This window comes from Lagenorhynchus albirostris, chromosome X (genome assembly GCF_949774975.1).
Source record: "Lagenorhynchus albirostris chromosome X, mLagAlb1.1, whole genome shotgun sequence".
Lineage (NCBI taxonomy): Eukaryota > Metazoa > Chordata > Mammalia > Artiodactyla > Delphinidae > Lagenorhynchus > Lagenorhynchus albirostris.
In genome coordinates this window covers 41816037-41888125 of record NC_083116.1, presented here as the reverse complement: position 1 = coordinate 41888125, position 72089 = coordinate 41816037, and the positions used below count along the sequence as shown (strand labels likewise).

The following is a 72089-nucleotide window of genomic DNA, read 5'->3' as shown; positions in this document are numbered from 1 at the left end:
GATCAAGCAACTATTACTACCTGGAGTAGGAAGCCAAATATCAAACGGAGGGAAGACCCATCCTTTTGATGTCTGGCTCCTACTTGCAATACAAATGTATGGAGTTTCATTAGGTCACTGTACTTTGTACCTCCCTTCCTAGCTTACATTATTCCATGGCTTGGTGGCAGACGTGCTGTGCATATTCATTAAAAACGTTAGCACTATATATTGCTTTGAGCTGTTTTAAACTTCAAATCTGCCAGTTTTTGACTTTATTAACATCGTTTACTGGCTTTGTATACCCACTCTTAACTCCAGTCATGCTTCCTCCCTTCATCTCCCTCATCTAAATATCACGAAAGTCCCATTTCCTCTTTAAATTTCCTAACTACTCTAGCCCACCTTTCACTCCCATCGCCAGTATCATATGAAGCCGTTAGTACTCCACAGCTTAGTATTTAAATGTTTCATGTGTTAGTTTTGCTTATGGAACTACATCATTAACCTCCATTTGCCATAGGTCTTGTGTAATATGTATCTTGTGCTTTTTGCAGTAGCACTTAGGTCCCTGGTGGGTATGGTATATATTAGTGAATCAGTGAGGAGGTGATTCAACACATGGGGAAAATGGAAGCACAAATTAGGGACGACAGTCATCAAATATTTTTCCACTTGTTCCCTACAGGTCAGCTCTAGGGTATGCCAGATATTGAGAAAACACATCTGTATGTTTGCCTTAGTTTTCTATCTTCAATTTCTGTGTAAATACTCCGAGGTAACCTCATCCTGGTATTAAATCAGATTTTCACTTAAAAAAACTTGCTATTACAACGGATCATTTCCCCATGTTAGTAAGGTTATAATATACATACATCTTGAGAGCTGTAGGAGATCCACCAAATGGGCATACTTTAATTTACTTAACCACCCCCTTTCTGGAAAGTGACCCTCCCCCTCAATCTATCCTGTAAGTAAAATATCTTTTGCCCTCATTATTCCTTTAAGATTCCCAGATGCAGATTTAGTAGGTTAAGAAGTAATATGTTGCCAAATTACTTTCCCCACAAGTTGTACCAATTTTCAACCTCAACTCTGGTCGGCACCGGCTATCCAGCACTGTAAATCTGACAAGGAAAATGGGTGTTTATCTACTCGGCTTGTATTTCTTATTAGTGGTTTTGACATTTAAAAAATGTGTTCCCTGGCCAGTTATATTTTGTCCTCTACCCATTCATTTTGAGTTGGTTCTTAATGAGTTTAACATTTACAGTTGTTTATCAATTGTCATATTGGGCAAATATTTCCCCTAGTTTAGTGTCTGATAAGATTAAGATTTGTATGATGAAATATGTGGTTTTTCCTTCCATTAAGCTTAAAGATTAAGATGACATTTTAATGGATTTGTTTATATTTTAATTCCTTAATCCACCCAGAAATTATTTAAATTGTGAACTGAAAATCTATATTCCTCCCGCCCGAGTAATTAATTTTGTGGTAGTATTTGAGTAATAGTTCCTTTACGTAATTATAAATACCAGAATATATAAAGATGTGGGCATTCTCCCCTTACCACCTCCCCTCCCCACCTCAATCCCAGAATGAGTGTGTATGCTTTCAAATCTTTTTATGTACACATTCACACAAAAACCTACCTTTAAAACTAAATGTGTCTGTTCATATTGTGAATATGTATCATGCATTTACTTGATCTGTCTTGACAAATGTGAGATACATATTGCTCCCCACCTTTTCTCACTTTATCACGGCCATCTATATCCACAGATACCTAGCTCATTCTTTTTAATATCTGCATCATTCTATAATCTCCACATAAAGTAATTTAACCAGCCCCATATAAATGAACATTTAGGTTTCCAATACTTCATTACTATAGAAATGGTGTAACAGACATCAGTGTACAGACATATCAGCATGTTAGGTAATTATTCAGGACATTCTCAGCAGTGGAACTGCGCAAAGGATCTGCTTATTTACAACTTTGATGACATAGAGGCAAATTAATTTGTAAAGAGCTGTTTTAATTTGTACTCCCAGCAAAGACGTTAAAGTTCATTCACCCACACCTTCAGCAACACTGGATAAACATCTTTTTGGGAAAAAAATTGGGGGGTCCAATCTAGTATGTAGTAAGAGGTTTTTATTTGCATTTGTGTGATACTGAGCATACCTTCAGACATTCATATGTATCTTTTTCTTATGTAAATATTTATCCTCATTTCTACTAGGTTGTTTTGCCTCTTTTATTGACTTCTAATAATTAAATACTAAGGTTTTTTGGTATGTTGGAAATATTTTTTCCAAATTGTCATTTTTCTTCTAAGTGGGTCTCTCTGTGTGTATAAGAAACACAGATGTGTCAACAACCTTTTCCTTTGTGAACTTTGGCATGTCATGCCGGGGGAAAATGCTCCCAAATCAGTATTCTAAATGACTTCCTATATTATTTCTCAGTATTTTTATAGTTTCTTCCAAATATACAGCTAATTTTTCCTAGTATTAATTATTAGAGCCTATCCTTTCCCCACTGATTTGAATTGCTTATTTATAACATTCTAAATTCCTAGAGTTCTACGGGTCTTTTAAGGTACTCTCTTCCCAATGATTTTTGATTATTCAATTTTTAAAGGTATCACTGTTTCTAGGTCATCTGTTCTGTCACAGTGATGTCTGTTCTCACACCAGTATCAACACTGGTTTAATCATCATAGTTTAAAGACATAAATATTGCCCTGGAATAACATTTGTACATGGGTTCCAAGGATGTTTGATGCAGTATAATTTGAAACAGCAAAACACTGGAGTCAACCTAGAGGACTATCAATAGTGATTTGGCAAAACAAAACGTGGTTTATCCATTACATGGACTATAATGCTAGTTAAAGGAATGCCACTGTGAATGGAATCAGAACTCTATGAATGGACGTGAAGACATCCAAGACAATTTGTTGAATAAAAATAAGTTGCAAAACAATACCTATAATGTGACACCATATTTATGTAAAAGAAAACACAAAACAATATTTTATATGTATCCATATACATTTTTTAAACAGGTACATAATTAGAGATCTCGAAGGAAATAGAACTGATAATAGTGGTTAACTCTGGGGAGAGTAAGAGAATTGGAGGTATGAGAAAAGGAGACCTGGGCCTACTCCGTAATATTTTAGCTTTTTACGTTACAAGGAGACTGATTCACATGATCAATTATGTGACTAAAGATTTATATTAAAATACACATATTTAAAATTCATAATGATTTTCTGATGTATTCTTATCCATGGTTCTAACACACAGCTAGACTTTTCAGTTAATTATCATTGTATGTCGTATACTTTGTAAGCATTCCATTTGAACTGGTTTCCTTACCCCCTTCTAGGTTCTGCCCATCCTCAGAGGCCCTGGTCAAGGTCCTTTTCCTCCTTGAGGCTTTCTCCATTTCAGGCTACATTGACCCTTGTCATCTCTGAGCTGCTACTGGCCTAACAGTACACCTCCCTCCCTTTCACCTTTAATCATTCTCCAAATGGCCTCCCGTAAAGGGGTTCTGTGCCTACCCATCTGTTGCATCTTTCCCACCAGGAAAGTGCCCTTCTCTGCAACCTAGCTTTCAGAAGAACAAAAAGTAAAAAGGAAAATATCGTGACTCCATGGGAAAATAAAGCTGTCAAGAGACTGAAAAACCTTCCTTCATCTCTTCATGCAAGTGATGGGCCATTCAGGAATACAGACTCCAAATGCTGACATTTTTGTGTATGAATGTGTCAAAAGTGAGTGTGAACAATATCTCCAACAGTTTGTTGGAATAAACCTTTAAATGCATATACACCATGTCAGTTACATTTACATCAATTCTGGATCTTGGAACACTTCCTTTAACAGATATTTTTTGAGTCTGAGACAAAAGAGGAATGATATAAAAGTTGTTAGCAGACTGAATATGGTTATGATTTGCTAGTTAAAATTATAGCTCCTGGAAATTCCCTTATAAATAAATACGATCAACATACTCAATATCTTTCTAGATTGTTAGGGTAAGTCAGAAGTTATAATTTCAGAATTCAGTTCTAGTAGTAACTGCTGCTTCTGGAAAATCAGGAGAGAAACCAACAGTATTATTATTTTTTACAACTCTAAAAAGGTATCCACTGCTTTTATTAACATGTGTGTGCACATGTGCATGTGTGTATAAAACAGGATGAAGCAGAAGGACTAAGAGTCATAATTATTAAATCAAACACTTATATGTGCCAAACAATGTCCTGTATTTTACATGTAATTCCCTCAACAATCCGATGAAGTAGGAACTGTTATTATCTTTATTTTACGTATGAGGAAATTTAGAGCCAAAGCGAGTAAGTATCTTGCCCAGGATCACACAATAAGTGGCAGAGCCAGGATTTATATTCAGGAAGTCAGTATTTGCTCTTAACCACTAAATTATGCTGCATATGGGATGCCACAAAGTAAAAAAAAAAAAAAAAAGATGTATGGCGCTAACTAGAGGGGATCAATTACAGTATCTTTTATCAAGGAATGTAAAATTATACAGCCCTCTGTTGTTTAGGCACTTTCTATATTGGAAGAACAAATGGACTTAGCTCCATCCTTCCCTTCTTATAAATGTAGAGTGCTTTCCTAGACAGGCGCTTATTAATCCTCAAAATATTCCTGGACAGTTAGGAAGGTTATGTGGAATTATCTTGTTTGCAAATTGAGGCCAGGAGAAGGGAGGCACTTACCCAAGACTCTGTAATTAGGGATGTTCTGCAATCAGGATCAGATCTTCTGATCCTCACTATTCAGCAAACTTAGCTTTTCTGATGGTAGCCTAGAAGGTCAAACAAGGGGACAGGAAAGGACATAAAATAAAAAGATATGAGATGAACGTTTTCTTTTCCATCAATGCATTTTATCACACACAAAGGACACCAAAACTGATAAATAATGTACAAGTGTTTTTTTCCTTTCTTGTGGTTACCTTTTCAAATTTACCTTATTGTACATTTACCCTGATTTTTGATAAAGTAATTTGTTTTGCTTTTTTAAAGTACTTTTTATTAAGGATAATTTCAAATGGATAAAAATGTAGGGGGAATAATATTATAAACCTATGCGAATGTATAACCCAGCTTCAACAATTACCAACTGAAGGCCATCTTGTTTTATCTATAACCCCACCCACTGCTCCCCCCCACTCCGTTTTTTTCAAGCTCACTGAAGAGCTGACTTTCTGTATTTTATTATGGAAAATTTCAAACATATACCAAGGTAGACAGAATAATATAAGGAATCCCATATGGCCATCACTCAGCTTAAACGATTAACTTAGGGCCAATTTTGTTTCATCTATACCCCTCCCCACTTCCCCCTACCGCTGATCTTATTTTGAAGCAAATCCTAGATATCAACGTATTTTGAAGCCAATCCGAGACATTTTATTATTTAATGCATATTTTCGTATATTATCTCTACAAGCTAAAGACAATTTGAAAACATAACCACAATACCATTACAACGTCTAAAACATCGTCATTAATTCCTTAAAAAACATCAAATATCGAATCCGTCTTCAAAATTTCCCGATGCGTGTTAAACATTTTTTTTTTTATAGTTGGTGTGTCCGAATCAGGATCCAAACAAGGCCTACTCCTCGCATGCGGTTCACCTCCAGCTCGCTCTCATTCTCCATCTCTCCCCACCCCCAAGCCGCTTTTTTTTTTAAACTTTTCAATATGGAAAATTCCAATCCCCGCTATTTTGAGGTAATTCCCAAATAAATTATTTCATCGGTAAAGACTGATACGTCTCTCTTATATCTCGAATTTCTACTAGGGAAGGGGGTGATGGGCAGGAAAAGCACTGTAATGAACGACTTTACATAATTTTATGGTTTTTCTCATTCTATTACCCGGGTTTTTCTCTCCACAATAATAGCTAATATCTTCCGGAGCCAGGCTTCGTATTAAGTTATTATACGTACTATATTACCTCGCTTTCGTATATTACACGCACTAATATACAGCACACGCCTCGGAGGCACACGTCTCTGAGGTAGATACTATTATTATCACCACTTTACAAACATGGAAACCGAGACGCAGAAAGAACAGCAGCCAGCCCAAGCTGGGCGTTGGCGAGTAGGAATTTGAATCTAGCTCTGCCAGATTGTAAAGCCATTAGTTAATCTTGTCTATATACGCGACGATAAGAGGAAATCGTCAACCCTTTCTCCCCACCCCCACCCCGAAACCTGAAACGAGAATCCAGCTCTTTCCAGCAGCCGACGTGTGATCACTGCCGACCCTCCAACCGCCATAGTAAAGCCAGGTTTCTCTGGCAACTGATATCCATAGGCAGACACGTCACCCTGGAGGCGGGTTTATGCCCTCCAGCCAGTCACAATCGTCTTGTCTAAGTTTTAGAATGTTCTATAACCAAATGATTGGACGAAGCCCACCACGTCAACAATGACACTTCGCCGCAGTAAAGGCGGGTGCTAGCAGCCTGCTTCTTCACGGGTAAGGCTTGAAGCAAACCAGTCACCTTCCTCCTTTAGTGCGGGCTCTGGCCAATGACGTTCGCTCTCTTAGGTCCTTAGCCCGCCCTCCAAAAGCGCGACAGGAGTTGGGTCATAAGTCTATAGGGCAGGGTGTTCACGTGGCCTACTTTCACGACCCAGAGTTCCCCAGACCAGAGGGGTTTTTTTTGTTTTTTTTTCCTGCAGGGAGGCATTATGGGTTTTTTTTTTCCACTGGGAAAGGAAGTGTCTACGTGGCCTGCGGAAACAGGATGGGCGGAAATGAGCTAAGGTTCCCGCGAGTGGGGAAGCGCTAGGTCAAATCTGGGGCCACGCCCCCGAACCTGTTGCACAACTCTTGGAGGAAAAAAAAATAAGGTAGAGTGGGGGTTTCGATGTGTGTGCGAGTTGGGGTGCGGGGGTGCTCTGCGGGCGCGCAGTGTCAGGGCGTCTGCGCGCAGGCGAGCCCACTTGGCCTTGGGCTTTCCGTGTGCGTGAACGCCAGGCCTCGTGGCGCTGGAGGTAGCTGGTGTGCGCAGGCGTGCGCCCCTAGCGTTGGGGCCGGTGTGTGTCCCGAAGCGGGTGCATGTGCGTGTGTGCGCGCGTAGGTGCGCGCGCTCAACGGATCGTTTTCTACTTTTGTGTATGTTATTCTCAGGAAAAGGAAAATTAAGTAATTAAGGTAAGGCGACCGTAACTGAGATAAAGGGTCTTAGCTAGAAATATTTCGGTGTCCCCTATCGATTTAATTTTAGACCCTAAAAATACACTTTCTTCCCACGTCTTTCTCCACGTGAAAATCCTGTTCTAAACCGTAGCCCTCCAGCGGTGAAGAGCCAAACCCTCCCATTCTCATATTAGCAATTCCAAGAAGCAGCTTCTTTGCTGTTCCCTAATAGCCTTCCCCTCCAACCCCCGCTCCCTCCGCCCTCCCCTCTTCAAGTTGCTTCCATTTCTCCTGGCACAATTTTCTGCTGAGAATATCTATATACGACAGACTTCCCCTCCACTAGGGACTCCGAATTTCTGTGGGGGCTGAGGTTCTCTTACCTTTTTGTCCTGATCTCCACGCAGAGTGCTCTTCAGGCAAGTACGCACTCTTAATTTTCCAGAAAGTTCTCTGGGTGAGGTTTATACCTTTTGAGTTTGCCACTAGATGCCGCCAAATTCCAGCAAAGGATTGGCTGTTTGGTCCCTGGAATTATGGGATCCCCACCTTTTCTGATTTGTTGAACTCTCCAATCTATAGAGATCGTATATATCTTTCATTGCTAGGGAAAAATCAAATTAACTTCTGTTACTAGCCCTACAAGGCAGGGGACTATGGCCCTTGATTCAAATGTTTTACCTCATTTCTTTCCTTCTTTCCTCCTTAAAAAAATCCTCCCCCCCATCTCTCTCTTCTTTCCTACTTGCCTTTTGCGGGTGGGGGGGGTGGTCAGAAGTGATAAATGACCCCAGGCACCAATGCTGATGAGATTCTAACCCTTTCTGTGGGGTTAAGATCTTCTCTTCAAATGCTGCCCCCCAACAAAGGGAAAATATAGATGGCTGTTTTGTCAGTAAAGATGTTTCTCTTTATTGGACTTGGACCCTGGTATTGAAAAGTGATCTTTTTACTTTTGAAATTACGATTAGATATGTGTGTTTTCACCCTATTTTCTGTAGCGGTCCTGTTAAACTATTGTTTTTGGAGTCAGAGGCCTAATTTTATTTTTTTGTTTTTGTTTTTGTATTTGTTTTGCGGTACGCGGGCCTGTCACTGTTGTGGCCTCTCCTGTTGCAGAGCACAGGCTCCGGACGCGCAGGCTCAGCGGCCATGGCTCACGGGCCCAGCCACTCCGCGGCATGTGGGATCCTCCCGGACCGGGGCACAAGCCCGTGTGCCCTGCATCGGCAGGCAGACTCTCAACCACTGCGCCACCAGGGAAGCCCAGAGGCCTAATTTTAAACCCCATTCCACACTTACTAGTTCTGAGAACCTGGGATTAATGTTCTGTGATCCTCAGTTTTTTTCATGCTTTCTATATTTTAGATGCTGTGTCATATCATTCACATGGATATTCTTTTATTCTTCACAAAATCCTTATTAGATGCATACTAATAAATGAACATCAAACAACAAGTTATACCTCTTTCAGTTATAGATCTTACACATGTGTGCATGCATGCATGTGTGTGCTCATGAACACACACATACAAGCACACACCCGGAAAGGGCAGGATTTAGAGCAGAAGTCCTCAAAGTGTTTCCCAGACACACCAATAGCATCATTATCACCTTTTGGGAAGTTGTCAGAAATTTAGATTCTCACCTCCAACCTAATTAATCAGAAATTCTAGGAGTAAGTAGCGTTTGGCTATCTGTTATAACAAACTGTTATGGTGATCCCAATGCACACTGAAGTTAAAAGCACTGCTTTGGAGGGCAGAAATACAATGCTTATTTTTGTACACTCCACTAGAGGGTACTACAGAATGTAAAGCAAAATAATAAATGCTGTATATGTTTTATTGAGACACCCTGCGTGATATCTGTCCCGTTTCACAGATTAAAAACTATTGTGAAGAGGTGCCTTTTATTTTCTCAGTGCATAGAAAAGTTTGGGAACCAGAATTGAACTTTACCTGTCCTTTGAGCCCAAGCCTTTGACAGTACTATGTTGTTCAGCCACAGTAGCTTGTCTTTCTGGGCCTCAAAATGCATCACAGACACCTTGTTCCCTGCCTTGGCTAACGTTGACTAGAGCATCAAGAAGAGGGCAGGGAAGCAAACCAAATAAATGGAAGTATTTTGATGATTTCATACCTTCCCTCATCTCCATTCTATAATAAAATATCACATGAAAGCTCATAAGTGTTTCCTTTCTTGCTTTTATATTTCCCAAGTGCTCTCTACCCTACAGTTATCTTTTTTAGTTTATGTCTAAACCTCTTCTATGTGTGGGGGAGGAAAAAGGATGGTGAGGAAAGACAGTTGTTGAAAGCGACACTCTATACAGCTCTAACCCATTAATCTCAACAATAAGCCTATAAATTAGGTGATAATTATCCTTATTTTATAGATGATGAAAGTGAGTTCTAGAGACTATAATTATTTCTCTTTGGTTATGTAACTTGTAAGTAGTAGAGCCTAGGTAATTCCTGGTGTATCTGACAGTACTACCCTGCTAAACTTTCTACTCCTTGTTTTGAATCTGATTTAGTTATCTACTATTTTATGTGACTTTCAGCAAGTTCTTTAATTTTTCTGAGCCTCAGTTTCAACATATAGTAAATGGGAACAAATATTCCTGCTTCATAATCTTAGAGCTGCAGTATCCAATACAGTAACCACTAGACACATAGGTATTTAAATTTGAATTAGTTAAATTTAAGTAAAATTAAAAATTTAGTTCTTCAGTTGCACTAACCGCATTTCAAGGGCTCAGTAGCTACTTATGGCTAGTGTTAGTACCAAATTAGATATCAACAAATATAGAACATTCCCACCATCAGAAAGTTTTATGGGACAGTGCTGATTTAGTGTATATAAGGTATGTAAAAGGGCCTAGCTTAGTGTATATTTCATGGCAGGTGCCCAAGAAAAGTAATTTCTTCTGCTCTTGCCTTTCAGCATCAGAGCTAGGTATATTCTCCTGTTTTATTGATGGGGTCCGGAGAGGGGAGTAACTTACCCAATATACTATATAACAGGGGATATATCTGGCATTGGGACCCACGTCTCCTGACTCTCCCTCCAATATTCTGTCTGGTAGACCTGTCCTTATGCTCTACTGAGTGAGGTCCTAAGGCCACGGGTGTGAATAATGTGAATTAAATTTGGAGTCAGGGTAGTAGCAGAAAAAGACGTAGGAACTGAATGCCTCCTATGTGCCAGGCAGCACTATGCTCAGCTCTTCACATCAATTGTCTTAGTGACTCCTCAGTGAAGCCCAGAGAAGTTAAATATTTACTCAAGTTGCCAACTAGTAAACAACAGACCAAAGATTCAGACTTCTCTGTGACTTCAGAGCCCATGTTTTTTCCCATTATGCCATGGAACCCTCTCAAATGTGAATACTCTCCTGCCCCTTCCACTTACTAGTGGGATGAAGCTTCAGCAGATTCCTGACTCTTATTAGATCCTCAGAAAATGTGAGTTACTCTTCTTCCCTTTGATTTTACAGCTGAATCAGTGTCTTCACAATCTGTGTCAACTGGAAGGGAAATATACCTTTGGTCAATGTTTGGTTTCAAGGCCCAAGGCCAAACAGGCTATGGTCGCAGCCTTCACAGAACACCTGATGGCTCTAAGATCTCTAAGTTAATTTTCAAGGCCACCATTTGCTCATATGATGACTTTGTGCTAATTAGAAACATGTGCCACCTGGGGGCAGACAAATTGCAGAGAAGTGTCCACTCTAGTGGAACAATGAGAAAAATATTTTCTTTCTCAGGGATATTGGAGCTCCACCAGGGCAGTTGAAGAATGAATTTCAGCCTCCACTTGTTCCCTCTCAGTTGGGTACCCTTGTGCAGGGTACAACCTGCCCTGCCCAACAGTATCTGCTGGCCTTGCTTGTCTTACCTCGTGGTTAGGTCTGGAAGGTAGTGGTCAGTGTCTTCTGGAGGGTGGAGTGGGACACCAGTGTCTTCCCATGGTTTCTGGGTAGTAGATGAAATTGCTCCATTCTAAGGTTAATTTGATATTTTTTCATTTGGTTCTGACTAGTTTATTGGATGATTTTTAAAAGAATGCTTGGTTACTTTAAAAGTTTTTTAAAAACCTAATATTTCAAGGCTAAGCAAAATGGTATTTCTTTAATAATGATGTATTTTCTATTTGTACCTGCCTTGTTCTATAGGGATTTCATAAAACCAGTTCAGCAAATTAGTCTGGATCAGTCTAGTTTGCTAGCCCATGACAGACAGGGCCAACGATGGAACTAGTCATGGGAAAGTTTTATCCTTTTAGGGGTATTTGTTCTCTTCTAGCTCCTCTCCTCTTCTGTAATCAACCCCTGCCCTGCTCCAACTGACCCATCCATGTGGCAGAAAGAGGTTACTTCAAATGACTGAGAACCTGAATCTAATCAATGTAGTCCTTGAGTGGCCTTGGGATGCCAGACTTGCACACAATCCCTTGGTTTCCCCTTCCTGAGTCAGTAGTTTAGCATGCGATTCACCAAAATGTGTAGCTTTGTGAACCACACACCTCACTTGGAATCATCATGTCAACTCATCTGCAGTACACATCAACCAACAGAGATGAGGACTGATTTCCCCCAGTGTATACTGACTCCTACAATCTGAGCATTGCCTCCGAGAGGATGCCTTGAGCCCTTTTTCAGAGATAACTATGTTCGTGCTTATAACTTGCACTCACAGTCCCCATTTTACTGGGAATGATAAAAGCTATGCCTTTTGAAAATTTCAGCTGTCGTATTAAAGAGGACAAACCAGTAGCACTTAAAGTGCTGTGTCTTTAAATTGTAGAAGTTTAATGATGGGCACATGGGGGTTCATTATACTAGTCTTCCTACTTTTTTGTGTTTTTTGAAGGTTTCCATAATAAAACAGTTAAAAAAGACAAAAAAAAAAAAAAAGGAAAAAGTGCTTCATCAGTCCTGGGAAGGAGAACACACATGGGATTCTCTTCTATTAACGAAGGGCTTGGGTGATAACATTTAGTAGGAAGGTACCATGTAAAAATATGTGGAGGGGGGTATTTTAGATTGAAAAAGCCTCTGTGCTGGAAATCCTGAGAAGGTCTCCTAGAAGGGGAGACTCCTCCAGTCTGCAGTCCCTCTCTACCGGATCCCTGAAGAAGTGTTGCTATAATGAGCTACTGCAAGTGAGAGAAGTGAATCATCTCCCTCGGGCCTTTGGGAGTGGGGAGAGGGTGAAAACCAGGAAACAGGCCTCAGCTAATCGGTGAAAACTGTTAGCCAGTAGGCAGAGAAACACAGGCAAAGAGAACCTGGGGGCAAGAGAAGGGGCTTCATTCTCACCCCAGGTGAGTGCTGGAGAGGGCAAAGGTGCTAGGGAAGGAGGAGACCAGGGAGCAGAATATGTGGCAAAGAGGCCCTCACTTGGGACCTCAAAGGCTAGGCTTTGAAGGCTACAGGCCCCCATCTGATTTGCAGGTTTTAAAACAAGTGGGAAAGCTGTCTGAAGGCAAAGATTATATACGCACGCGAGTGTCCAAGGGCCTGGAACCTTGTCTGCTCAGCTTAGGAAGACAGGCTCAATAAAAGTACACTTTGAAAACTGGGTGGTTTGGTTCTTTGTTGTTGTTGTTGTGTTTTTATTTTGACTGAGCAAACGAGGGTCTTGGTACACTGGTGGGAGTCAGAAGATGTGGTTGGAGAGATGGGGCACTGTTTGGAGTGTGGGGACCTAGGAGGACAAGTCCTTTCAAAGCCCTAAAGTTGAGGTAGCATGATTAGAGGCTGGGGCCAGAGAAGAGAGCAAGGGCAGTGCCTAAAAGGTACAAAGCCAAGATTCACCCAGCAGCTCCCAGGCCAGAGTTGTGGGTGGGATGTCAGTGAGACCCAGGCGGGTGCAGCCAGTTTTCAATAGAGCTGGTCTGTGAAACTTGGCTGAGAGGACAGAAGAAGATTGATGTTTGCTCCAGCGTGGGGCTGTCAGCTGTGCTCACCGCCTCACCATAGTCCCAGCTGTAAACAAAAGTCCTGGCCCTTCATGGCACTGCAGAGCAGTCCAGGCTGGTGTAAGTCTCTGAGGACAGCTAGACCATTTTCTCATCCTGGCTGACAACCAGAAGACAGAAGAAACAATAGAAGATGGTGGTGGGAGAGGGGGTGGGATTGGAAGGGGGGTGAGAAGCAGTGACCAGTGGGAAGGAGCTGTTGATTTCAAATCTTAGGTCTTTGGATGCAAGTAGCAGAAATCTTGTAGGGAAAGAAAACCTTTTCCTTGTCAGCTTCACAGATAATAGTGAATTACTAAAGGAGGCCTGCAGGGGCTCTAGTGCCTCATTCATTCATTCATTCATTCATTCAGTGAGTACCTTATGTGCCCATCACTGACCTAGGTACCCTGGGTGATGCCAAAGTAATCGAAGACAGTTCATAAGTTTAAGGAGCTTACAGAGTTTGTGGTTATGTGTAAAGTTAAATAACAACACTAAATAGTGTATCTTTAAACGCTAAGTGACAAACATGGAACAGGAGTTTAGAAGCAAGAGAAGCCATATTTGGATGTGATCAGAAAAGGTGGGATTTGAGAGGGCCTAGAAAGATAGACATGATTTGACTAGAAAGAAAAGGCACTTGGCATTCCAGGTTGAGACCAAAGCTTTAGCAAAAAGGAGGACTGCTTTGGCTAAAGCAGAAGATTATTGTGATGGAGATTCTCTTCAACTCCTCACCCCCTCCAGCTCCTCACCATGCCTAACCCAGCCTTCAAGTCTCACCTGAAATGTCACTTCTTCACAGAGGCCTTCTTTGACCTCCAGGACCAGGTGAAGTGCCCTTGCTTTATGTTCCCCTTGGACCCACTACATTCCCCTTTTTCCATCGCCATCTTCATGTAATGTCCTACTCTTGTCTCCCTACAATTTGTTTCCCACACTGTGACTCAGAATGTTCTTGGCAAAATGCAAATCTGTTTCATTTTTTACCTTTTAAAAACTCCCTTTGTTCTCTTTTCCCTCCTTTTATGTCCTTCCTGCTTCCCTCCCTCTCACTTTCCCCTCAGGTCATACCTTAAATGTCTCTGTCTCAGGGAAGCATTCCATGACACCTCTTCCCCCAGCTTCTACCATAATCAGGTCAATTCTCCCTCTTACATATTTTCATAATACTTTTTCCCTTTTACTATTCTCCACTAACTTACTACAGTTTGTCTCCTCCACCAGAATATAAGCCCTCTGAGGGCAGGGGCTATGTTTCTTCTTCACTGTGTTGCCCTCGTAGTTAGTACAGTGCCTGGCATATTGTGGGGTGCTCCACAAAAATTTATGAATGAATCCAAGGGGGATGAGGCAATATTCATAGATAAAAGCCAGCTGAAGAGATTGTTCTCACATCTATGGGCAAAGTTTAAAAAACTTTCTCTGCTTTTGATTATGGGATGAAGAAATCATTAGACAACACTGACTTTTTTTTTTAAGGCTGCACCATGCAGCATGCGGAGTCTTAGTTCCCCAACCAGGGATTGAATCTGTGCCCCCTGCGTTGGGAGCATGGAGTCTTAACACTGGACCACCAGGGAAGTCCAACACTGACTTTTGAAGAAAACAAAACAAATAAAAAGCCAGTTCAAACTAACAATACCCAGAGAACTCCAACCTCAGCTTACCCTGAACCCTATCCTCCCAATTATCGTGTGGACTCATACTCCCTCCTTACCTGCTCCCCTACATCACTCCCTCCTCCAAAAACACAAGAAAACTTACTCATTGGTCCTTCCAACTGGAGAGATTTAGCAATAGGGCCAAATGCACTTACTTTCACAGGTGCAGTTGTTCATTGGGCTGGTATTTATTGCCCATCTCGGTTGTCTCAAACACTGTGCTCTTAGCTACAGATGAAGAAGGCCTTATTCCTACCTTAATGGGGTTCACAGTTGAGTGAACCTCTCATACTGATCACTCAGTCGCTACCTTCAAATTGCTGACTGAAGAACTTTGCCTTACCTGGGTTCAATTTGGGAGATTTTTTAGGGCACTAAGAGCCTGCAAAGGAGCTGAATCTCAGGTGTTGGTCCTCTGGGAAACTGGGGACTCAGTGAGACACAAAGAATGGATGCCAATCCACACTAGGTTTTCACCCTTCCAGGAGGAGGCTAAGTAGCAGGGTGAAGAATGTCTGGAAGGGCAGTCAGGCAGTAGCCATTCTTTAACCTTATGAGGTTGTACCTAGTAAGGCAAACGGACCTCCAGTGTACACCCCTTGAGTGAAACAGAGTGAAGGAGCTCAAGGAATCACAGGAAAAGCAATTAGATTTCCCAATAAAAATTGAGGACCTGGCCTTCCCCCTGAAGTGAGCTGAAACAAAAATGTGGCTCCAAGAAACCTTCCAAAGATCATCATAAAGCACCCACCTTCACCCTTGGGTAGAGGTTAGTGCCAGGGAATGGTTCCTTTTCATCTTAGATTTGGTTCCCAGGAGGTTAGGAACATAACAAATGGGGATGTCAGAGAGGCAGTGCACTCCTGCCCCTGACCCCACCCCAAGGGAGAGTAAAGGGAAGCAATGGATACTGTTTTGCAGATACAGTCCTAACTGGTTATCTCTTGGTTGAGAGATAACATCAAACATAGTGCCAGTGAAGTTTTGAAGATATATTCATTAGTTTTTACCCTTTCTCTCTCCCTTGAATCCTTTACCCTGAAAATGAATCCACAAGGATATCAGAGAGAGAGGAATATATAAGTAGCAGATAGACATGAATGAGATTAATTTCCATGACTCATTACTCTACTCTGTTAGGTGGCCTTATATGAATAGGGTTCATACACCTGAAATTTGAAATTCTAAGAGATGGGACAGGAAAGGTTAACTCCAAAATCAATGGAGTATTTTTCAAAGAAGGATAATGATGTATTAGTGAAAAGTCACATTATTTCCTTCCTTAAAGGACAGCTTGAAGCTTAGGCTAATCAAATGGGCGATAATAGGTATGTTTCCATTAGGGAGAGGGTAAAAGAAGTGTAAGACTAAGGGCTTCACAAGTAAATTCACAAAAGAACCTTGGACAAGGATACCCTGAGTTTGTAGAATTTGGAGCTTGGCATCACCATTTTACACCTGTACCATCCTAAGTGTTGGCAAGATTTGTGCTATCCTCTTTCTATGGGGACTTCAGACATCTAATGTGGGTATCAGCAAATAGACTAACATGGCAGAGGTTGGGGACTGAATGGTATCACAGGGACACTTTCCTCAGCTACAGATTCCATTTGGCCTTGAATCTGCTGTAGTCAACTTGTCAGAGCAGTCTCAGAAATGAGTCTCTGAAACTAATAAATTATGACACACTTTGGTCCCTCACTTTCTATTCCATCCTTACCCTTAACAGTTTCAACTAATTTGAAACAAAAAAAAAGGGAGTTACACTTAGGGCCTGGAATTTATCCTATCAGGCCCTCAGTGTCCCCATGTTGTCTGATGAGCAGACAAGACAAAATGATCTGGGAAGGCCCTTCCAGCTCTATTGTGCCAGCATCTAGAATTCTAAGACATTGTGATCCATTGACCCAGTTGCCTTATGGGAAATCCCATGAGAGATTAGTTTTCTGAAAGAGCCAATTGTTTGTTTCTCTGTGTGGGAATAGTGGTAAATGCAGTCAAGATAGCAAATGTGCTGCTGTGACCAAAGTTCCCAAGCATTCTTGCCCTCCTGATAGTCAAGGCTGTCTTTATAACAGTGATTCTCACTGCCTGAAGTAGTTAATGATTAGTGTTAAATGATTAGTGTTAAATTGAGGACTGATAAGACGGATCAGTCAACAAGGCATTGTTAGTAAGTGTAAGGGGAGAGAGGCTGATAAGAATTCAGGACTTCTGTAAGTTGATAATTTGAGGAGGAGCTTAGAGTCAGAAAGATGCCCAAATGTTAGATTCCTTTGTCATGACTGCCCTTCATTTTGGCTTATTTTTAAAACACAAGGTCTTTCTATACTAGTATCCAAATAATACAGTTGTAACACCCATTGACTGTTAAATGGATTACCTCTGAAATTTGTATTTAGATAATGCAGTTTTTTTCCCCCAAAATTATAAAAGCAGCAGTAAACTCTCTCTTTCCCGCCCCACTCCCACCCCAAATGAAGTATTATGGTGAAGTAGGTATATCAGCTGAAAGTAGAGTTACTCTGACTGAATGTGCAAATAGTGTGTATGTGATGGCAGGAGAGGAGGTGGTTACCTGTTCTAGGACTCCTTGAAGCTGACTTTAAAAATTCCTGGCCCAGTAAATAAGACATTAAACTGAGAAATAGGAAAACTGAGAAATAGGGTTTTGGCTTTGTCACTAACTCGTTGAGAGACTTGGGTAAGTCACTTGGTATCTTTGAGCCTCATTTCCTCATCTCTTGCAAGAATACATAGTTATTTTACCTAAAAGATTTGCTCTGAGGATGACATGCCACTTAAATGCTTTGAAAAGGAAAAAATTATAAGGATGCTTTTTACCTTGATAGTATAGTCCCTCATGACACAACCCTTGCAAAGTAAGTATAGTTGGTGAGAACTAATGCTGAAATCGAGTGGTTGAAAATTTTTAAAATGTTTTTAATTTGAAAACTTTAAGTGCTCACTACTTAAAAAATTAGCTAGCAAAAACTAATTCATGCTCTGAGCTTGTTATGAGGAATTGAAAGATAAATACATTTTAATTCTTTACTTAAAACTCATATTTGTGTGTGAGGGAAACAGAAAAAAAAACTCTATATAATCTCTCAAGTACAAATATAGAGCTATGTACAAGGCATTATTGGAGAACCCAAATCTGGATGTTGGGGTTGTCACTAGAGTTTGCGTGAAAATGTGATATCTGGTTAGAGTCTTGATGGATGAGTAGGGGTACCTCAGGTGGAAGAGGTCAGAGGAGGGCTAGGGAACAGCATGTGCAAAGGCACAGAGCATTAGACAGGATGAGTCATTGGGTTCAGGGATCTGTGGGTGGATCAGCTTGGTCAAATGCAGCTTGCATTTAGAGGGGCGAGGGAGTGACGAGAGAAGAGGCTGGAGGCGCTGGCTGGGGCCAGAGCAGAAAATCTCTTGGAGGTCAGTTTAAGGAATATGGCCTCTTTCCTGAAGATAATAGGGAGCTATTGAAGGATGAAAAGCAAGGAAGAGTTTCCCAAAGATTTCTGTTTTAGAAAGGTCAAATTGGCACTAGTGTGGAGGATAGGAAATCATACTGGAATCAAAAGCTGAGACAAAATGAGATCCGGGAGGATAGAAAAGGAGGGACAGATTTCAGAAATATTTGAAAGGTAGACTCAACAGGACTTGGTGATTGATTTGATCTGAGGGTCGTGGAAGAAGGAGTTGTCAAGGCTGCCTCCCAGGTTTCTGGCTTAGGTGACTGGGTAGGTGGAAGTGCCACTCACGAAGATTTGGAAGAATGGAGGAGGAAGCTTGAAGGAGATTCTGAGCTGCTTGGCTCTTGACATGTTGAGTTTGAGGTCCTTGTGGGCACCCAGGTCGGAATGTTCAACAGAGAATTGGAAAATAAGACTAGAGCTGTGGAGATTCAGAACTGAAGATAGAAATTTGAGAATCATCAGCATACAGGTTATCACAGCCACGGAAATAGTTGAGAACAGCCAAGCAGTAGGCGTGCAAACAGCCAAAGATGAAATACTGGAGTATGAGAACAGCAAGAAGCAATGACCAGCCCTCTCAGAGGGCTGAGAGAGGAAACTGGAGAACTAAAGCCAAGGGAGAAGAAAATTTCAAAGAAGGTGTGACAGCTCTGACAGATGTTACAGGAAGTTATGAAAGATTAGGACAGAAAAATGTTGACCTGACACACAGCAAATAGGAAGGCAGTGGGAGGAACATGAGATGGAATGAGGGGGAAGAAGGCAGAGGATAGACTGCAGTGTGTTAAGGAGTAAATGGTAGCTGTGAGGTGTGTAAATGTCTAATAAGGACATCCCTTTAAGAAACTTGATGATGAATGGAAGGAGGGCAATAAATCAATAGCTAGAGAGAACTTCAGGGTCAAATAGAGGGTAGTTTTTACTTTTATTTTTCATTTTGAATGGGAGAGACTTTCCCTGTCTCCCCTCTCCTCCCCTTTTGTTCCTCCCTCTCCCCCTCTCCTCCTTCTCCTCTTCCTCCTCCTCCTCCTCCTCCTTCTTCTTCTCCTTCTCTCTCTCTGAAAAAGCTGAGGTTCAGAGAGATTCAGCCACTTGCCGTGGTTACATAGTTTATAAGCATGTTATATGCCAGCAGGAAGAACCCAGTTACAGCAAAGAGACTGAAAATATAAAAGAGAGGTGATTTTCACTTGACCTGTTTTGTGAGTGTGGACTCAGCAAGATGAGACACACAAAATGGCAATCTGAAGTTCCAACCAGGTCCATGTGCTAAAAGTCTGACAGACTACGATGATTGGTCTGGTCATATAATAGCTAATCTTCGTTGAGCAGTTACTACATGCCAGACACTGAGTTAAGCACTTTATCTACATTAACACATATAATTCCCACAACAACCCTATGAGGTAGGTACTGTTATCGCCTTCATTGAACAGATGTGAAAATTGAATCAGAGAAACGTTCAATGATTTATTCAAGGCCACATAGTTGTTGTGTGCTGGATCTTTCAGAGCCTTCAAATGAACCCTTAGAGGAGGAAACTGATGCTGAAGGAGATGAAGCCATTTGTCCAAGAACCCATATCTAGTGAGTTGTAATGTAAGCCCAGGCTCTGTCTGGTACCAAAGCCACTCTCTTAATCACTACACTGTCATGAATGGTAGCTATTAAAATAGACAATACGTGCACATTTTTCTAGATCCAGCTCTGTAAGGCAAAATGTTCCCTGAACTTAAGTAATAGTAAAACTTGCCCTTATTCCAGGGAGCTGAGAGCGAGAGCATGTACTTCCTTGGTAATGTACACGGTATAATGCAGCCAGGGCATTTGTAGAAAGCATCATGGTGAAAGGAGAGGCTGAGAAAAACAGAGCTACTCAGGTGGGGCAGCAATAGCTGAGTTCTCATGTGACTTTTTCAGGTGGCTTTATGACAGCAGTAGTACTTTGTTCTTCCATGAAGAGAATGCTCTGTGAGCAAGATAGCCCTTGGCTCAGATGTCCTTCCTCCTTCTGGCCTAAGATTTGATAACAAGTTGTTCTGATGCCACCAGTCCAAGTTTGTAGACTGTAAATAAGCGCTATCCTAGATGTGAAGTATAATGAAGCAAGGAATGTGAGGTGGGAAAGAACAGCCTAATTGCTATCCCTTCAGGGATGACTGGCTCTCTGGTGGGACAGCATATGGAGCAGGGAGAGGCAGATGGTTGTACTGCCAGAATCCTTGCTCCTGGACTCTCCTGTCACTACCAGAGTTTTCATTTGGTGATTGGTTTTGAAATATAGCTTGATACTGGTCTTCCTATTTAGAATATTATTAATGTTTATTCAGATCGCTATCATTCTTTATTCAGTAATGCAATTTACCAGGTTTTGATGTCTTCTGAACTTTGGTTCTGTTATACCCAAGGACCAGCTTGGTTATGTGTGTGTGCATGCACACGTGTGTGTAAATTTTATTTGATTTTATAAGTTCCCTTCCAAGTCTATTTTTCTGTGGTCAACAGGTTAATGGAAAGCAAATGAATAGAAATGTGGTATATAATAGGTCATATGAAAAGTCATGCTTTCATTCTACATATACATACTGAGCATTGCTATGTACCAGGATCTGTGTGGGTTAGAAAGTTGTGTAAGATGCAGTCCCTGCCCTCAAAGAGCTTGTTCTACATTTCTTCCATTGAGCAAGGGATAATACTAGCTGGGTTCCTAACCCCTTGGTGGTTCCCATGTTTGGCTGATTTGTTTTTCACCAGCAAAGCAGCCTAGGAAGATCTTTAATCCCAACATAGTGAATTTGAATTTAAGATTTTGACAGCCCAAAATGACAAGATATTAATAATAATTACAACATTGATAATAGTAAACTGAGAATGGTGAGAGGCAAGTGGGGACACATGTAAAGGTTCCTAGGAGGTGATATGTTCTGGACTAAGTTGGGATATTTGCATGGCTCAGTGAAAAGGAAAAATAATGTTAACAGTCAACATTTCAGCTAGAAGAGTGTCAATTCTTTGGTGACAGGTGGGGAAAGAGGCTTATGGGAGAAAGTAAAAGGAATAAATTTTATTCACTACCTTTCTTCAACATAGAAAATTAAAAAAAAAGTATGACTGTGAAATTTGGGAGAGCAAGTGGCCCTGCTAGTGGATTGAGAGGAAAGAGGAAGACAGACCACTGGCTCTCCAAAGAGCAGAGCAAACTGAAGAGAAGATGAAGGCGCTGATAGCCTAAACAACAACTGAAGAAATAAAGCCCTTTCTCTGGAAAAACATATGTATAAAATATTTAACTGACATTAAATATTAAGAATTAATGAAAACACCAAAACACTTTATTTATGTAGGAAGTTTTTTCCCCTTTAGAAAATATACTGTTTTAAAACTTAAAATCATTTCATACGTGATCCAGGGAGAAAGCAGTGTGGATCTCTAGCGGTGAGTACTATCAGAATGAGGTAGATGGAAATGACCTCCAAATGAGTCTCTTATATTGCCTCCTGCCAACTCACTGTAAGAAGGGTCAAAGTTCAAGAATTCCATGATTGGAATGGATTGCGAGGTGTCAGACACTTCTAGTGAGACCCGCACCCCCCACCAAACTTGTGTGGGAAGGGTGAGGAAAATGAAAGCTGTTTGCACCGAATTCTGACACCCTGTGTCTCCCTTCTCCACTTGCTAGCTCCAATGGGGAGGGAGAGTACCTTCCACCTGGCATTGCTTCTGAGTAGCTTTGTGAACTCCTTTGGGCTATTATGTTGGCTGGTACTTTGGCTTCTTTGGCTCCCAGCACCAGCTGATGCCCTGAGCTGAGTCCCAGTTGGGCAGGCTCTATTGCTCAGTGCTATAGCTGTCTCCAGAGCATTGTTCGTGAGACTTCCAACAGGGCAGATTTGTGCAGTTGACCCATCTGGACAAGGTCTATAACAAGTAGAGCTCTGTGCAATAAGCTCATCTCCATAGTCCACCCCCCCCCGCTACCCCCGCCTTCGGGCTGCAGCAGCCTGACACCCCAGCCCCACCATAGAGAGTATCAAAGAGATACTCTCTGCTCCTTTCAAAGGGGTATTGCTTGTGGCCTCTCATTGATTGGCACTACCTGGGCAGAAATGGGAAAACAGGGATTCTCTGCCCTCTCAATTTAATCTCCTTTCTTTAGCCAGTCCTTTAGTTTTAAATCTCCTTGGCCACCAGAGTCATAATTAATATTTTCAATAAGGTTAATTTCTGGTCCAGCTACCCTGATCAGCCCAGAATGCTCTCCTCAAAGCCAAGAGACAAGAAGAGTATCTCAGTGAACAGGAAAGAGCAGCCAAGCTCAATAGGAAAAAAAGGGGGAAAGAAGCTGAGCTCTTGGTTTGACTATAGGATTTGCTTTGGTCTTTGGATTTATTGACTTTCCATTTTGAACACCGTTTTGAGAAAGGGAGTAGAGGAGGGAGGGGAAACGAGGAAGATGAGAGAGAGAAAAAGAGAGAGAGAGAGAGAGAGAGAGAGAGAGAGAGAGAGAGAGAGAGAGAGAGAGATTAGACTCACATAGTTAATTATTGTAGGTCCAGAGAAAAAGTCAAGATGTTAGAGATCATTTGATCACGTCTGTCTTCCAGTTGTTTAGCTCAGCACTTTAATCTTCCCTTTTTCATTTCTTCACAGTGGGTCATTTCAAGGGACTCAGAGTACCAAGCCCATGCTTCCCCATGTCCCAGTGGTATGTCAGGCCTGAGATGAGCCCTTCACACCCCCTCTATTCTGACATTTCTGGTAGCTTCAACTGACTGCTTCCCCTCCTCACTGTGGAAGGAGAAAGGAAGCAAGAGAAGGATTAAGAAATAACTCCAACCTTCTAACTTCCACAACTCCATCCTGAGATTGGCCAAGTCAATATTTGTCCAGGATAGGGGTCCTCTATATACCTAGTTCCTCCCTCCTTTAGGAACCTTGAAGCCCACTTTATCCCAGACGAGGTTACATGGCACTATTATATGCTCACTAAAAGGAGCAAGTTGGAAATGAGGGGTCCTGGGAAATAAAGAGACTTTGGAGAAAAAGAAGAAACAAATAAAAGCACAGCTAACAGAAGACTCCCTGAGGACAGTTTCTGTATTGTACTCCTCCTAGGTCCTACTGCTTTGGATTTCACTTTTCTTAAAAGGTTTCTAGCATCGCTGAGTAACTTTCTTGAAGACCAAGCATTTTTCTCTTTTTATACTCCATACCAGTCAAACACACCCTGCTGCCATGTTAATTAGTTAGGGAATAAAACAAATATTTCTGAGACCAGGAAATTCAGGTAGATCTGGAAGGGTGGTCTCTCTGAGAGTCCAAGATTTCTGACCTCATTCTGACAGTATTGAGCTTCCAAGGAAGCTTGAAGACCTCTCTGTTGGGTCATATAGCAATGCCCTACCCCAGTGCAGCCGATGACTGTTCCAACCTTGCTGAGAGGTGGGGAATCTATCCCCTTGCCTTCCTTCCACAGTCAAGGAAACCTGACTGGGTCACACAGGACAGCACTTGTGGATGGGAAAGACTCCCTATTTGAGCCTGTGGTAGAAGGTACAGAGGGCACAGTAAAGGTCAGGCTCTGGGTGGGACGTGGCAGGGCAAAGATTGGTACAGATTAAGATGACAAATGCCAGAATCTAGTAGCAGTGGTCTGAATAGTCTCCACCAGAGAACTGAAAAACAGAGAAGCTCCTGTCAGGGAAGAAGGTCATCCTGGCCCCAAGAACATGTCCAAACCTTACTCTCATGAGAAATGGGATAGTATGGAGAAAATCTGAATTAGGGTAGGTAAGCCATCTTTCTAAGTAAAGCCACCACTGGCACCCTGCATTGTAGACCCACATGGCTTTGGGATTGGCTGTTGAAGTTCTGAGTGGGAGATCAGGGAGGAACTGTTCAAGCCTTTGATGGAATCTAATGCAGGGGGAAAGCCCACCCAGGAGGAAGCAGGAAGCCAACAGCTGGACTCTTTAGCTCCTATTCACAGTGCCTGGTGGATATCTTCTGACCGTAGCACTTTATAGACAACCCAGTAGAAGATGTTGAAGATGAGGAAAGTGAAAGGGAAGACAGCCCGGGAGATGGTGTCAATCCTCTTGGCCTGGTCCACGTAGAGTTTCCGCATGTTTTCTCCTTCCCTTAGAAGAGGGGCTGGAGGTTGGGGGCTATAAATGCCAGAACCTTCCATTGGACCTCCATCCCTTGCCTGCAGGCAGTGGCCCAGGCCATAGCCACGGAAATAAAGGCGACTTTCTCGGGTGATATCTTCCTCCTGGAATTACATGGAAGAAAAGGCAGAATTTGAGGTCACAGCTCTAAGGCAGAGGAATAGAGACCAGGCCACACAAATATCTCAGGTGGTGCTATGCAGACAGGGTGGCTGGGTACACAGGCCCACTGCATGTTTTTTTATGACCACAAAACTACTCATGAGATAGATGTATGTTAAGCAGCTATATGTGGTATGGATGGTATATGTTATGATTCCATTTGCAGATAAACCCCGAGCGGCCTTTTTAAAATGCATAACATCATTTAGAGCCATCTAAAACTCAGTGAAGTGCCACCTCACCGCAAGAGGGACATCTCAATGTCAAGTTATCTCTGACGGGTAATAAATAGAATAAACAGAACAATGAAACCTTTAGAAAGCACAGCTGAGATATTTAGACTTGGGAACTTGACTTTAATGACTTCCAAAAGCTGCAAAATTAATTCTGCTTGTACATAGTATCTTAACAAAAATGTTTATCTCGACTTAAAGCTGAAAATTCCAAAAGTTTCAAATAACCTAGTGGGCTATCTGAATTATCGTAAAGGTGATCATGCTCTTGCAGATATGTGTGCTTCTAGGGTAACATTTATTACCCAATACACATTCCATTCATGTACAATATATGCATTCTGATGAACACATTAACACTGAAGAGGTAAATTTTTATATAAGCATTAAGCAATGTAGCAGACTACACAAAGTTTGTCTAATAAATGACAGCTGAAAATCTTAAGTAGCTATAACACAGCTGAGAGCCAGAAGGTAAGGCCACAAAGATAGATAGAGATCTAGAGAGAGATGGAGAGGGAGAAGGAGAGGGAAAAGGAGAGAGAGAGAGAGAGAGAGAGAACCAAAGCCCCTGAGTGATTAACAGAGAGAACTTTACTCACATAAGAGCCTTTCAGGGCCCCACTCAGAGCCTATTTACTCTTGGTTTCTATATAACCCAAACCTGCCCAATTTTGGCTACTTCTAAAGGACATACTGCCATCAGAAGTAGTGGTTCACAGCCTGGAAATTAGACAGAGGACAGGTAAGTATATACCAAAACCTAGAAATACTTCATTCAAAGATGGTTATAATTTTGTAAAGTATTGATGTTTACAGGAGTAAAAGCTTCAGCTATGTAAGAAATAACCTGAAGTGAAATGCCCCCTTGTGGGATGGTGCCAACTATCTTCTCAGTTTGTCCAGGGCTGAGGGCTTCCTGAGACTAGGGCTTTCAGTACTAAAACAGAATAAGGCACATGTATGTTGAATGGATGTGACAGATATACATAAAATGTAGATAAAAGTAGATTTTACACATGCTATGCAGTTAGAAGGACATCATAGGGTGTTTATAATGAGATCTCTGTAGCTATAGTAACCCACTGAAAAGTGGTTTAATCGATGAGATGTTGGTGTGGTGGGCCCCAGTGAGCCTTGATTATGACAGCACTAGAAGGCCTAGCCTGTCACTGGGCATCAGAGGCAGACAAGCTTAGGTCAGAGATTTATCAACAGATTCCACCTCTTTCTCTGCTTCCTGTGGGCTCATAGTACAGACGTGGGAAAGGGCATCGGTCTTGCTCACTGCTGTGTCCCCAGTGCCTAGCACAGAGCTGGCATCCAATAGGCACCCAGTAGACATTAGTTGAATGAATGAATGGACTGATGAACCACATGCCTCAGAGTAAAGGACAGGGAACGGCTTTGTTCTCATGAAGCCAGCCTCCTCTCAGGATCTCAGACTGAAGAGACTACTCAGAAGAGAATCTTAGCTACAGAGTACTTGGCAGGAAAAGCAATTACTCCTTGCCCCACCACTGCACAAGGGCGTGATGCCCTTCGGCCTTTAGAAAGAGTGGCACCTTTGGCATAGAGAAGGGTCTCTCTAAGTTTGCCCACCAGAGAGCCTTGCTATTCAATCCTCGATTTTTCCAGTCTTTGTGAAGAGAGTTGTACACGTGTAGGCCAGAGGCAATTCACTCCTGTGGTGGTGCTTTGACCCTGAGTTGTTGTGGTGAGGCAGCCTCAATTCTCTCCTGAAAGTTCTTTACATAACCTGTCACCACAGGCCTTGGCTCACCTCATCTGTATTCTGTAATTCATTTTCACACTGTTTCTACCAGAGAGGTTGTGCTGGACCCATTTTATAGATGAAGAACTAGAGGCAAACAAAATATCTCCCACATAAGTGAACAATGAGGGGGTAAATAAAATGATTTTTCGTTTTGCTTTCCAGTTCAGAGTCCCTCAGACTCCCTGTTCCCTGCTGCTCATCCTGATCCTCTCAGCTCTCCAGCCAGAGGATACAAGCATGGAATATATTTGTTTGCAAAAATCTCTGAAAGAGAAAGTTGAATCCAACTGCTCTTTCTGTTTCTATAGATCTAATTATTTCCCCTTTTCTCCAATCACAGTAAATCTAAAGGGAATTATTGGGAAATATTCCAAGGCTGGAAAAAGCTATTTCACACAGGAGAGAAAATATGGCCAATAGAATGTCATCCTTGGCTCTTTTTAATTTTAACATGTTGCACCACTTGTAGTTGGGGGAGCAAACATGAGTGGCCTAAAATTCAAGGGTGGGGATCCTGGATTTGGGTATTACCTATTTAGGTGAAATTCTGAGGGGTGTGTGTGTGTGTGTGTGTGTGTGTGTGTGTGTGTGTGTGTGTGAGGGACAGTGGAGGCTTAAACTCCACTTTGTGGCTTCCATGGCTGTTGAAATAGAACATTTCTGTGGCAGATATCTATAGGGGAGGAGGGCTGGGGAGCTAGAGAGGAAAGATATTCCAAAACCAAGCTGAGGCGGGAATGCACGGTGTGGAGATGGGAAGGGGAGATAGATATTGAGTGATATATATTGAAGTGAGAGAGGAAATTGGAGAATGGGGGAGGGTCTTGGGGGATGGAAAGAGGCAAGCAGGGTTCTGGGATCAAGCGCCTGAGAGGATTTGGCAATATTTTGAAATTTCTTCCATTTCTCAAGTTATTCTATTGATAATGGTAAGGCTCTTTCTCTTTCCATCTTGAAAGAGAGCCCTTGCCAATCAGCCTGCAAAGGTTGGTGGAGTAGATTCTGTGGCTGCTGTGTCCAGAACCTGGTGCCAGGGCCTGTTGAGATTATAAAAAAGGAGAGACAGACTCTTCCCTGTGGGGTTTCTAGACTAGCTGGGAAGACAAAGTGGAAATGTCTGGGGGAAAAAATTGAGCTATTGGATTGCCCAAAAACCCGAACGAACTTTTTGGCCAAGCCAATATTTTAGACCGTGACATGGAAGGAGATCACCATGCTGTGGAGATGGGTGGTTGAGGAGAGATTTGAGAAGAACAGAATGAAGTCTGGAGCTGGGTGAACAGCTGGCTGGCTTCTAGAATACTCCTAACTTGTTCTTGACTAAGGGATCCCTGAAAATCATATGGATTCTCTCTCTCCCTTAAGAGGGCTCCTCTCAAGACTAAAAACTGCTGCTCTAGCTGGAACAGCAGGGCCCAGAGAGAGGTTCTAGAAATGGATTAACCCTGCATCAACTTTTTCAACCTGCTCAGTGACCTCTAGGATTCTGCTACATTTCTTCTGGGATGGCAGTGGCTTTAGGAAACTCAAAAAGGGACAGGGCTAATGGCACAGGTTTTGGTTTTCAGGTTTTATTTATATTAATCATAAGCCCAGTCCACTTTGAGACAGGATCCAGGTGCCTAAGCAGGGCCCAGGCTGATGTTATAACTTCGCAAATATTGAGCACGGGTTATGACAGACTTCATTATGAAATCAGGATCACCCTATACATGACCAGGAGGGGATAGGCTGTGGGCAGTTGGAGGTTGGAGAGGTGCAGGGAAGGGGGCGGGACTAGTGTCAACCTGGAGTAGCTCTACAGTAACTGCAGCAGTCTTCTGTTGCCGGGACACCCACACAGGCAATCTAACTGGCAAAAGGACTCTGGAACTGGTTGGCAGCCTGCTCTTCTTTCCCACGGTAGGCATTGAGAAGGCATCAAGATAAAAACCCCTATAAAGATAAGATTTGGGTACCTGCGGGCAGGCTTGACACAGCTAAAAAGGAGGTGGGGACAGTTAGCTTAGAAAAGGGTGCATCTACTTTTCTTGCCCTTCTGCCAAGTCCATATATTTTTTCTAAGTCTCAGCATTGGATAGGAAGGCTTTCAGGTCTCTTGAAGAATCGGTCCTACTCAAGGAGATGTAGTTATGGATCAATCCACTAGAGGGCGGGTTTCCCAGGACACAACTCAAGGACTGAAGCCAGGCAAGAATTGATAAATTCTGACAAACCACTAGATGAGGCAGGAGCCCTGCCCTCAGCAGAAAGGGACCTTAGCAAGGAACATGAAATCCCGGAGGATAATTTTAGTGCAGACATATGGTAAGGGTACTCCAGGAGCAGCTGAAGTGGGAGGTGGGATGTTAAGAAGAGAGAAGAACCTTAGTGCTACAGTGGCCCCGACAGGCTAGAGCCAGTGGGCTTAGATAGAACATTGTTTCCTCTCCCCCAAGAGGTCATATGTGCCTGCCGCTTGGCTTTGGAGCCTCCAGATAAGGCAGAAAACAAGGAGTCAGAGCTCAAGACAGGCCAGAGCTCTGTGTGTCTGATGATTAAGTGACCAGTATGTAGCTCAGCAAAGGCTTTTAGCTTTGCTCATAATTGGGCACTGGCTTCTGTGAGAGTGGCCCAGGCACCTCTGTTGTCATGGCAACATACCTAGCACCTATGGTCTGGGTAACGGTGGGGAGGAAGAACTACCTCTGTTGTCATGATGACAAAATCCCTGCTCTATTTCCCCAGGTGATCACTCTACTGTAGAAGAAATGGGGTTAACAAACAAGAGCGAGGGAGAACAACAGCTCATGCCCAACAACTCTGATGCGCCCAATGAAGATCAAGGTAAAGAAATCCAACAGCCAGAAGAGGCAAGTGGTGGTTTTTCAATTCCAGTTTAGTTATGGGGACCCTTTTATAATGCTCCCCTAGAAAGGCAACAATGCCTGATCTGAATTCTTAACCACCAAACAGTATATGACAACTTGGGGTACCTTCCTCCTGGGTGGGAGGAGAGTCAGGAGCAACCACTAATTATTCTCAAAGCAATCTCATGTTAACTAACTTGACAAGGTTCTAATATTGGCTAACATTTTTTTCAGTGCTTACTATGCCCATGCTCTTAATCAGTCTGCTAGACTGCCCTACAGGAATTAAGGTCCCATTGGACAGAAAAAGAAATAGAATCAAAGAGGTTAAAGTACTTAGCTTATTTGTGACCAGCTTGGGACTAGAATCCAGGGTCCTGATTGCCTGTCTAGTCCTTGCAGCCTAGGTCAAGTCTTGGTTTGTGGGAGGAGTAGTAGGGAGGAAGGAGTCCAAAGGAGAAAGGAAGTGGGCCCCTCCCTAGTTATACTCACCATGCGTTGGCACCTCTGCCTTCTTCGAAGTCGCATGAATTCCTTATGCTGACGGGAGACAAAATTGACAGCAGCGTACTCCAGCAGGGCAGCGAACACGAAGAGGAGGCACACAGCCATCCAGATATCAATTGCCTTCACGTAGGACACCTGCAACATCCACCAATGGAGCAGTCAACTTTCCAGGAGTCCTTCCATGGCCTGTCCAGTGAGTTGCCAACCCATATCAACTGCCTGCTGTTCTTCAGTTTTATCCTGAATTTATTCTGGTTTTTAAAGAAGCTTCCCATGATATATCCCATTGTCTGAAGGCCCATGTCAAAGAGATCGGGCTACCCATCATCCTTCACCTCTCTGCCCTCTCCACCCTCCTCTTCCATCTGCCTTTCCTCCCTACACTTCTTTTCCTTTCTTTCTTTCTTCTTTCCTTACTTCTGCTTCTGCTTCTTATTATTCTTTTCACTCTTGTCTTCTGATTCTTTTCCTTCAATAAAAAGCAATGAACATGAATGCTGTATTTGTTTGCCTTCTGTTCTCTCCTAGGGTCATCATAGCTGTGGTGGTAATTGGGTGGGGTGCGTTATTCCCATGTGAGACACATGAAGACATTGGAGGCCTTGAGGGGAAAAATCTTAGCCAAGATTACCCAGTGAGAAGATAGCAGTAGGGCTTGGGGATCCTGGGCTTTCAATTCAGTGGTGCTGCCCTTTACCTAGGCTGTAGTATCAATATCAGACTAGGAGGTCTTTCCTTTCCTTCCTCCAACCCTATTCTTCCTTGACCTTGTGATTTTTTTCCTGCTGTTCTTTGTGAGAGACCCTGGTGGGGATTTGAACTGAGTGGTGAGTGAGTGCCTCATGTCTTACAATGAAGAGCAGAACAGGGCAGGGATCCCAATGGAGTGTACAAATCACCCCCGGCTATGGATGCGTCTCTCATTTCAAGGCACTGCTGGCTTCTGCTTATCCATTCCTTAGTGCTCTCCTCTACTACCTGCCTTGGTAGCCTTTAAGTACAGTCAGCCCTCTGTATTCATGGGTTCTGCGTTTGAGGATACGAAGGGCCTAATGTAAGGGACTTGAGCATCTGCTGATTTTGCTATCTGCAGGGGGTCCTGGAAGCAATCCCCTACTGGTACTGAGGGATGACTGTACTTTTCTCTCCCATTTCCCTTGTGAAGAGTGAATGCTCACTTCTCCTGAAGCAGGGTTGTGGCTGGGTGGGACCAGAAGGGAGGCCAGAGCTCAGGTTTATGAAGTCCTTTCACTTCCTCAATCAGATCACCTCCGTACATTGTTTTGAGCAGCTGAGCTCACCTTATGGGGCTCCCCAGCAGGAGTAGGACTAATGACAGGCAACTTTTTTCATCAGCCTCTGGTATGTTGGACAGTGAGGTTGCTGCAGATTCCAGGTAAGGAGCAGGTCTCACTAGAGAAATCTTCCACCTCAGTGGTTCTTAACCAGGGCTGACTCCCCCCAACCCCACCCCACCAGGGGCCTTTCAAAATGTTAGGAGACATTTTTGGGTGCACAATTTTGGGGTGGTGCTGGCAACTGGCATCTAGTGGGTAGAGGCCAGGGAAGTTGCTAAATATCCTACAGTGCATAGGACAGCCCCTCCCAACCCACACATTAAAGAAAAATTATCTCACCCAAAATGATGATAGTGCTAAGATTGAGAAACCCTAGGAAGACACTGGAACTCACCAAAAAAGATACCCCACATCCGAAGACAAAGGAGAAGCCATAATGAGATGGTAGGAGGGGTGCAATCACAGTAAAATCAAATCCCATAACTGGTGGGTGGGTGACTCACAGACTGGAGAACACTTATACCATAGAAGGCCACCCACTGGAGTGAAGGTTCTGAGCCCCACGTCCGGCTTCCCAACCTGGGGGTCCGGCAACGGGAGGAGGAAATCCTAGAGAATCAGACTTTGAAGCCTAGTGGGAATTGATTGCAGCACTTTGACAGGACTGGGGGAAACAGAGACTCCACTCTTGGAGGGCACACACAAAGTAGTGTGTGCATTGGGACCCAGGGGAAGGAGCAGTGACCCCAGAGGAGACTGAACCAAACCTACCTGCTAGTGTTGGAGGGTCTCCTGCAGAGGCGGGGGGTGGCTGTGGCTCACCGTGGGGACAGGACACTGGCAGCAGAGGTTCTGGGAAGTACTGCTTGGTGTGAGCCCTCCCAGAATCTGTCATTAGCCCCACCAAAGAGCCCAGGTAGGCTCCAGTGTTGGGTTGCCTCAGGCAAAACAACCAACAGGGAGGGAACCCAGCTCCACGCATCAACAGTCAAGCGTATTAAAGTTTTGTTTTATTTTTTTTGTGGTACGCGGGCCTCTTATGGCCTCTCCCATTGCAGAGCACAGGCTCCAGACGCGCAGGCTCAGCAGCCATGGGTCACGGGCCTAGCCGCTCCACAGCATGTGGGATCTTCCCAGACCGGGGCATGAAGCCATGTCCTCTGCAATGGCAGGCGGACTCTCAACCACTGCACCACCAGGGAAGCCCCGTGAATTAAAGTTTTATTGAGCTCTGCCCACCAGAGCAACAGTCAGCTCTACCCACCACCCGTCCCTCCCATCAGGAAACTTACACAAGCCTCTTAGGTAGCCTCATCCACCAGAGGGCAGACAGCAGAAGCAAGAACTACAGTCCTGCAGCCTGTGGAATAAAAACCACATTCACAGAAAGATAGACAAGATGAAAAGGCAGAGGGCTATGTACCAGATGAAGGAACAAGATAAAACCCCAGAAAAACAACTGAATCAAGTGGAGATAGGCAACCTTCCAGAAAAAGAATTCAGAATAATGATAGTGAAGATGATCTAGGACCTCGGAAAAACAATGGAGGCAAAGGGGCTTCCCTGGTGGCACAGTGGTTGAGAGTCCACTTGCCGATGCAGGGGACACGGGTTCTTGCCCCCGTCTGGGAAGATCCCACATGCCGCGGAGCAGCTAGGCCCGTGAGCCATGGCCGCTGAGCCTGCACGTCCGGAGCCTGTGCTCCGCAACGGGAGAGGCCACAACAGTGAGAGGCCTGCGTAATGCAAAAAAAAAAAAAAAAAAAAAAAAAAAAAAAAGAATGGAGGCAAAGATCGAGAAGATGCAAGAAATGTTTAACAAAGACTTAGAAGAATTAAAGAACAAACAAACAGAGATGAACAATACAATAAGTGAAATGAAAACTACACTGGAAGGAATCAACAGCAGAATAACTGAGGCAAAAGAACGGATAAGTGACCTGGAAGACAGAATGGTGGAGCTCACTGCTGCAGAACAGAATAAAGAAAAAAGAATGAAAAGAAATGAAAACAGCATAAGTGACTTCTGGGACAACATTAAACACAACAACATTCACATTATAGGGGTCCCAGAGGAGAAGAGAGAGAGAAAGGGCCAGAGAAAATATTTGAAGAGATTATAGTTGAAAACTTCCCTAACATGGGAAAGGAAAGAGCCAGGAAGTGCAGCGAGTCCCATACAGGATAAACCCAAGGAAAAACATGCCGAGACACATAGTAATCAAATTGGCAAAAATTAAAGACAAAGAAAAATTATTGAAAGCAGCAAGGGAAAAATGAAAAATAACATACAAGGGAACTCCCATAAGGTTAACAGCTGACTTCTCAGCAGAAACTCTACAAGCCAGAAGGTAGTGGCATGATATACTTAAAGTGATGAAAGGGAAGAACTTACAACCAAGATTATTCTACCCAGCAAGGATCTCATTCAGATTCGATGGAGAAATCAAAAGCTTTACAGACAAGCAAAAGCTAAGAGAATTCAGCACCACCAAACCAGCTCTACAACAAATACTAAAGGAACTTCTCTAAGTGGGAAACACAAGAGAAGAAAAGGATCTACAAAAACAAACCCAAAGCAACTAAGAAAATGGTCATAGGAAAATACATATCGATAATTACCTTAAAAATGAATGGATTAAATGCTCCAACCAAAAGACACAGGTTTGCTGAATGGATACAAAAACAAGACCCATATATATGCTGTCTACAAGAGACCCACTTCAGACCTAGGGACACATACAGACTGAAAGTGAGGGGATGGAAAAAGATATTCCATGCAAATGGAAATCAAAAGAAAGCTGGAGTAGCTATACTCAGATAAAATAGACTTTAAACTAAAGAATGTTACAAGAGACAAGGACACTACATAATGATCAAGGAATCAATCCAAGAAGATACAACAATTATAAATATATATGCACACAACATAGGAGCACCTCAATACATAAGGCAACTGCTAACAGCTATAAAAGAGGAAATCGACAGTAACACAATAATAGTTGGGGACTTTAACACCTCACTTACACCAATGGACAGATCATCCAAAATGAAAATAAATAAGGAAACAGAAGCTTTAAGTGACACAATAGACCAGATAGATTTACTTGATATTTATAGGACATTCCATCCAAAAACAGCAGATTACACTTTCTTCTCAAGTGCACACAGAACATTCTCCAGGATAGATCACATCTTGGGTCACAAATCAAGCCTCAGTAAATTTAAGAAAATTGAAATCATATCAAGCATCTTTTCTGACCACAACGCTATGAGATTAGAAATGAATTACAGGGAAAAAAACGTAAAAAACACAAACACATGGACGCTAAACAATACGTTACTAAACAACCAAGAGATCACTGAAGAAATCAAAGAGGAAATCAAAAAATACCTAGAGACAAATGACAATGAAAACACAACGATCCAAAACCTATGGGGATGCAGCAAAAGCAGTTCTAAGAGGGAAGTTTATAGCTATACAAGCCTACTTCAAGAAACAAGAAAAATCTCAAGTAAACAATCTAAACTTACACCTAAAGTAACTAGAGAAAGAAGAACAAACAAAACCCAAACTTAGCAGAAGGAAAGAAATCATAAAGATCAGAGCAGAAATAAATGAAATAGAAACAAAGAAAACAATAGCAAAGATCAATACAACTAAAAGCTGGTTCTTTGAGAAGATAAACAAAATTGATAAACCATTAGCCAGACTTATCCAGAAAAAGAGGGAGAGGACTCAAATCAATAAAATTAGAAATGAAAAAGGAGAAGTTACAACAGACACCGCAGAAATACAAAGCATCCTAAGAGACTACTACAAGCAACTCTATGCCAATAAAATGGACAACCTGGAAGAAATGGACAAATTCTTAGAAAGGTATAACCTTCCAAGACTGAACCAGGAAGAAACAGAAAATATGAACAGACCAATCACAAGTAACGAAATTGAAACTGTGATTAAAACTCTTCCAACAAACAAAAGTCCAGGACCAGATGGCTTCTCACAGGTGAATTCTATGAAACATTTAGAGAAGAGCTAACACCCATCCTTCTCAAACTCTTCCAAAAAATTGCAGAGGAAGGAACACTCCCAAACTCATTCTATGAGGCCACCATCACCCTGATACCAAAACCGCACAAAGATACTACAAAAAAAGAAAATTACTGACCAATATCACTGATGAATATAGATGCAAAAATCCTCAACAAAATACTAGCAAACAGAATCCAACAACACATTAAAAGGATCATACACCATGATCAAGTGGGATTTATCCCAGGGATGCAAGAATTCTTCAATATACACAAATCAATCAATATGATACACCATATTAACAAATGGAAGGAGAAAAACCATATGATCATCTCAATAGATGCAGAAAAAGATTTGACAGAATTCAACACCTATTTATGATAAAAACTCTCCAGAAAGTGGGCACAGAGGGAACCTACCTCAACATAATAAAGGCCGTACACGACAAATCCACAGCAAACATCATTCTCAGTGGTGAAAACCTGAAAGCATTTCCTCTAAGATTAGGAACAAGACAAGGATGTCCACTCTCTCCACTATTATTCAACATAGTTTTGGAAGTCCTAGCCACAGCAATCAGAGAAGAAAATGAAATAAAAGGAATACAAATTGGAAAAGAAGAAGTAAAACTGTCACTGTTTGCAGATGACATGATACTATACATAGAGAATCCTAAAAATGCCACCAGAAAACTACTAGGGCTAATCAATGAATTTGGTAAAGTTGCAGGATACAAAATTAATGCCCAGAAATCTTGCATTCCTATACACTAATGATGAAAAATCTGAAAGAGAAATTATGGAAACACTCCCATTTACCATTGAAACAAAAAGAACAAAATACCTAGGAATAAACGTACCTAGGGAGACAAAAGACCTGTATGCAGAAAACTATAAGACACTGATGAAAGAAATTAAAAATGATACCAACAGATGGAGAGACATACCATGTTCTTGGATTGGAAGAATCAATATTGTGAAAATGATTATACTATCCAACGCAATCTACAGATTCAATGCAATCCTTTTCAAATTACCAATGGCATTTTTTTATGGAACTAGAACAAATCATCTTAAAATTTGTATGGAGACACAAAAGACCCCGAATAGCCAAAGCAGTCTTGAGGGAAAAAAACGGAGCTGGAGGAATCAGACTCCCTGACTTCAGACTATACTACAAAGCTACAGTAATCAAGACAATATGGTACTGGCACAAAAACATAGATCAATGGAACAAGATAGAAAGCCCAGAGATAAACCCACGCACCTATGGTCAACTGATCTATGACAAAGGAGGCAAAGATATACAATGGAGAAAAGACAGTCTCTTCAATAAGTGGTGCTGGGAAAATTGGACAGCTACATGTAAAAGAATGAAATTAGAACACTTCCTAACACCATACACAAAAATAAACTCAAAATGGATTAAAGACCTAAATGTAAGGCCAGACACTATAAAACTCTTAGAGGAAAACATAGGAAGAACACTCTTTGACATAAATCACTGCAAGATCATTTTTGATCCACCTCCTAGAGTAATGGAAATAAAAACAAAAATAAACAAATGGGACATAATGAAACTTAAAAGCCTTTGCACAGCAAAGGAAACCATAAACAAGACGAAAAGACAACCCTCAGAATGGGAGAACATATTTGCAAAGGAATCAACGGACAAAGGATTAATCTCCAAAATATATAAACAGCTCATGCAGCTCAATATTAAGAAAACAAACAACCCAATCCAAAAATGGGCAGAAGACCTAAATAGACATTTCTGCAAAGAAGACATACAGATGGCCAAGAAGCACATGAAAAGCTGTTCAACATCACTAATTATTAGAGAAATGCAAATCAAAACTACAATGAGGTATCACCTCACACCAGTTAGAATGGGCATCATCAGAAAATCTACAAACAACAAATGCTGGAGAAGGTGTGGAGAAAAGGGAACCCTCTTGCCCTGTTGGTGGGAAGGTAAATTGATACAGCCACTATGGAGAACAGTATGGAGGTTCCTTAAAAAACTAAAAATAGAATTTCCATATGATCCAGCAATCCCACTATTGGGCATATACCCAGAGAGCACCATAATTCAAAAAGACACATGCACCCCAATGTTCATTGCAGCACTATTTACAATAGCCAGGTCATGGAAGCAACCTATATGCCCATCAACAGATGAATGGATAAAGAAGTTGTGGTACATATATACAATGGAATATTACTCAGCCATAAAAAGGAACGAAATTGAGTCATTTGTTGAGACTTGGATGGACCTAGAGACTGTCATACAGAGTGAAGTAAGTCAGAAAGAGAAAAACAAATATCGTATATTAATGCATGTATGTAGAACCTAGAAAAATGGTACAGATGAACTGGTTTGCAGGGCAGAAGTTGAGTCACAGATGTAGGGAACAAACGTAAAGACACCAAGGGGGGAAAACTGCGGTGGGGTGGGGATGGTGGTGTGCTGAATTGGGCGATTGGATTGACATGTATACACTGATGTGTATAAAATTGATGACTAATAAGAACCTGCCGTATAAACAAACAAACAAACAAAAAACAACTAATACTAAACTTTCTTTGGGTTATTTGTATGGAAATATGTTAATATAAATGTTTCAGACATTATATGAAATTTCTAAAAATTTTATATGTTCTGGTATAATGTTATAAGTCATAATTCTAGTTATTACTTTAAAATGTATATCTCAGAAATAACTAAATTTCCTTGTCAATTTTCTTATTATGAACTTTCATCAAATCTCTAACCGTTGTCATTTTAAAGTCTTTTGTCATTTACAGACAGTTCTGGGTGTACTCTGATGCTTTTGCAAAAATGTTCCTATAAAAGTGTTTCATCTTCAAGGAATTCATGGAAAAGACTCTGACAAGTACAGGTTTCTGGTAACTGACTATACTGCCGAACTGAATGAATAAGCATTTTCAGAACTCTAATGGAAAACTGATGGATTCATAGAAGTGCTAACAAAATATGAAGATGAAAAAAAAAATTAATTGCATGGGACTGAGTGAACTGATGAGGATGATTATAATTTTTGTGACTTTCTTTTTGAATAAAAAAAAATCCCACAAGGACTCAGAGGCAAAAATATACAAATCAAGTTTCACTGCAAAGTAAAGGAGCTGTTAACAGTGGAGGATTACTGGACTGAATGTCAATATTATGACCTAGTATGAGTGTGTTTTGTGTTTGGTAATTGCAGTCATTGTTGCTTTTGTTGTGGTCATCCATTTACAATGCTTGGTGTCACTTTATTTATCTCTTGTAAAAATAAAGTACAGTGAGTGTGTGTAAAAAATAAAAGATTGAGAAACCCTGCTCTTTTTCTTTTAAGGCAGTTCCACTGAGATGGTAGTGATGGGTTGCTAGGCAACCCTGATTAAGCATCCCTTGGTGTTTCCACTTTGCCACCTACTAAGAGGTCATCTTATTTCATTCACCATCCCCCAGTCCCACTGTGCCCACAGGGATGTTAAGTGCTACAAAAATCCTTAATGAGGATGACATGGGAGGTCCACTGAAGGATTTGGACCATCAAAGAAAAGGACACTCAAGCCAGCTAGGGGAAGAAGTCTTGTTAACAATAATGTGTCAACAATACACCTTAAATATCTGTGGAATCCATCCACTTGCTACCCTGGCTCATCTGAAGGAGTGCAACAGTTTCCTAAATGGTCTCCCTGCATCTACGCTTGCCACCTGCAATCTGTTCTCCAAACAGCAGCCAGAATTTTGTTTTGAAAATGTAGTAGTCTGATCATATCACTCCTCTGCTTACAACCCTTCAGTCGTTCTCACATTATCCTTCTGATCAGTCTAGCATGTTGGCCTGCTTTTTCAGGTGCCTTGGTTGTTCGGGCGTCCTTGGGTGCTTGTCTGCTTGCAAGCTATGACCCTGCCATGATGATCAATTTCAGTTGTCTCCCAAGGAGATAACCTCTCTCTGATCTCTCCTTTACCTCGATAACTTTTACTTAAACGTTCACTTCAGATACCGTATCCTCTGAGAAGTCTTCCTAATCATCCTAGTTTGGTTGGTTGCCCTACTGTATGTGCTCAGGTTGGTGGGTGGTGTCTTAGCATCCATCAAATATATCTGGCTATTTCCTTCACTAGCCTGTGAGCTCTTCAGTGGCAGGGACTGTTTCCATCGTGTTCACTGTGCCTAGCTGAGTGCCTGGCACATAGTAAGTATCTTTTGAATTAATGAATGGATGGATAGTTCGTATTTGTCTCTGCTGGCTTCTGTTTGCTCTCTTGGCCCTCCTTGTTACTACTTGCCCCAAGCGCTGTGAGCCATTTAGATTACAAGATTTTGAAAGAATTGGGTCCCTCCTGCTCACTGAAACTTTAGGTCTAATCTGTCAGTGTCTGGTAGAAACTTCCATTTAACCCTTCCATTATGCACTGAGCCACCTGCAGTTGTGTAGATCAAGAACCTGGCAAAGGGACAGCCATGCGTGCCTTTGAGAGCCCCAGTCCTCATAAAGGCAAAGAAGGAGTGGCTTCCGGGAGCATGGGGAATGGCCATCCCAGCTGAGTTCCCTTACAAAGCGAGCCTCTGCTGCTCTCATTCTGGACACTAGAGTTGTACTGGGGGTGGAATTGCTGTGGCTTTCAGAAGCCCCTGACCTGGCACTACCTTTTTCCTTCGGGTTCCCATAAAATCTAATGTTGCAGAAACTCAAGAGTGAGCGGAAGTGCCCTGACTTAGTCCCTTGCTCTGTGGGGCTGGCCAATGAAGCTATTTAGTTCGGGGTGCATGCCTACATATTTTGCTTCTTGGCCAACGAGGCCAAGAAACGGTCCCCAACATAGAGAACAGACTTGTGGTTGCCAAAGGGGAGGTGGGGTGGGGAAGGGAAGGACTGGGAGTTTGGGATTAGCAGATGTAAACTGGTATATATAGAATGGATAAAAAACAAGGTCCTACTCTATAGCACAGGAAACTATATTCAATATCCTGTAATAAACCATAATGGAAAAGAATGTCAAAAGGAATATATATGTGTAACTGAATCACTTTGCTGTACAGCAGAGACTGACACAACATTGTAAATCAACTATACTTCAATAAAAATATATATATGTAAAAAGAAAAGGTCATCAAAATCTGATAAGGCATCAAATACTGCAACCCGCACCCCAAATCAAACCAAATCAAACAATCCTCCAACAAAGTCCATTTTTTCCATAAGAGAAAACGAAGTGATTCCTGGGAACAGATGGATTGTGCTTGCTCACAGGAGGGGACTGGAGGAAGAAGTTCTCTCAGCAAGAATAAGGCATAAATTGCAGCATTTCCCTGAGTTAGAGGAGAATCTCCTTCTCGTGTGGCAGTGGCAATAAACAAGGGCAGGGTTCTTAGGTCTAAACTACTTTTCTGCCTCTGGCCTTCATACAAGGCCACTACTGCAGCTCCACCTGGTCCTGTAGCCCTCGCCTAATCCCAGTATGCCTCTCAGAGCCTCTTCAATACCCTTGTCCATTTAGGAAATACATTTACAGGCCTACCTCAGAGATATTGTGGGTTCGGTTCCAGATCACTGCAATAAAGCAGATATTGCAATAAAGCGAATCACACAAATCGTTTGGTTTCCCAGCGCATATAAAAGTTATGTTTACACTACACTGTAGTCTCTAGTAAGTGTGTAATAGCATTATGTCTAAAAAAACGTTGTGTATAACTTAATTAAAAAATACTTTTTGCTAAAAAAATGCTAAGCATCATCTGACAATGCAGAGTTGCCACAAACCTTCAAGTCGTTAAAAAACGCAGTATCTGCTATGTGCAATAAAGCGAAGTGCAATAAAAAGTAGTATGCTTGTATAGGAAGTGATCTCTGACAACTTCCCCTAGGACATTAGATCTTTTTTTTTTTTTTTTTTTTTTGCGGTACGCGGGCCTCTCTCTGCTGCGGCCTCTCCTGCCGCGGAGCACAGGCTCCGGACGCGCAGGCCCAGCGGCCATGGCCCACGGGTCCAGCCGCTCCACGGCATGCGGGATCCTCCCGGACCGGGGCACGAACCCGCACCCCCCGCACCGGCAGGCGGACCCCCAACCACTGCCCCACCAGGGAAGCCCAGGACATTAGATCTTAATCTGAGTTTTGCCACTGTTTATCCCCAGAGGGCTTAGGACCACCTCAAAGGTTTCCTGGTGACTCAAAAATGATTGGAAACACCACCAGCTGCTTTAGGCCTAGGTCTACCACCCAGTTCTTTCCACCTAGACTCCTAATAATTATAACAATAGTTAACATTTATTGAGTGGTTATTATGTGGCAAACACTGTTCTCTGTGTTAATACATTATCTTATTTATTACTTGCAATAACCCTATGGAAGAGGTAATATTTCCATGTTACAGGTGAGGAGACTGAGACATTAAGGTCTTTACCTAAGATCACCATTAGTAAATGACAAGGCGGGGACTTAAATCAAAATCTACCTGACTCTATTCTGTTACTCTTAACCACTATTACCCCCACCCCCACCTCCCCACTATATAGCAAATTTGTAAATTAACTCTGGGTGTCTGGATTACCCCCTGTTTAAGTCCCCAGTAAAAATCTTCTTAAAAATAAACACTGGGGGATGGGCGATCACAGGGCCTGGTTTCCATCAATACAGAGCAAGAGGGAATATATTCACTGGAAGATCTGCAAAAGCTGTGTTGTTTTGGTTTCCCATTATTTCTCCATGGCCTAATACAGTGCCTGGTACATAGTACATGCTCAGTAAATATTTATTGAATGAATGAATGAGTTTGCTCCCTGATTTTCTCAGAGCCTTGCTGACTGTAAGGACACTGAGGTGACGACCTCTAAATTCCGCACATGAAGACATGAGGCAGGGAGAATCTAGGCCAAGTTCCATCAGCACAAATCTCTCTGCATAATCAAAATATCACCAGGCCCTAGGTGATCAGAGTCTACTGACTTTCATTGCTATTTGCTACCTCAAAGTTTTCTGACCCCAAAAGAAGGGACATTGTCTCTAGAGTTTTTTGTAATAGTATCCGATTTCCGACATAGCAAGAAACAGATGTCGGATTGTTTGATTGTTTCTTGTGGAGCATGACCTTGAGAAAGTCATTCTATCTCTCTGGGCTGCAATGCCCTCATCTGTACCATGAGGGAGTGGGACTTTCTACTTGCTAAGGGTCTTTTAATCTTGGACATGCTAGTATTTCCTGATGAAAGTCAAAGTAAGTCAGCACTGTCTCTACTCGTTCCCCAGCCAGACAGGGTCTGCAACCCCAGCCTCCACACTGTTGGCAATGTTATTAGCAGTATGTTCTGGGGGAAGAGAATGCAGGCCACCTGCTCTTGCTCGATGGCTCTTCTCTACCTTAAATCCAAGGAAAATAGTCAGCAGGAGGGAACAGGGGATGAATGGGAAATGGGGAGCTCTATGGCAAGCAAGTTTCCTTGCATGTCTCTTCACCTTAGGCAAAGAGGCCCGGGAGCCAGAGCTCTGAGTTGTCATTGTGAGCACAGTGGTGATGCCTAGGCCCACCCGGGCAGGGGCAGCATCCATGTTGATCCAGAAGGAGACCCAGGACAGGATGACGATGAGTAGGCTGGGGATATACATCTGAATCAGGTAGTAGCCCATCTGTCGTTCCAGGTGAAACTTTACCTCGATGCAGGTGAATTTCCCTGCAAGGAAAGAGGTGAGGTATCAGGCCCCAGGTCCCCAGCCTGCAGCTGAGCCTGAGAGGCAGGACAAGGGCAGCTCTATTTCTGTGGGCCAGCCTCTGGGCACCTAACCTGCGCCAATAAATGAGCCTTTCGAAATGGCCCCAGGGAGCACCAGATGCATGTTTTGAGGAAACATGCAGAGAAACATGCAGAGAAGCCACTGGGGACTTGACCTCTTGCTCCCAGCACTTTAGTTGCCAGCAGAAGGCCTTCCCCGTGACATCACTGCAAGAGGATTAAGGGTGGGAGGGCTCCAGAGCCAGACTGTATGGGTTTGAATCCTGAACCTTCCACTCACTAGCTGTGTGACCTCAGGCAAAACACCTAAGCTTTTAAAGCTTCAGTTTCCTCGCCTGTAAAATAGAGTAACAACAATATCAACTCCATCACTGGGCAGTTGTAGGAATTAAATGAGATAATGTATTTGAGGTGTTGAGCACAGTAGGTAGCTGGTACTATTATCATGATTAACAAAATGAGCTTAGACTCCACTCAAATCTCAGCAGCCTAGCTTGCGCGTGCTGGGACCCTTGAAGCTCTCTGGCAATGATTCACTGAGATAAACACCGCCTGTGTCTTAAGCACGTAAGAGCAGGATAGCAAACATCTGGAAACAATGTCTAACAGAGACCAGCTCTGGACAGCAGGCAGCGGGTTCCCAGAAAGCATCTGGCAGCAGCATTCTATTCCACCCACAAAAAGTGCATTGGCCCCAGGCACATGTGCCAATGCTCGCCTCCTCTGCCAGCCATCTTCATTTTACCCTGCTTTCCATCCCCAAGGCTAAGAAAACACTAGCTCAGAGCTTCTGGCAGCAGACGCTTAGGCTAACCAAAGCAAAAAACAGAGGATGTGTATATTATCATTTTATTCTGGCCTAGGCTTACTCTTAACAGGACTGTCTGATTCCTCAAGGTTAGTGATTTCATCAATGACTGATTATGGCTTTGACATGCTGTGTGATGCTGTGATCTCTTACTCTTCCCTGAGTCCACCCACCCTGGGCTTCTTGCCGTGACATGTTTTGGCTAGGTATCCATATTTTCTTTTCTTTCTTTCCTTCCTTCCTTCCTTTTTTTTTTTTTTTTTTGGTGATAGCAGTTTTGTTTTCAATGACAAAATTAACACTTGTTTAGCACAGAATGAAAGTGAGAAGTAGAGAAAGAATAATAATATTCATAAGCTTACATTTGTCAAGCCCCTACTAAGTGCCCTGACTTTATATAGTTTATCTCATTTAAATCCCATAGCAACTCTTTGGGGCAGGTCAAATTATTATTTCCCATTTTATAGACAGGGATACTGAGGCTCAAAGAGATTAAGTTATGTTGCTCAAGGGCACCCAACTAGTAAATGGTGCAGCCAGAATTCAAACTCAGCTCTATCTGACTCCAGAGTTCTTGCTCTTACCTGTTGTATCATACTGCTTTAGAAATGCCTAGTGCTATTTCCTTCCAGGGTTTTTAAACACATGCTTTTGGTTTGTTTCTTTCATCACAGTAGAATCATTCTGTGTATACAACTTTGAATCTTACCCTTTTCCACTTGAAGTTTCCCATGTTGATATAAGCACCTTGCAAGCATTCTTTTTAAATGTCTGGATAATATCCCACCAAGCAGATGCGCTATGTAATTTACTTAACTTCCACCCTATTGGTGGATATTTAGAGCAGTTCCAAGCTTTTGCTAGTATAAACAGTGATCCAGGAACCCTCTTGGGGTCTAAAGTCAATATGATATTTTGGAATATTTCCTCATAATAAATTCCAGGCAGTGGAATTCCTGGATCAACAGGTAGGGAAACAAATTTAGCTTCCAGACTAAAGTTTCTTAGCGTGCCCCCTGGACCATCTGCATCAGAATCCTCAGGATGCTTGTTCAAACACAGATTTCTGGGCATCACTCCAAGCACATGTAATCAGAATCTCTGAGAGGCAGAACCCAGGAATCAATATTTTAACAGCCTCCCCAGGGAAATATGATGCACACCAAAATTTAAAACCCACCAGTCTATATACAAAATGCCAGTTTTTCCCCTAAAAAAGGTTATACCAATTTCCACTCACGCCAGCATTTTCTAAATTCAGTGGCTCATTCATCTCCCCAGCTACCTGCACCTCCACATTCACACACAAATTCATAGGGCTGCACCCAAAGCATATCAGCACACCATTGGAGTGTGATCTCCCCTCTTCAGCTTGTGGCCTCTATCTCAGGGTCATAGCTCTTCACAGCCAAATTGCCAGGGGAAATGAGGAGCTAGCAGCGATTAGGGAAGCTGCAGGGGGCAGACGCTCAGGCTGGAAAACCAGCTCCTCTCCATTTCCTGGCATGCTTTTCACACCTGGGAAACCAAGCCAATTCATGAGAGTTGAGCAGTGGGGACAGTGGTAGGAGGTGTGGACGGTAAGCCAGCTGGTGACCTGAATTCTCTTCTCTCCTGGTTCAGTGAACTCACTGACTACTCCCAGATGTAGATTCCCCACTTTCCACGTGAAGTTGGCCCCAGGACAGGTGGAACACTCCTGCCACTCACCGGCACAGGACCATTTGTTCTGCAGCGTGTGATAGGGACAAGAACAAGGGCTTTGGCATTAGACAGATCTGGATTTGAATTCTAAATCAGCCATTTACTAGCTGTGTGACTTGGCCAACTGATTCAACTTCTTAGAACCTCAGTTTTCTCTTTCTGAGAAATGGGGCTGATCACCCCTACCATAATGAGATAAGTCATATGAAGCACTTAGCGCCACATCTGGTACAGATTGGACCTTCAGTAGAGGCTAGCTGCCTTGCCCCTTTCCCTCCCATCTGGAGGCCCTCTTGTGGCCCACAGCCAGTAAATATCTTGGATTTTTACCTGTGTTGTAGCGCTTGGTACAATAGCCTAGATCCTTCTCATCCCGCAAGGTAAACTGGGGCAGAGTCAACCCCTCAGCCACTTGGACAGCAGGAGAATCTTCCAGCCACTCAAACACGAGGTCATTCATGGTGTAGCCAACTGAAAGTGACAGAGATGGCAGAGGACTGCACAGTGTGGTGGCTGGACGGGGGCAGGGAGAGGGTTAGAACTGGCAGGAAAGAACAAATGAGGAATAAGGCCTGGGTTTTAGGAGTTTCATGCTCATCTTGGAAAGGAAAAGCATTCGGAAGAGGGTCAATTGCCTCATGGGCCCAGCCTAAGTGGGTAAATCAGAAAGATTCCTCTCCTACCTAGTTCTCAAGCTTTAGAAAGGCCCAAAGAGAAATTATTCTGGCAGACCTAGAAAGCACATCAAAAGGCTTGGAAAGATGTCAAGGAAACCAGCTGGGAACCTCCTGCCCCATCTCAAACCCAGGGGAGTAAGCATGTGTACTGACCACGTCTTGAGCTGAGCCAGCCTCAGAGCTGGGGCTTCTGCCACCTCACTCCAGGGAGGAAAGAGCTATTTATACCTTGCCAGTCATGCACGGGACAATGTGCATACCACAGACTTCCAGCCAGAGTCCTGACCTGGGGCAAATTGGGAGCTAACATTGAAAATGCCAAGTTGCTCACAGATAGCTAGTAGTTCGTGAAGGCTCTTGCCACATAGGTGACTATACTCACAAGTTGGGTAGAAATGGGAGCAGAAACACCAAGCCTCACGGATGTCCAGTGTAGGGCCTCGGCCCAGAGTAGCTTTGTGACTTTGGGCAAGTCACTTCCCCTTCTGTAAAATGCTCCACATACTTTTCAGAGGGGGTAATGAGGACCTGGATGTGAAGGTGGTTTATGAACTCTAAAAAGCTGACCACATAGGACATATTCTATCCATTACTGTTATTATATGTTGGAAACAGCCTGACAAGACTTCTTCTTTGAGGATCAAATGGATATCTCCTGATCTCACAGTCTCACTTGTCCAGGAGATGGCAAAGGAATGGACATGGGTGATGGTCCAGTCTTGCTATCCTTTAGCTTCTCTGCACTTAGGGCAGCCTCTGCAGGTTGGCACCCCCTGCCCTTGGTAGCCCTTGGCTGACCTTGCTATCCTGGGCACTGTCCTATGCCTAGAACTGTCCTCTCCCACCTCTCTACAAAAGCTATCTGTACATACTACTATATGTAAAATAGATAAACAACAAGGACCTACTGTGTAGCACAGGGAACTATATTCAATGTCTTGTAATAACCTATAATGGAAAAGGATTCGAAAAAGAATATATATATATATATATATCCGAATTATTTTGCTGTACACTTGAAATTAACACAACATTGTAACTATACTTCAGTTAAAAAAATTATGTGTTCACAAGGAATCAGGGTTCAAAGACTCCCCCCTTCCCTGCTAACTCTGGATTTTTATAGGCATCTTGAATGTCTTAACTCAGGGGAAGTAAAGGTAGAATTACTTCAGGCACTGTGAGATGGAAATTATATCTGGACAGAGGAGGTACCCCTCAAATGACCCTCCATATCCAGCATAAGCACCTTTGTATGTAAGCCTGGAGCCTTCCCATTCCCCGGCCCTGTGGGGCAGCCAGACCTGCCAATAGCGAAGGGATGGAAAAGCACACTGGGCTGAGTGTTAGCAAGCCCTGGCTTCTAGTCTCACCTGTGCCAAGAGCTCACTGTGTGTGCTTGGGGAAGTTCATCCCCACTCTGGGCTGCCCTTATCCTGTCTGGAATATCATAGCATGGGGTTAACTAGCTGGTATCTCAGGCCTCACTCTATGACTTTCTCGGGACACTTACAGCTCTCCAGCTGCATCGTGCAAGTCTGGATATCCATGGGGAAGTTCTTCAGGTCCATTGGGCAGGATAAAATGAGAGTCAGCCTGGCAGGGACAGTAAGAAAGAAGTTAGGCTGGCTTAACTGGGCCTCAGCACAGCACAGGGAACCCTCCGCCCACCCCTCAGCCTCTACCCCTTGCCCCGAGTTCTCCTGGCTGTACGCCAGCTGCACCTGATGCTGTAGAGCACATTTCCATTCTTGAAGATGCGCAGCAACTTGTTGTCTGTGGTCACCGCATGAAAATTGGCCCCTTTCTCATTGGCAAAGAACAGATCTGGCTTCCAAATAGAGTCCAGCATGGAGGGATCGAGGTCCAGCGAGTCATCAGGATATTCTCGGTAGGCCAGGCGTGGGTCGTTCCACTGCTGCCGCAAGAAGACGTTCACCCGGTAGTCCTGAACAGAGATGGGCCCATCAGAGGCAGTGCTATTGCAGGGGCCTAGCAAGCCTACCTGGGCAGGAGGGCCACGAGGAGGAAATGCTGGGAGCACGTCTCAGGGGCAGTGGGCATTTTCCACTGTAGAAGGAGCCTGCTTTGGGCTGATATGGCAAAGAAGGGAAGGGAAAAGACATTTATTAAACACTTACTATGTGCCAGGCTCTCTGCTAAGTGCTTTCTTCATATGCATCATCTCATTTAAATCTCATGTCAATCCTGAGATGAGGGTGCTGTTAAGATCCCCATTTTACAGATGAGGAAACTGAGACAAAGAGAGATTTGAGTAACCTGCCTAAGAGATGGTAGAGTCAGGGTTTGAACGCAGGTTTATCTGATTTCCAAGCCTTGATGCTATGCATCAAGCTACCTGCCAAACTGGACCATCTGCTGCTTAGGCTAGTCTGCCTTTAGCCACTAAAACCCTGGGCTGGGGAAAGATAAACTCCCAGTGACCGACTTTGGACATCCCATGGCTTTAGCCATGACCCTGAAACAGGAAGAGGATGGCAGAGGGAGGAAAGTCTTGCTATCTGCTGGGCTTCACCCACTCACACCAGAGTGGAAGCGGGAGCAGGGCAATGATTTACCATGGTAGTCTCGGTGATGGAGCTGAAACTGTTGATGAAGATGTTGCAGGTCACGTTCACAGGTGGGCCTAAGAGTAGCAAAGCACAGCCATATTGGCAGGGCATTCCAGGAATTTGGGAGAAATTTCCAAGACTCCCTCCCTGAGCTTGAGGTTAGGGTACTGCTGGGAGAAGGCAGTGCCTGGCACACAGGCCCATGGGTGATGGGGAGGGGACACTCCTTCTGAGCTGTGAGAGCCAGCCCTGTACCTCCAGCCTCCTGGCCCTGAGGTAGGCAATGGAGGCTAGCTCGGCAGTATGTCCCCAAAAGAAGTGGGGAGGGAAGGGTATTTTGTAGGATGAATGATTCTTACCTTTAAAATTGGGCCTAATCCTGGCATCATATCCAGATGTTCGCCCCATAAGCTTGTCCAGGAAATCAGAGGGGGACATGGGCTGGGACACCTTGGTCCCAGATTTGACTTCTTCTTTTGCCAAGGCCACCCTGGACAGGAGAGATAAAGAATTAATAACTGAGATCTGTTGTATTCTGCCTTTATCACAGACCCTCTCCTTCCTTGTTCCCTCCCCACTTTGGCTGATCTCTCCATCAGGCAGGAGGATTAGGAGATGGGTTTCTAGGTGCCCACTTGCAAAATGAGAAGTACAGAAACACATAAGCCAACACAGCAGCTCAATAGTTAGTCCTAGAAGATTGCTTTCACATATATTAGATCTTTTTGTCCTCAAAATTCTCAGCGTGATGGGGGTGAAAACTGTTATTTCCATCTTATAGGTGAGAAAACTGAGGCTTCCAAAGGAGTAATCTGTGAGACTGTAAATTGGTGCAGCCACTGTGGAAAACAATATGGAGTTCCCTCAAAATATTAAAAGTTGAACTATCTTATGATCCAGCAATTCTACTTCTGGGTATTTATCCAAAGGAAATGAGATCACTATGTTGAAAAAATATCTGCACCCCCCCCATGTTCATAGCAGCATTATTTGCAATGGCCAAGACATGGAAATTACCCAAGTGTCCATCAACGGATGAATAGATAAAGAAGATGTGGTGTATATATACAATGGAATACTACTCAGCTATAGAAAAGAATGAAATAATGCCATTTGCAGCAACATGGATGGACTTGGAGGGTATTATGCTAAATGAAATAAGTCAGACAGAGAAAGACAAATACCATATGATCTCATATGTGGAATCTAACAAATGGATAGATAGATAGATAGATAGATAGATAGATAGATAGATAGATAGATCGACCGTCCAAAAGAAAAGTGACTTGCCCAAAGTCTCACAGCTGGTGAGTGACACAGGGCCCAGGATCAGGACTTGAACCCAAGGCTGAGGTCTCATCCAGTATTCTCTTTCTGAGGGTGCCTTGAACATGCTCAAACAAGAGTGACAGAAATAATGTGGCTGTGGCAACGCTTTGTACATCTGGCCTAGCCAAGGATGGGAAGGGCTCAAGGGCAATTTACACCCCTGAGAGATAGTTTTAGTTGCTTGGCCTTCATGCTGATCCCTCAGGGGCTAGGACCCAGCTTCTGGAGAGGGCAGTTTGGCTTCTGGTGTCTGCTCCAGCAAGAAGCTATATTCTGAGCTGAACCTCAGTTCAGGGTTGTGGCAGCTACAGGCAGGTCATCTCACCTTGGCAATAAAAGAGGCAGGAAAGCAGGGCTCTAGAAGCATGGGAAAGCCTCCCAGTAAAGTGGCCATGCTGTGAAGGTCAACTCCCATCTTTTCTTCCTAAGAGCTTCATTTTGAGGAGGGGGCCAGTGTGCTTTGGCCTAGCCTAGAGGCCAGCCCCCTTCTCCCCTGACAAGTTTCCCTCTAAGAGCAGCAAAGTTCCTTCCATATGCCTGCTTGTCTGCTTAGCAGCCAATAGCTAGACCAGGGACCAGGAGCTCAGCAGGGGCTTGAGGGCAGGGGTGGGGCTCACACTGAGCTCAGGCTGGACTCCTGGCTGGGTCCTGTGCCCTCTGCTCCATCCTGCCATCATCACCAGAGCCAGCTCCCCTGCTGCCACTACTGCTGCTGCACTGCTGGGGCTGGGAGGTGGGGTGACTGCTGTCCTTCTGGGTCTGAGTCTCCTTTGAACCAGCGAGCTCCTCTTTCCCAGTAAATCTATGTACCTGACAGTGACTGATAGAATAATACAAATAGCTGAGGCACCATGCTAAACACTATCTAGTATAGTTTTCACATCAATCTTCTCAATAATCACTCTTATTATCCTCCAGCTATAGTTGAGGAGTGCAAGATGGAGTGACTTGTTCATGATCATACAGTTCCTAAATGGTAAAGCCGAGATTCCAACCCAGAGCTATTGACTTCAAAACTAAGTCCATCTACCATAATACCATGATGCAAGCAGCCCAGGGCGGGCTGCCAAGCAACCAGAGTGGGGGAAGGTCAGTGACAGCCGCCGCACCCTGACCCTTAGAGTCTTACTTCCTTGAATCCCATGAGCAGGAGGGAGCTCTTACCCTGGGAACAGAGGCCACCTTGGCCCTGAGTGGGGACGGCCAGAGCAGGTGGCCTAAGCAGGCTCTGAAAACCCAAGGAGGCGGGTGGTGGTGCTGGTGCAAGCAGAAGTGCGTGGCTTCACCATGGGACGTCCACACTGGCCAGGTGCTGCTGCTGGCTGCTTGTCACCTGCCTGCCGGGAGGCCACGTGGCCCTGCAGGTGGAGCAGCCAGACCCTTGCCACTGTCCTCAACCTCACTCTCATGTCACCTCTCCCACTAGCTCCAGCCCCAGGACCCTGGGACTGGCTGTGGGCTCAGCTGTCTTGGGCCCCAACCGCTGTGGCAGCCCTGCTTTTCCAGGTTACCTTGTCTGCAGACCTGAAAGCAGAGTCACTGTGTGCAACCTCTCCTTGCTCCCTTTCATTCCTGGAAAGTTCCAAACACTGGCAGGACTAGGGAGGTTCCAGAGCTGGAAATCTTTCTCATGGAAGGCCTCGGAGTGGGGTAAGGGGAGAACGCTGATTCTGCTGCTGGGTACTTAAGTGACCTTGGCCAGGTCACTTGCCCTCTCTAGGCCTCAGTTTCCATAAATACAATGAAGGATTTGGTCTCAAGATTTCCTAAGGGCCTGCCTTGCTCCAATCACTCAAGTGGGAATGCTACCACCAAAGCTTGGGCCTTGAGGCAACTTCCCCTCCAGCAGGGCCAGCAAGCGTCAGCTGGGTGCCCCCTTCTGCCTGCATCCTCCTATCAACTCCAGCTGAGCTGCCATTGCACTTCGGGCTGCTTTTCACTCTGAAGAAGTTTATCACTGCCCCCCCCCACTGCATCCCTGCCTGATTGCCCCCTAATGTGTCTGCCAGCAGTGAGGCAGGAGGCTCCTCAGAGGCAAGCAGATCTTGGTGTGCTCTTTGAACGAAGAGGAGGAGGATGATATTGCGGTGGCACTCACCTGCCTCCACCTTGGGAGGCATTCTTTTGACCAGTTCAGCCTAAGGCACAGCCATCTTTCCTCCTCAGCTCACCCTATCCACCTAGAATGGCTCCTGGTCTAATGAGAAAGTGAGAATGGGTAGGAGGCCATTTACAAGGAGCTCAAAGCATGTCTTGCCCCCAAGCCCAGGAAATGATGGCCACTTAGTGCCCCTCCAGGGACAGCGAGCAGACAGGTTCCCCCCTGGGCAGGGTAAGGTGACTGCAGAGGGCCAAGGTTTGTTCAGCCAACATCATTGTGATGTGTTTTTGGGAAAATCCTTACTCCTTGAAATCTCTTGGGTGAACAGCTGGCAGATGTTGGTGTCATTTTTAAGGATCTGAGGAACGTGTGGCCAAGCTGGTAGGGAGATAGGGTTGCATGACAGGACAGATGGCTTCTGTTCTGGGGCTCACTCCCTAGCCCCTACCCTGGCCCAGGAAAGTCTCACCCATGCAGAAGCCTTCCCACCTGCTCTGGAGCTTTGACATCCTTTATGAAAGTCTCCTGGGATCTGACTGGGGGAGGGTGTGTCCTCCCCTGGAGCCTTCCAGACTGTGGGCTTTTTGTAAACTTCAAGGAAACTGTGTCAGAGCCCCTGCTACCCCCGGCCAGTATTTGCATGCATCTCCTTCTTACCCCTACTCAGCTCACCTGAGGAGGCCCTGCCCCGGCAGGGTCCAGAGGAGAAGGAAGGAGAGGGTTGCTGGAACAAGAGCTGTCATTCTGCGGGGACCCTGGAGTCCTTTCTCAGCCTGGCTGCCAAGGTGAGAGGGAGTATCCGGGCGGGAACGCCGAAAGTAGAGAGCCTTCTTCCTACTTGGGCCACTTGCATGGAACCCAAGGAGGGCCGGGCTAGGAGTTGCACGCTCTCTCCTCTTCTCTCTTCTCTGCTCTGTCCTTACCAGTCAGGGGCCAGAACTATTCCCCTGGAAGTGATTCTGACACAGATAACCTGTTCCTGCTCTGGCTCGCCTGGGGCTCCGGAGGGCCTCAGCCTGCCTGCTGGGGTGCTGAGGGAGATTCTTTTTGGGCAGCAATCACTCTCTAAACCCTGGAGAGTCTTGGAGGGGAGGGAAGAGGGAGACTGTAGGAAGATGTTTCCCTCCCTCCCGCCTCCCCCTGAGATGCACCCTCTGAAAGCGGCAATTTAAAGGCACAGTCGCCAGCAGCTGGAGTGGGGCTCCCAGCGAGCCTGTGTGCTGTGTGCTGGGGAGGAGCTTGGGCTGCCGCTGCAGCCTGGAGAGGGCCGGAGGTGTTCTGTCTAGCTTCTAACTGTCCAGCTGGAGGAGTGCATGCAGGCTGCCCTGATTCCCCAACCTCCCCAGCAGTTCCCCTTTTAGCCTGGAGCCAAGCTGTGGCCGAACTCTAAAGGCTTAATGATTTTTGTAAGGGGGACAAAGACCTGAGAGGGTTTAGGGGAGCCAGTGGGTTTCCTCCAGCTGACAGCTTCAGGGATGAGAGGAGGTGAGGAGGAGGCCGAGGGCAGGGGTGGCTTTTCCTCAACCCTCTGGGTGGAGACACAAAGGATGTATAAGGCAGAGGAACTTCGGAGTTCTCCTATGTCTGCCTGCCTATCAGTCTGTCCATCTGTCTGTCTGCATGACCCATCTTCATCCTTGTAGTTGTGCATCCTCTTTCCTGCCTGCTTACCTCCCTTAGTTCATCTCTGCTGAGCTTGGGGGGCTCTCTTTAGCTCTCTGAAACCCCCTTTCCCCAGCCTGGCGAGGCTGTAAGGAGGAATAGGTGTCCCTGACAGGGGCAGGGCAGGCCTGGCGCACAGCAGGCTTTGCAAGCTTCAGAGAAGTCAAGGGGGCCAAGAGCAATGACCCGGCAGCCCCGAAGCCCAGGATGGAGTAGAGAGGCAGGGAGTGTGGGCCGCTCCCCGTCCCCTTGCTTTTGCCCATTTGCTTACAGCATCCAGGTGCTTGAGCAGTTCTTTTCTTGACGACCCTTCCCCAAGCTTGCTCAAGCACCACCTGAACCGCTCTGGGACTTCCGCGAGTGCCTCATCCACCCTCCCTCCCTCCCTCTTTTTCCTTACTTTCTTCCTCCCTCTCTCCCTGAAGCTTTCCTTCATCTTTACTCTCTCCATCTCTAATCTCCCTTCCTGTTTCTTTTCTGGGTCTCACCTTCTGTGGAGGTCTGTCTCCCCCTCTTCTTTCACCCTCACTTTCTCTCCATTCCTGTTTTCTCTCTCAACTTCCCATTATCTCCATTTTCTCACGCTCTCTTTTTAAATTACGGCTGTGAGAAGCAAAATGTTTTCATTTATTCTGCAGTGGAAACTCTCACAACAGCTCATCTGAGTTCTTGAGTGTGTACTCAGGGGAGGGGTCGGTGTCACTTTATAGGGGTCAATTCCAGCGCTGACTGCAGTCCCTCAGCCCCACCAGAGAAGGGTGTGCGGGGATTGCAAGCTCTTCAAAGGGACCCACTTATAGGCAATGAAGGGTAGAACTTGTGCTGCATCTCCCTTGTGGTTGTGTTATTATTAAAGAAGAGGAATTTTTAAACCACCAATGAAGGGGAAAGAAGATAATTTTAAAGATTACACACTAAAATGTTGATGGCGGAGCTGGGCTTTTGGAATTGGGACTGGAAACATTACAAGCCTGATATCATGCTTATATGGCCAGTAAGTACAAAATACGAAGTACTAATTTTCCTGAAAATATCTTTAGCAGCTCTTTCACCTGCTTACCCTCCCTCCGTGTTTTCTGTAGGCATCACAATCCCCACTCTGTGGGCAGGAACCAAGCCTTACAGCACCTCTCAGGGCAGAGCTGCAGGCTAGGGCACTAAGGGGGGCGGGCAGCGGAAGCACTTGATCCTATTTAACTCACTCCCTCTGACAAGCTTGATTTTGTCACTTCCCCTTCCTCAACTCCTCCCTATTGCTTTCAAGCTGAAGTTCAAGGCGCTGCATGACCTGGTCACTCTGCTCCTCCGCTGATGTGTCCCGTGGGGTCCCTGAGTGCTGAGAACACAGCGGGATCAGTTTCCTGGGAGGAAAGATCCCTTCTTACGAAAGGCTGCCTCCATGACCAAGGGTCTGGCCGATATGTTGAAGGGATAAGGCTTCCCAAGGGTGCTGAAAGGCTTTGGGAGAAGGAGGGAGGCCAGGGAGGCAAAGAACTGGATAAGCTGCTCCTAGGAGGTGACAAGAAGCAGGGGAGATGACCATTCAAGAGTTCCCTCTACTAATAGGAAGCCACACTTTCTGAAGATGACCTCAGCATTTTCTGGTGTGGGAGGGGCACAAATTTGTGTCCAGCCTCGCCCCACAAATTTTTTTCTCTTCTTATTATCAAACTATGGTGTATGGGAATCTCCATGCTCCAAAATGTATTGCACCCTTTTCCTCTTTTGAAATTGGTTTTCCCATTGGCCATGAGAAGTGGCTGGATTGCAGCAGGCGGTTGCGTAGAAGCTACAATAAGTAAAATGTTTTACTGGATGAAAGATGATTTCATCATGAAAAAACTACTGAGCTGCTAAAAATGGATTAAGCACATCATTTTCATAAATGTTTCACTACAGGAAAGAGTCTGTCACATTTCAGCCCAATACAAGGAAAATTACAGTTGTGCCCTCCTGACAAGCAGGCTTCTGCAACCTCAGTCTGAGGAGAAGCATGTCTGTGCGGGATCGGGTATTATCTGGTGAATTCAGTGACTTTTAGGGCTTAATTTTGGGGGCAGAGTTGGAGAGTCATTTGGCATCCCGTCCTGGATCCAACTCCCCCATACTATTTATCCCACTTATTTAAGTATAAAGTGGTCTGTGGGGGTACCTCAAAAGTCGACTGTGTTCCCAAGCTGAGGAAACTCTCAAAGCATTAGCTACTTTTCAGAAGCATTGGGGTAAGAAGTTGGGGGCATGTGTGAAATAAAAGACAGACGTCTTTTGGGGCTTCCCTGGTGGCGCAGTGGTTGAGAGTCCGCCTGCCGATGCAGGGGACACGTGTTCGTGCCCCGGTCTGGGAAGATCCCACATGCCGCGGAGCGGCTAGGCCCGTGAGCCATGGCCGCTGAGCCTGCGCGTCCGGAGCCTGTGCTCCGCAACGGGAGAGGCCACAACAGTGTGACGCCCACGTACCGCAAAAAAAAAAAAAAAAAAAAAAAGGACGTCTTTTAAAATGTCTGCTGACAAGGACAGGGGCGCTTCGGTTGGATCTCCAAGGAGCAAGGCTGCATCTTGTTGCTGTGTGTGAGTTTTTCTTTTCAGGGTCATTTTCAACCTCCAAGGATGTGACAGTTTACTTGAAAGTGGGGGCTCAACTTCTGGTGCTGACGGAGCGCTGCCGGCAGAGGCGGGAAACCCTCATGCCCTTCAGACTCAAGGAGATATGCACAGTGTGTGTGAGGTAATAGTGGTGGTGGGAGTTTCACAGTCTTCTATTCAGCTGGAGGAAGGAAGAAGAAAGAACAAAATGGCAGATGTGTTAGATATGTTCAGTGCTCTCCTAAGACTTTTGGAGAGTAATTGATTTAAGTCCCATGTTTCCAAGATTACCTTTCCTTCTTTTATGGAATATTTCCGGCATGGGTTTTGCAGACCAAGCCTTGGGTATCTGAAGGTTACTGGTGTATTGACTAGCACCCAGATAGGCACCATTTCTCTCCTGCTGGACCCTCAGCATCATTACTCATCCCACCAGCCACTTGAGAGTGATTCACTAGGCATGCAGGAGAGTTTCATTAAGGTTTCCACAGAGTTTGCATTGACTCTCCTTGTCTCTTGGCTCTCATAACTCTGAAACATTCTTTTTCGGGGATGATAGGACCATGTCACGCTTCTCCTCAAAAGTAAATTGGTTTTTGCTGGTGATCATGTTCATGAATATCTTATTTCGCTCACTTGGGGACTGTGATCATCCATGATGTGTAAGCTGTGAAGCCCTTACATAACATAAAAGTAATAGGACTTGGAAAGATGGATAAATATTTACCGTGTGGAACGGACTGTGCTCCCACTGATTCATGCATGCACTTAACAAATATTTATTGAGTGCACATCATAGGCCAGATGTTTTAGGTGCTGTAGATACAACAGTGAACAAAGCAGACGAAGTCCACGCCCTTATGTAGCTTACATTCTAGTGGGGTAATGATGTAATTGCCTCCCAAAGAAGGTTCTGCATGGGTCAACAGCAGTGCCCCAGGGCCTGAGTACCTCTTGAAGCATTTGATCTGGACATTTATTACATGGCCTAGAAAAAATAGAGATGAAAAAGACACAAATGAACTTATTTACAAAATAGAAACAGACATAGAAAACAAATTTATGGTTACTGCAGGGGAAATGGGGTTGGGGGACAGATAAATTAGGAGGTTGGAATTAACATATACACACTACAATATATAAAATAGATAATCAACAAGGACCTACTGTATAGCACAAGGAACTATACTCAATATTTTGTAATAACCTATAAGGGAAAAGAATCTGAAAAATAATATCTATCTATCTATATCTATACATATATCTGAATCACTGTGCTGTATACCTGAAACTAGCACGATATTGTAAATCAGCTATACTTCAATTAAAAAAAAAAGAGAGATGACTTTTCAGCAGACAGGAATGAACTTCATTTCCATGTATCCCAGAATCTGTCTGCTAGTCACATCACAAGAGGTCATCACCTGCTAGACACCACCCCAAGAAGCTTATCCTCCAATAATCCAACCCTAAACAGAATATACATGTCCGAGTCCCTTGAGTATCTCTGGTGGTGCATACAGATTTGTCTGTGACTGATAATAAGCACCTTCCTCTGAAGGATAGTTCGGGGGATTAACGGCACTCTTAGCACTCTTGCTGTGGTGCTTCTCTAAGTGGTCTCCAATTATTTAGGATTCATTCTCTCTCTCTGCCTCTCTTCCTCTCTCTCTTTTGTCTTTGTTTTTCCTTTCTGTCTTTCTTTCAGTCTGTCTTTCTGTCTGTCCTCAAGCCTTTTTTTTCCCCATGAATAAATTCAATGTCTGTTGCAATAGGATATTGGACACCGAAGTAAGGAAGAATTTAGTTGGTGACTATACATAGAAATATGCAGAAAGCTGAATTTGCATTAATGATACCAATTATATAGTTATAGTTAGGTCAGCAATTTTTATATGGCAGGAACTAGAATTTAACATTAGAAAAGATGTGATAGTTTAATCTTGCACTCCTGTAGTGTTCATCATCTGAATATATACATGTGTGTGCATGCAGACACACACACAGAGCACCTCTTGATAGTGTGAAGATGATGTCCCTGCCACTAGCAATTATCATCTCAGAGTGTGACTGTGGGGTGTGATGAAGTTGGGGTGTGATGAGTAGTCCTTTTCTTGCTGAGTGCAGGTGGATCTTGTTCTTTGATTTGTGGCTGTGTTTCTACATATACTGCACTAATGAAGCCCTTTTCGACACAGTCACTTACACGGGAAAAATTGGAATCCCTTGGTAAGGTGCCAAGTTGAACCACTTCTCTGTGTATAGGGTGGGTTAACACATTTTGTGAAAGTTATGGGGCATATGGCCCAAAGCGACATATTCTAATCAATAACAGGCACTCCTGAGCTGCTAATCAGACAACAAACCTCAGCAGGTCACACACAGTAGCTTTTGCTGCCACCCGCTCCTGCACGGTCAGCAACATCATCGTCCAACACCGAGAGAGTGCTGCTTTGAGAACTCTGACTTCTCTTTCCTGCCCATTGTCAGTTTCTTTCTGTAACCTTCACATTGCCTTTCTACCGTGTATTACATCCCACGTGTTCTATAATCCCCTCACTTTCCACAGCAGTGTGCCCACTGCTGAGTCAAAGGCAGGTGCTGTTTCACAACTGCAAGCCCAGTACAACCAGCCTCAATTACGGTGCAGTTTCAGCATAGACAAATAGGATGCTGAGGTCTTGACATTTTCAGGCAAGCAGTGGCATGGAGCCAGGGAAGTCTACTCAGTTGCATCACCTTAAGCAAAAACACTTAGGAGACTAACTTATTTTCCATGTACGGAACCGGGTCTATGAAATGGTAGAATGGAGTAGAAGAGGACCATTTAGAAGGTTTACTGAGTAAGGACGAATATTTTCACTCTTCAGAGAAGCATCCAGGAGAAAACTGGAAGCATGGGCAGGGGAGCTCAGCTCATCCTGAGCTACTGGAGGGAGAGAATTTGAAGTGGCTCTTTTTCGATGACTCAGATTCCGTTCCAGACCAAGCAGCCACCAGCAAAAGTCAGAAGATTAACACATAAAGTGAAATGAAAGAGATACTCCTCATACCACAGACCAAGTCCTGGAGAAACTGTTAATCAGTGCTAAGAAGGCCAGTGCCTGGGGAGTCTTAGCTCATGTTAACTGCATTGATTGAATCCTGGGGTAGAACTGAGTCCACCATAGACTCTAATGATACCAAAGGGCCAGCCTCATCCCCTTACTCTGAGAGGATTCTCTGATCTCCATGGAGACTAGAAAGGAGTTCTAGTTACTGCGGTAGAGAAATTTCTGGCATTCAAGCGCTTCCAACTTGTCAGAGGCAGAGAAGATTCTTTGTTCCAAGTTGGTGGGATTTATAATTATTATTAGATACATTTCACTGTATTTTAACTCCTTGTTTCAATCTGATCTGCTATGATTGGTTCTTCCTAGATCCATGTTACAGATGGGAAAATGAAACCCACAACACAGTTTACTTCTGTCTTCTCTGCTTCACATCTCTGTCCTCTCTGTACCTCTACTCTCATTCAAACTCCAATCTCCCAAGCATAAAGATATTATGTTTACAAGTTGGTGAAACTCAAGCCAACCAATAAGATAGACTAAAGCAGAGATGAAACTAGGCTTCTTTTTGCAGTTAGTGTCCAGGAAATGTTTAGATGTCTGTCTCATGTCCAATTCTATATTCAGACTCTGGCCTCTCCACTGCTCTGCATCTACTCAGACCTCTACTTACCTGTGAGTTAAGAGTGTCATTTTTCAGAGATGAACTGAAGTCTACCGATGCCCAGTGAGGATCAGGGTAGGCCTCTTCATTTGAAGAAAAGGAGAATAAGAAGTAAAGAATGATTGATTCATCATGGGTCTTGGTTCTGCCATGCAGATCTCCCTGGTCTCAGGAGGTGAGTGCAGATTGGAGAAAGGACAGCATGCTGCTTTCCTACGAATCAAAGGTCACTCTAGAGGTTTTTGTAGGAAGAAACTGCATTTTCTCCAGCCTACATTCCACAGAACCTGGCCATGGAATAGGCTTTTTCTCCCCCCAGAGGTCAAAAAAGTTGGCCATGAAGCCAGGAGTCAAAGCCAGGCAGGCTTATTCCCCAACTGGCTGCTCTAGTCAAGTCAGAACAAACTAGATCCTTAGAACATTAAGGGACAGTAGATAGTCCATTATCAATACTTCCTTCCAAATCAAACTTTGCTGTAGTTAGTGGTGAAGTTGTCTCCACCCTAGTAAGGGGATATTTTCAGCTACCAGATGAATCATGGCTGAAATTAACGCAGCATATTTTTTTTCCTAAAGGGCTTGATTCTTCTCTGCTCTGTTCCGCCGCTTCCTGCCCCCTGTCATCAATCCTCTTCAACCCTTCTCTGTACTTGAGCTGAGAAGAAGGAAAGTGCAGTTGACTCTCAGCTTCCCTCTGATGTCTTTGTGCGGAAGCTTGGCTCAGTCTGTCATGAGCAGAGATGGTGGCAGCCTTGACTTGCCCTCAGAGGTGGTTTCAAAGTGCCTTTTGGCTTCCATTTGGCCCCTGAAACATATTATTTGGTGAGGAATGAGGGGAAAGACTAAAATTCAACAGCAGAGTCTTGCATGGGGCAAATGAAGAAGCGCTAGAATTCCCCTCAAAATCTCATGCAAAACCACCAAGTCATAGAATGTTAGAAATGGATAGGATATTATAGATCAAATCCGATCTCCTTTTTTGAAGGCTCAAGAAAGTACTGAAAGGGTGAAATGACGGGCTGGAGGTGATTCAGCTATTTGGTGTGGAGCTTGGAGTAGATCTCAGAAACTTTGGCTCCCGAACAACCTGCTCCCCATCACATTCCTGCCTTCCACTGGAAGCTGAAACCAGTCCTCTGCTTTGTGCTTTGTGACATTTCCCCTGGCCCTCTCCACAAGGCGCACGTGTGCACACCTATACTTTGCCCTGCACCTGGTAGCCGTGAGCTCTTCCCGGCTGAGCACAGGCCCAGGCAAATGTCTTCCCGAGTTGCTACTTTGCTGTAAAGGGTCAGCAGCAGGGCCAAGGGAGTCCTTTTAATTAAGCCACAAGTCCGCTAAATTATGCACACATAAGCTGCTTCCTCCACCGTTTACTCAGTAACTCATTCTCCTCCAAAAAAAGAAAAGAAAACAAAACAAAAACAAAGCTGAGATGAGAGATGAGAGAAGGAAAGAGTGCAAGAGAGAGAAATGAAATGAGTGGATTTCCTTAGAATTTCTTGGCATCCCGCTCCCCCACTTACCTAAAGCATTTCTTTAACCCTCGTTCTGCAGGGCCAAATTCCCTTGCAAGCCTGGGCACACAAGGTCCCACTCTAACAACGATAATGATAAAAATAGTGTTGCTCAGCAGCGTCTTTATCCAGAGTCCTCATCAGCATAGAAGTTTGGTGTCAGATCCAAATGCTGTGTTCCACAGAGGCCTGGGTCTCTTCTTTGACCACAAGAAGTAAGTGATCTGGAAAGAGGAAGCTGTGTGCTCCAAGGGGCAAGCAGGTGATGCCGTGAGCAACCTTGGGTACACTTGCTTTGAGAGCGCTCATTCCTAAGAGAGTTGGTGAGGGTCCCAGCGCCCCCAGACCCATCCTGTCTGTGGGAGAATTCAGCACCACCCACCTTTGTTTCAGTGGAACTTTCCCATGTAGAAGTGATTCTGCCTCTACAAAGTTGACCGCTCTCGTGTCAGGCACCTCCAGAGCCATGATTTTCATTAACTCACAAGTATCATTATTCCCAGAAACAGGCTCAGAGATGAAAAGTGGAGAGCCAGGTCTCATAAACAGAGCTCCTAGCACCCAACAGTCTTTCCACAACAACACAGATGCATATGGATAGGCTGAATAGAGCCTGGCTCACGGGAAATATTTGCTAAATGTGTGTTGGATGAATGGAAAAAGGACTCCTCAACTCCCTTGCTTTCCTTTCTGCCACACTAGTCCCTTGGATCTAAGCAGAAAGACATATGTTTGTTATCCAGGACTTTTCCATTGACAAGACCCCTCCAAACAATGCTGATTAAAGAGTATACCTGGGACCATTCCCACTGAGTGAGTCAGGACAGAATCTTCCTCCCCAAACCTCTTCCGAAGGTCGTCGTGGAAGGGACAGGTTTTGGCGTTAGACTGCCTAGGTTTAAATCCTTGCTCTGTCACTTGCTAGCTGTGTGACCCTCTACAAGTGACTTAACCAGTCTAAGCCTCTGTTTCCGCATCTGCTAAATGAGATAATAAATTAGACCTGTGCCCTCAGGGTTGTCATGAAGATTAAATGTGATAATACACTCTAGCCTAGGGCCAGGCACACAGTCAGCATTTGATAAGCTATTATTATTCTTCTCGGCCCTGGAGTAGTTCTTTCCCTTCATCTGCTCTGTGGGCTGAAGTGGTCTTGCTACATTGTGCCCCCTCAGCCAGGGGCGCCAGAACAGAGGATGTGGGCTTTGGAGGGAGTACCATATATCCCTCACGCAGAGCAAAGACCAGTGCTTGCTAGGCCAGTTAGAATTGCAGCTGGAAAATATCCTGGATGAGGGCTTAGCTCTGGGAGAAGAGATGGTTAGAAATATTCCTTGAGGGGTGGGAGGACAGGAAGCTGTGAGTACAGACAGAATAAACCAGAGAAGATAGACAGAAGGGAAAGGGAGGCTGGGGAGATGGGGGAAGAAAAAGTTTGGGAGAGACAGGGAGGGGCTGGAGAGCCGAGGAGAAGCTAACTTTCTACTAGAACATTAAGCACAAATGAGGGGAAATAAAATTAACATCTTTATTGAAAAGAAAAACAAGGAAGTAAGAAATATTCCTGTTTGGGGAAATCTTGTATAGAAAGGAGCAGGTGCTGGGGGCCTTTGGAGGCTGGCTGCCATGGTGATGCTATACGTCTTTTTTTCTATTACCCTGTGAATCTGGCAGCTGATAGCTTCTTTCTGCTCTAGTTTCTAAGTACAGGGCTTAGCCCTCAGTGCATCTTTGGTTTCCATCTCCAGCACTCTGGATATGCTGTGGGACCTATTGGCTTGTTGTTATGGCTTCTTTTTGAAATGATACTTGTCCAGAAAGAAAAAGAAGAGAGGGTGTATGCTGGAGGACGGAGGGAGAAGCATTCTGTGTGGCTCTTTGCAGATAGATGAGAAGGCAAGTTTAGCACGTTAGGGAGCACTTTTGTCAGAGAGATATGGAGGGAACTCTTATCCTAGTGACTCCTTCGTTTCCAAGGTAAATCTAGGTGGGCTCTTCTCTAAGAAAATAAGGTGACCAATCGCCTTGGTTTGCCAACACTGAGGGGTTTCCTGGGACATGGAACTTTCAATTATACAACAAGGAGAGTCAGAGACAAACCGGGACAGGCGGTAACCCTAAGAAAAAGCCCACTCAGGAAGTCCAAGATGAAGGGAGCCCACATTCTTCAGAGCCTGACATTAAACAATCACATGCAGGGACCACAGAAGGCTCTTGAGAGAAAGTCACTATTTAACCCAGGCTCATAAACATAGACAACTTAATAGCTCGGTTTTTGCCACCAAACCATTTTCCCCATGCTATTGTATGTAAAGAGATTCTCCAAGTTCCAGTGTTAGAAGCAGCTGGAGACCTTGTTAAAAATACAAATTCTTGAGCCCGCCCTGACCTGCTAAATCCAAGTCTCTGGGGGACTGTGCAGCCCAGGGATCTACCTGTTATCAAGTTGTCTCTCAGACTCTCATGCCCACGGTCTGAGGGCTAGGTGTTGAAAAGCCTCGGCGGCAGCAGTCACAGTTTGTTTGTCAAGTGAAAGCCAGCAGGCATCCAGACCCCAGAGTCTGACCCACAAAGGCAGAATGCTAGGAAACACCCTGACCCGGGGCAGGGACACACCCGGCCCTCCTGCACCCTCTCCCCTCACTCATTGCCTGGCTGGTGCCTTCTCTCCCTCGGGGTCAGGCCTAAGCATCACCTCCTTGGACTTCTTTCCTGGCTTCCTACTCCATCTTACACGTGTTCACAACACCTCTCTATTTATTTCTTTGTGTTTCTCATGATTTGTAATCACACGTCCATGTGTGTGGCTCCTCATAAGTTCCCCACCAACTAGACTGTAAGCTCCCTGAGGTCCAGGCCTGTGTTGTTCTCATTGCTGAGCTCCCACAGCACCTAGTGCAGGGCCAGGCACAGGATACGTGGCAGGTAAATATTTGGGGATGAATGCATGCATCAGTGGATGGATGGATGGGTGGGTGGGTGGGTGGGTGGTTGGGGAGGCACTGCTGGCAGCCCCAGCTGGGACGACAGTGCTGAGTGGCAATCTTCTGCGGAGTCAGTCCTGGCTGCTCTGTTGGCGAGGTTGCCTACAACACCATCAATGGGCTTGAAGGTGACAGGGCCCAGGGCCCTTCTCTGAAGGTTCCTGGCTCTTGGCAGAATCCTCCGTCGCTCCCCAAATGGAAAGCAAACAGAAGCCAAGGCAGCCAGGTCTGGGGTAAGAGGCCAAGGGAAGCAGCCCCTTTTTCTCCTGTTAATCTGTCTTTTATTACAGGGTGGGGGTGGTCTCAGCCAAGAACCCAGAAGGTTAGAGGGAAATTATGTTTCCTCCCCCACAGCCCTTGCTCTGTCCTATTCAGAGTTGTGGGCAAACGTCCTGTAAGCCCACGAGCACTGGTCTCCATGGCAGTGTTCCCCAGGATGCCTCGAAAATGAGGAGGCCCACACGAGCGTTTGCAGGACATTGCATGGGGTGTGCACCCATAGGGACATATTCTGCATGTTCTGAAGGGCTGTCCCAGGCAACTTGCAAACCACATGTTCTCATCACCAGAATGTCGTGCTCCTTCTGGAATGAAAAGCCAGGTCCCAGTGACTTGAACAGATCAAACTCTGGAGAACGAGGATCTGATGAGATGCACATAGCTACCGTCTACTGAGAGTCTCTCAAGGCTGTGTGCTGACTGCTGTACAGTTTGCAGCAATCTTTTGAGGTGGGCACTATTGTTGTCCCTGTTTTACAGATGAGAAGACTGAGGCTTTGTCGGGCTAAGCAGGTTTGTTACTGTCACGTACCTCAGAAGAGACAGAGCTGAGATGTGAACCCCGGGCAGCCTGGTTCCAGAGCCCACGCCCTGAATCGCCACACCGTCTGTATTGCCTCCCTTGTACAAGTGAAAACTCAGGCACAGAGAAGCCAAGCGGTGTGCCCAGGGTCACACAGCTGGCTAATGGCAGAGCTGGAACCAGAAATTAGGTCTCCTCTCCCCACTCCGGCTCTCTACCCCACATGGCTCTGTTCCTCTAGGTACAATAGGGATGGACAACTTGTCCTACTTTACCCAGCCAAGCAGAGTGCTAACGGCAGAGACCGAGTTCTCTTCAATTCCGTGACAGTATTTCTTTGACTGCTCAGCACTCGGACGTTCTAGGGCTGAGAAGCATGGTGGGTCAGGCCTTCTGTGTTTGTCCAAAGCTTTTGAGAAGGCTGACACCCCAGACCACCACGCTGGTCACCCTACGGTGAAGAGCCTGCCTGTGCCCCATCACACTCCCGAGTCCCCGGGTCTCAAGGACTCCGTCTCACAGGCCCTTTGGGGGAACCTTCCACGCCGGCCACTGCGTCTCTTCCTCCCCTTGGCTTTCTCTCTGGCTAGCTGTGTGGCCTGGGGCCCGGTGGGTCACCCCCACCCAGGGCTTTTAATGAGAAGTTTTGTCATGCTCAGGCAGCAAAGATGAATAATTCAGCAAAGGGAGCTCAGGGAATGTTATTCTTTCAGTCCTTTGACAGTGGGAGAGACAGAAAAGGACTGCATCTTATTCTGGGAGGGATGGGGGAGGGGTGACAGCCGTATGGGAGAGGAGGGGGAGGAGAACGAAGGCTGTACAGAAGTCACTAACTGAATTCTGAGGGATCCTTGTCCAAGCCACTTTGCCACTTAGGAGTTAAGCCTACTTAGGCTGGTGCAAATCCCCACTAATCTGTTGGCTTTTGTCCCATCCAGCAGTGATCTCTTTATGACCAATGCCTACTTCCAGAGAGCAGTGCTGTAATCTATAGGGGTGGTGGCCTGTTTTCTTTATTCATTGGACTTTAGAAATGATTAAGAGTTCTCAGAGGGGAAAGAGGACTGATGGAGGGAAGAAGTGACATGCATTCCTGGTCCTCATTTCGGTGCCAGGGGAAAACAAACAAACCTTGCAGAAGCCCTTGACAGCTTGCACTGCATCTGAGCACATATCCCTGCCTAGTTTGTTGGGTAGTGGGGTGGGGGGAGGCTAATTCTTAGACAGCACCTTTGAGGAGAAGGCATCAAAAGGTTTTCCTGCCAGGTGATGCATTTCTACTTCTGAAGGTGTGTGAGAGATGCCAAGCTTCCTCCCAGTTGGCAATTTGGGACGCAGCACTGGTGCCCTAGATCATCTTTGTCTGAAGAGAAGGCAGCAGTCTTTTAGTGGGAATTGGCACATGACAGAAAGCAAGATTTCCAATGCTTTGCGTGCCAAGGAGACCCAGTGGTTTATGCTCAGAGATTTTAGAGTCAGAAAACAGTGGATTTTAGCCCCAGCTAGACTACTTCTTGGCTCTGTGATCTTAGGCAATTTGTATCACCTCCTTTGAGCCTCAGGTTCCTTACTTGTAAAGTGAGGAATAGTAACTGAACTCACTTTTCTGATTGCTGTGAGGACTATAAGAGGGATAAGTTTGTAAACTATAAAACTTTGTACTTGGGTAAGGGGTATTGACAAGTAGAAAGGCACACTTAGCAACCCACACTGTCTCACCTGGGGCCCTTCAGACAAACTGATTTGCCAGTGTTGGGAATAAAGTATGTGGCCGAGTAACTGTCTCTATGAAAAGTTAACTGGCATTTTGGGGAGCCAAATAGTAACTTTAATCTCAGTGGCACTTCCCTAACCCCAGCATAGGGAGGCAGGCTTTGGAGTCCAAGGGGCCTGTGTTTGGTACCAGGCTCTGCCACTTACTAACCATGTGAGTTGGAAAAAATTAATTAATGTCCTTGAGCCTCATTATTCTCATACATGGAATGGAATTAAATAATAGTTTCTACCCCTCAGTGTTGTCACAAGGTTTAAATTAGAGTGTGCGTCTGAAGTACTTAACACAGGATCTGGCTCATAGTAGTTGTTCAATAAAGGGAAGCTTTAGATGCTGCTGTTGTCTTAAGTGATCAAGAGACTCTGAGATTATACACATAGTAGGTTTCATTCAAAAAAATCTTCAGTGAATACCTACTGCATGCCAAGCAGCCACTGGAGACACACTGATGAGCAAAATCAGACATGACCTCTGCCCTTATGGACATTAGTCTAGTGACTTTCAATAAATGCTGAGTGAGCGTGTGAGTGGAATCAAGACTCCATCCTGACTCAGAAATTAGTAAGTCTAAGGTGTTAAGGTCTTGGAGGTTGAGGCTAAAGGGAAGATGATTATATTTTCACACTCTGGGACTCTGCCCCTCACTAAGGGAATGGAAAGAGTGTGCAGATGGTATCAGGCACAGGGGCACATAGAGAGGAAGGAAGGTAGTAGTTTTTTAAAAAAAATTAATTAATTTTTTGGCTGCGTTGGGTCTTCGTTTCTGTGCGTGGGCTTTTTTTTTTCCTCTAGTTGCAGCGAGTGGGGGCTACTCTTCGTTGTGGTGCGCGGGCTTCTCACTGCGATGGCTTCTCATTGCAGAGCACAGGCTCTAGGCACGTGGACTTCAGTAGTTGTGGCACGCAGGCTCAGTAGTTGTGGCACGCGGGCTTAGTTGCTCCGTGGCATGTGGGATCTTCCCGGACCAGGGCTCGAACCCATGTCCCCTGCATTGGCAGGTGGATTCTTAACCACTGTGCTACCAGGGAAGCCCCAAGGTAGTGTTTTTAAAGAGGAAAGAGTATTCAGTTCCATTTGCAATAGGGGAAATCAAACCCACTAGGAACAAATTGAGGAAGCAACCCTTCACTAGTGGTGGACATGAGCAAAACACCTAAGGGCCTTCCCTGAGTCTTTCCTCCCCAACTTACTGCCTCCCCTTTCCTTGTCAAAGCATGCATTTAGGAAAAGAACTAAGAATTCATCCATATTGCTGTGGGGTAGGGCCAGTGTGAGCTGCCTGGGGATTAGCCTTGGGTCTGATTTCCTAGTCCAGGCCCAGCTCATTATGTGTGTCAGTGACTCTATTCCAGCCCCATACCCAGCTCCAGCCTCAGTTTCTTAGGAAAGTAGTTGCCAAGGCAGTTGCCAGCGGGAGGTATAGAGACTCTGATAAGACTTGAAGACTCCCTTCTTGGCAGATGGCTGTCTATCCATGGAGGTCAGTGCCCTTTAGTGGACAGAGTGAACCAAAAGAAGGCTATAGCAATGGTGCCTTTGGGAGGCCTGGGGTGGCAGAGTTATTGGTCAGAGGAGCTGAATTGCCAGGAATCTTTCCTGAGGAGCATGCCTCCTGTTCCTCTCGGGAGAGAGACTCTCACAAATGACCAGCTACCTCCTGGGCGAGGTAAAAGTGGGAACCCTGCCGACTTTTACTTCCTAGCTCCTCTTTCTGCTTTTGGCCAAAGAAGGAGTGTATCACTTTGGGCTACAAAGAGCTGACTGGTATCCACCCACCCTGAAGTATCCCTCAGACTGCAGAGACTTGCCTGAGGGGAAGGGGGAAGAGAGTGGGGTGAGCCAGCCTTCACCCAGGACCTCTGAGGGTTAATCCAAGTTGGCACTGGAGGTCCTCTCCACCTTCCCGAGAGAGTTCCTGAGAGATGCTGCCTGATGGAAACCTGCCATTCCTCACCTCAGTGTTCCTTCTCCTCTCTCTGCCGCCGCCCCCTCCTTCAACTTCCACATCTCCTCAGGACCAGTTTAATTTGCCTAGTATTGCAATCATCCCAGCCGAAGCAGCCAGCCTCCACTCTTCACTAACAACTGGACTGGAGACTGAGGAGGCCTGGAGACTTACTGGTTGCTATGGTGAGGACTGGTCCCTGAGGGGATTAAGGAGTTAGGAGCTTGCACTTTATTGTTTGTTGCTTTTGATGAGTTCTGTTGGCTTTTCTTCCCCTACCCCTCTTTCCCTCCATTCCCCTCCCACCCACCCCACCAAAGTCTCAAAGCACTAAAGCAGAAGGAGATTACTAGAAGCAAAATCAGCTCCTGATGCGGGCCACACTAAATACAGGCTGCCCTGCTGAGCATAATTGGCGTGTGCTTTGCAGTGCAGACTCCTGGGAGGGCCACGTTTGGAAGGCAAGAGGTTACACCTTTGTGGCATGATGTGGCATCCTGAGGCAGAGGGGGACTGCTGGGGGAGGAGCGTTCGCTGACTCTCTCTGAAGCCTCCATAGTTTTCTGGCCACAGAATAAGAAACACATAGACAAACTATTTAGATGCCAGGAGTTTGGGTGGAGGGAGGCCTCTGGAAAGAGGGAGGCCTCTGGAAAAATGGAGGCAGCTCAGTCCTGTCAGTCTGGGAACTCCTGTCTGGTGTCTCCCTGACCCCAAAGTCCTTTGACAAGAGTCCAGGCATTCAGTCCACAAAAATCTCCCTCTGTCGGCTGCCTCCTTTCCCAGTGGTGACCAAGGTAGAACATATTTGTGGAAAATATGTGGGCTCCAGAAGGGTTGTGAGGGTATTATTATTATTATTATTTTATAAATAGTTTCCCTTCAATTCAGTCCATTTCTCTGAAAAGTTGATTCAGGGGGATTTTGTGGACTGGGCGCTTGGACTCTAGTCAAAAATGACTTTGCTTCCTTCTTAATTGGTACCCTGGGGCTTGGGAGCTATACAAAGGGAAAAGGTCATGGGAAAGAAACCCCGAGTGTACCAGCAAGTCCAGATCATGGCAAATGGTGAAGTCTTAGTTGTTCCTATCTCTTTCATCCTGTGGCAACTGCATAAAGCTAGCCTGATTGGATGAGTATCTCAGAGTGATGACATCAAATGCTGTCCCTGTACCACTAGTCCAAAACTTTTATCCATCCTAGCCTGGGAATAGGGAACCTGCTCCCTTTTTAACCCTCTAAACTTGTATTCTCAGCTTCCAAGGTCTTTACTTACCCTTACCTAGGTGTTGCTTTGTGCATATTCTCAGGTCCCTGTGTCCATGTTTTATTCTTCTAGCTAGATAGCACGTTTCCTAAAGGCAAGTTCTGTGTCATAAGCTCCACTAGACTTCCTCTTCAGGGCTTTGGAACACAATAGGAGCTTGATAATGGATCTTGACTTACTGATCAAAACTGAAGACCACAGGAAGAGTCTATTCTATGTAGAACTGACATAATGTAGCAATAGTGGGAAAATTGGCTTATTATAAAGAAAAATAAGATTAAATGCTTTTCTCATGTCATATACAAAATAAACTCTTAAAGATATTGAAGATTTAAACATAAAAAGCAACTATACAACTCTTGGTAGAAAATGTAGGAGAATATCTTTGCAGCGTGGGGGTGGGAATGTTTTCCTAAGGGGTAGAGAGCACAAACCATAAAGGCAAAAGTGGATGGATTTGATTAAAGTCCATTAAGAATAAAGATTTCTTTTCTACAGAGGACACAATGAGCAAATTGAACAGACAGGTAACAGATTTGGAGAAAATATTTGTAATATATATGAGCAAAACAGATTAATATCCAGAATATGTAGGGCAAGAAAGAGATAGGAAATTTGATAGAGAAAACAGCAAATGTACAAATAGGCGATGTACAGAAGGGGAAGCTCCAATAAGTGGATCGTAATCATTTGAAGAAATGTTCAACCTCATTATCATTAGGAAAAGGCAAATTAAAACAGCAACAAGATATTCTTTTATATCCATCAGAGTGCAAAACATTTAAAAAGAGTAAGCTAATAACAAGTGTTAATAACAATGTAGGGAAACAGGGAATTATGTAAATGGATACAGCTATTTTGTAGAGGAATTTGCAAATATTTAGAAAATTTGTACATACCCTATGACAGAGCAATTCTACTTCTGGATGTATATCCCACAAGAACTTCTCTCACAGGTACACAAAGTGGCTTGTATGAAAATGTCCATTGCAATATTGCAGAATTAGAAACAACCTAAATGTTCATCAACAGGGGAACAAATATGCAAATCTTGGAATACTATTCAGTAATCAAAATGATCACACTAGATCCATAGATATCAACATAATTATTTCTCTATAACTGTGATACTGTGTGAAATAAAGAAGCAGAAAAAAGATGTACAGATAATATTACTTATGTAAATCAAACACATAAGAAAAAAGAGAGTGGGTGTCCATCAGGAAAAGAAATGGCACTGGGAAAGACGATAAAGAGGGAAAGAAATAAAGTAAGATGAATAAATAAACAAGGACCAATATATTGTGTAGCACAGGGAACTATATTCAATATCTTGTAATAACCTATAATGGAAAAGAATCTGAAAAAGAATACGTATATATACATATATACTGATATATATATGTATATACTGAATCACTTTGCTGTACATCTGAAACTAACACAACATTGTAAGTCAACTATACTTCAATAAAAAGTAAGATTAATAAAAAGTAGAAATAAAATAAAACAAAGTGGGCCATGCATGAACTGATAGTGTGACTCTAACAAAATTCCAAGC

General features: G+C 44.3%; 3 protein-coding genes and 1 long non-coding RNA gene across 7 annotated transcripts in view; 2 read left to right on the top strand and 2 right to left on the bottom strand.

The window, feature by feature from the left end:
* MORF4L2 (mortality factor 4 like 2) overlaps window positions 1–7614 on the bottom strand; it is a 12131-nt gene extending 4517 nt beyond the window's left edge. The window contains exons 1-2 of one of the 4 annotated variants that reach the window (XM_060137722.1): window positions 7574–7614; window positions 4746–4834 (exon numbers count right to left, since the gene is read on the bottom strand). The gene's annotated coding sequence lies outside the window, so the exon portion shown is untranslated. Of the gene's footprint in view, window positions 1–4745; window positions 5165–5914; window positions 6214–6256; window positions 6414–7573 lie in introns of those variants that run through there. The other 3 variants (XM_060137720.1, XM_060137723.1, XM_060137721.1) reach the window with 3 other exon arrangements.
* On the top strand, window positions 6543–9035 carry LOC132513406 (uncharacterized). The gene is made up of 2 exons (XR_009538460.1): window positions 6543–6901; window positions 8317–9035. It is a non-coding gene; the product is annotated as an uncharacterized LOC132513406 (long non-coding RNA).
* Window positions 9036–29398: 20363 nt separating this feature from the next.
* Window positions 29399–30465, top strand: TMEM31 (transmembrane protein 31). The gene is given in 2 exon segments (XM_060137857.1): window positions 29399–29500; window positions 30064–30465. Coding segments are annotated over 2 exon segments (504 nt in total).
* A 12253-nt stretch (window positions 30466–42718) lies between these two features.
* LOC132513471 (glycine receptor subunit alpha-4-like) lies at window positions 42719–53023 on the bottom strand. Its single transcript, XM_060137854.1, is given in 8 exon segments — window positions 42719–42753; window positions 42756–43028; window positions 45931–46071; window positions 47791–47873; window positions 48002–48225; window positions 48857–48924; window positions 49210–49340; window positions 52953–53023. Coding segments are annotated over 8 exon segments (1026 nt in total).
* Between the last annotated feature and the right edge of the window lie 19066 nt (window positions 53024–72089).